This window comes from Bufo gargarizans, unplaced genomic scaffold, assembly GCF_014858855.1.
Source record: "Bufo gargarizans isolate SCDJY-AF-19 unplaced genomic scaffold, ASM1485885v1 original_scaffold_1618_pilon, whole genome shotgun sequence".
NCBI classification, from domain to species: Eukaryota; Metazoa; Chordata; class Amphibia; order Anura; family Bufonidae; genus Bufo; species Bufo gargarizans.
This window is the reverse complement of record NW_025334437.1, coordinates 91,115-161,052: the sequence shown is the minus strand read 5'-3', so window position 1 is coordinate 161,052 and position 69,938 is coordinate 91,115. Positions and strand designations below refer to the sequence as shown.

Genomic DNA, 69,938 nt, shown 5'->3' with positions numbered 1-69,938 from the left:
CAGCAGCAGAAGAGGCCGAGGCGGCAGCAGCAGAAGAGGCCGAGGCGGCAGCAGCAGAAGAGGCCGAGGCGGCGGCAGCAGAAGAGGCCGAGGCGGCAGCAGCAGAAGAGGCCGAGGCGGCAGCAGCAGCAGAAGAGGCCGAGGCGGCAGCAGCAGAAGAGGCCGAGGCGGGAGCAGCAGAAGAAGCCGAGGCGGCAGCAGCAGAAGAGGCCGAGGCGGCAGCAGCAAAAGAGGCCGAGGCGGCAGCAGCAGAAGAGGCCGAGGTGGCAGCAGCAGAAGAGACCGAGGTGGCAGCAGCAGAAGAGGCCGAGGCGGCAGCAGCAGAAGAGGCCGAGGCGGCAGCAGCAGAAGAGGCCGAGGCGGCAGCAGCAGAAGAGGCCGAGGCGGCAGCAGCAGAAGAGGCCGAGGCGGCAGCAGCAGAAGAGGCCGAGGAGGCAGCAGCAGAAGAGGCCGAGGCGGCAGCAGCAGAAGAGGTAGCAGGGGGAGCCTGAGTGACTTCCTTGGTTTAGGGTGGTTACTCCACTGCAGTCCATGCTTTGCATGCAGGTGCCTGGTCATGCAGGTTGTGCTAAGGTTCAGAGCGTTAATGCCTCGCTTCAGGCTCTGATGGCACAGCGTGCAAACCACTCGGGTCTTGTCGTCAGCACATTGTGTGAAGAAGTGCCATGCCAGGGAACTCCTTGAAGCTGCCTTTGGGGTGCTCGGTCCCAGATGGCAGCGGTCAGTAGCAGGCGGAGTCTCTTGGCGGCGGGTGTTCTGCTTTTGCCCACTGCTCCCTCTTTTGCTACGCTGTTGGCTCGGTCTCACCACTGCCTCTTCCTCCGAACTGTGAAAGTCAGTGGCACGACCTTCATTCCATGTGGGGTCTAGGACCTCCTCGTCCCCTGCATCGTCTTCCACCCAGTCTTCCTCCCTGACCTCCTGTTTAGTCTGCACACTGCAGAAAGACGCAGCAGTTGGCACCTGTGTTTCGTCATCATCAGAGACATGCTGAGGTGGTATTCCCATGTCCTCATCATCAGGAAACATAAGTGGTTGTGCGTCAGTGCATTCTATGTCTTTCACCGCTGGGGAAGGGCTAGGTGGATGCCCTTGGGAAACCCTGCCAGCGGAGTCTTCAAACAGCATAAGAGACTGCTGCATAACTTGAGGCTCAGACAGTTTCCCTGGTATGCATGGGGGTGATGTGACAGACTGATGGGCTTGGTTTTCAGGCGCCATCTGTGCGCTTTCTGCAGAAGACTGGGTGGGAGATAATGTGAACGTGCTGGATCCACTGTTGGCCACCCAATTGACTAATGCCTGTACCTGCTCAGGCCTTACCATCCTTAGAACGGCATTGGGCCCCACCAAATATCGCAGTAAATTCTGGCGGCTACTGGGACCTGAGGTAGTTGGTACACTAGGACGTGTGGCTGTGGCAGACCGGCCACGTCCTCTCCCAGCACCAGAGGGTCCACTAACACCACCACGACCATGTCCACGTCCGCGTCCCTTACTAGATGTTTTTCTCATTGTTATCGTTCACCACAACAACAAAAATATTATTTGGCCCAATGTATTGTATTCAAATTCATCTATTTAGGTCCCGTATTACACTAATACAGGCACAGCAGTAACCACAGATTTAGCTGACTATAAATTTGAGGCCTATTATTTAGGCGCTGGGTGACAGGTATAGGTTTACTGACAGAATTAGACTGGGATATGGCCAAAAAAACAACCAGACTATTGATGGTTAAATGCACTTGGTGTGACAGCTTGACCCTGATGTAGGCTTTAGCCAAAAAAACAACCAGACTATTGAGGGTTAAATGCACTTGGTGGCAGCTTGTGCTGGCGCACCACAAGACACAAAATGGCCGCCGATCACCCCAGAAATAAGTGACTGACAAACGCTCTGGGCAGCCTAAAAACAGTGAGCAGTTGAATAGCAGCAGCTCAATCATCCACAGCTGCAGATCGATCACTGGATGGAGTCTTTTGGAGGAGTTAATCTGCCTAATCTCGCCCTACTGTCGCAGCTGCAACCTCTCCCTACACTGATCAGAGCAGAGTGACGGGCGGCGCTACGTGACTCCAGCTTAAATAGAGGCGGGGTCACATGGTGCTCTGGCCAATCACAGCCATGCCAATAGTAGGCATGGCTGTGACGGCCTCTTGGGGCAAGTAGTATGACGCTTGTTGATTGGCTGCTTTGCAGCCTTTCAAAAAGCGCCAAGAAAGCGACGAACACCGAACCCGAACCCGGACTTTTACGAAAATGTTCGGGTTTGGGTCCGTGTCACGGACACCCCAAAATTTGGTACGAACCCAAACTATACAGTTCGGGTTCGCTCATCTCTATTATTGACAAGTAATTCCAGACACTATTTCAATTAGTTAAGGTGGATACAGCGGCGGACACTACCCTTTGTGCTACGTATTGAGATATTGATCACTAGTTACGATTTTACACCGGACAGTCAGCGCGGTCTATTCATTATACTGTATCATGGAGAAGATACTCTTGTTCAGGGACCATTCTCCTGGAACCGGCAGGCCCGACTCAGGCGATCTGCCACCACATTGAGATCCCCTTGGATATGGACTGCCATTAGGTGGGATAGGTTGCTCTCTGCCCAAGAGAGAATAGAACCCACCTCCCTCAGGAGGGTTTGGGATTTCGTCCCCCCCTGTCTGTTCAGGTAAGCGACCACAGTTGTGTTGTCTGTCCGGACTCTCACCGCCTGACAGCGGATGAGAGGAGCAAAATGCAGGAGGGCTAGTTTCTACCGCTCTCAGCTCTCTCCAGCTGGATGAGAGGATTTTCTCCTGGGGATTCCAAGTACCTCGTACTGGGTTGTCCTCCAGATGGGCTCCCCAGCCCAGCAGGGAAGCGTCAATTTTGACGTAAATTTGTTTTCCCTTAGTCCTAACAGCAGCACAAGTGGGGTATTCGCCCCTGTGAAGCTGGTCAGGACAGGCGGAATTTTTGCTGAATAAAATTCTGCATCTCTAGTAATTAATTAATGAATTAACTCCCCCCTCCTTATATAGGCCGCCCTCCACAGGGCTAGTTGCTTTTTTAACAAGTAAACATAACAGCATAGAGGGAGGGATATTTGTGTGCTGCTGTTAGGACTAGGGGAAAACAAATTTACGTCAAAATTGACGCTTCCCTTTCGTCCTAACCAGCAGCACAAGTGGGGAAGTAGCAAGGAACCTCACACAAATCTTGGGAGGGCAAAGGACTAGCACTAAGTAGCTAATAATCCCACAGGAGTTAGAGAGCTGACCTATGGACGAGCAGCATCTAACACGGACCGTCCAAAGGCTGTTCCCTCAGAACGCCTATTCTCTAGGCGGTAATGGGCAATAAAGGTGTTTTGCGTGCTCCACGAGGCAGCCGCACAAATTTGCTCTAAGGGGATTAGCTTCCTTTCCGCATATGATGTAGAAACTGCCCTTGTAGAATGGGCAGATAAGAAGGATGGCGGTGGTAAGTCTTGGGACGTAAAAGCCAGCTTAATAGCGTCCTTAATCCATCTGCTCAAGGTGGGCTTGGAAACCTTGAGCCCTTTATTGTTCCCCGAATAAGAGATCAGCAGATTTTCTGATCTCCTGAACTCTTCCGTTCTATTCAAATAAATTCTAAGGACTCTTGGGATGTCCAAGGAAAGTAATCTCTCCTCCTCAGGAGAGTTAGAGTTAGGAGACAACGCCGGCAGTGTTATCGTCTGGTTGGTGTTCGCAAACGAAGGAACCTTTGGTAAAAAGGTAGGCAGAAATCTTAACAGGACCTTGTCCTGCAGAAAACTTAAGTATGGTTCCGCTGCCCCCAGAGCCTGGACCTCCCCAACCCTCTTGGCTGATGTTATGGCCAAGAGAAAGGTAACCTTGAGGGAAAGGTACTTTAAGTCTACCTGTTCCAAAGGCTCGAAGGGGGGGGGCACAACCCCCTTAGGACCACTGGCAGCTCCCACTCAGGGATTGGTCTCTGGATGCTGGGCCTAAGCCTCTGAGCACCCTTAAGGAACCTCTTAATTAGGGGGTCCTGAGAAATTGGCTTACCAAGGCATGCTGACAAGGCAGCGACGTGAGCTCTCAATGTAGATGGGCTTAGACCCTTGTCTAGACCATCTTGCAGGAATTGAAGAATCTCAGAGAGAGGAGGATCTGAGGAAACTACCTCTCTATCCGTGCACCATCGCATAAATATCTTGAATATGCGGGAATATTTCTGATTCGTAGAATCCGCTCTGGAGTGAGAGATTGTTCTCAGGACCTCCACCGAAAGCCCTCTAGCTTCTAGAAGGGACCGGTCAGTCTCCAGGCTGTCAGACTGAGCCTCCTCAGATCTAGACAGGGACCTGTGTCCTGAGACACAAGGTCCTGTATTAGGGGAAGTCTCCAATAATTGCCCTGACTCATCTGCATGAGCTGGGTGAACCAAGACCTCTTTGGCCAGAATGGGATGATGGCTATCACTGAGGTCTGGTCTTGCTTGATCTTCATCAATACCCTTGGTATCATGGAAATTGGAGGGAATACATAGGCCAGCCTGAACCTCCATGTTATGGACAGAGCATCTATCGCTACTGGATTGTCCTCCTTGTACAAGGAGCAGAATTTGCTTACTTTGGCGTTCAGACGGGTTGCCATCAAATTGATCTCTGGAGTCCCCCAGCGTTGGACTATCCTGGAGAAGATGTTGTCGTTCAGGGACCATTCTCCTGGTACCGGAAGGCCCCGACTTAGGCGATCTGCTACTATATTGAGATCCCCTCTGATGTGAACTGCCACTAGATGAGATAGATTGCTCTCTGCCCAAGATAAAATCAATCCCACCTCCCTCAGGAGGGTCCGGGATCTCGTACCTCCCTGTCTGTTTAAATAAGCCACCACAGTCGTGTTGTCGGTCCGTACTCTCACGGCTTGACCCTGAATGAGAGGTGAGAAGTGATTGAGGGCTAACCTCACCGCCCTTAGCTCCCTCAGATTGGACGACAGGAGTCTCTCCTGAGGCTTCCAGGTATTCTGAACTGTATTGCGTCCCAGATGGGCTCCCCAGCCCAGAAGGGAGGCGTCCGTGGTCAGGATCACCCAAGTAGGTTGGGTTAGAGGCATTCCATCCACTAGGTTCTTCCACCACCTGAGGGAGGAACGGACTTCTGCAGACAGGGAGTGGTTCCGATCTAGGTCTCTGGGTTTGCGATTCCAAACCGCTAAGACTTCCTCTTGTAGTGGCCGAAGATGCCACAAGGCCCAAGGTACTGCCTCTGCAGACGCTGACATGTGGCCTATCATCCTCATTAGAACCCGAATAGACACCCGCCTGGGGGGTAGGAGAAACTCTGCAGCCCTTATTACTTTGTCTCTCCTCTGAGGAGATAGATATAGGGTCATTAGTTGTGAATCTATCACAAACCCCAGAAACCGCCTTGTAGTAGAGGGGACCAGCTCTGATTTGTCCCAATTCACGAGCCAGCCTAGGTTCTGTAGAGTGTGGAGAGCTTGTTGAAGCTGGGCTTGTAAGATGCCTGCGGACGCGGCTTTTAAAAGCCAGTCGTCTAAATAAGGGACGACCTCTAAGCCGAGGAGCCTTAAGTGGGCGACCACAGGAGCCACAACCTTTGTGAAGGTGTGTGGAGCAGAGGAGATGCCAAAGGGCAACACAGCAAACTGGTAGTGCTTCACTACCTCCTTTATGCAGACAGCAACTCTGAGAAATTTCCTGTGGGCCGGACAGATAGGAACATGAAGGTAAGCATCCTTCAGATCTATCGTCACCATCACGTCTGCCGGGTTCAGGATGTTGAGGACTGAGCGAATGGTTTCCATCCGGAAACGCTTCTTTCTGATAAACCGATTTAGGTAACGCAGATCGATAATCATGCGCCAGTCTCCTGACGGCTTTGGAACGAGAAAGATGGGAGAATACACTCCCTGACCGAGCTCTTGAGGAGGAACCTCCTCTAAGGCCCCTTTGACAATGTACTGGAGTACAGAGTCTTCCAGGATCAGTTGTCTGCTGGGTGTTAGACGTCCTGTGAGGACGAACCTCTCTTGAGGTTGGGAACTGAAATCGATCCTGTAACCGGTGCTGATGACCTGCAGCACCCAAGGATCTGGAATTATTTTCTCCCAAAAATTTCTGAACAAAAATAAACGACCTCCTACTGGAGGATTCAGGCAGGGAGATTCGTGTGGGAGTGAGGGGGGTGGGGACGGGGAGGTGACGGGCTGCCGAGAGTCATTGCTCAGCCCTGCGGTTCCCGCGACCGCGACCTCTACCTCTCCTGTTATTTTCGGAACGTCTCTGGTTCCTCTCTCTTCCTTGGAATCTCCCCCCTCTGCCTCTCCCACGTCCTCGAAAGGATTGCTGAGGGAGTGATTTTCCCTTCTTGTCTGCTAGACTCTCCATGAGGCGGTCTAGCTCGGAGCCGAACAACCTGCCAGGCTCGTAAGGGAGGGAGCACAAATTAAATTTTGACATGTTGTCCGCTACCCAGGGCTTCAGCCATAAGGGCCGTCTGCTGGCAGCAGACAAAGCCATTGACTTGGCAGCAAGCCTTAGCTGCTGCTGAGACGCATCCGCCAAAAAATCAATGCCTAATAGAAGGGTCTTGAATTGATCCAGGATGTCATCTCTGGCGATTCCCGAGTCTATGTCTGCCTGGATCTTCAGCGTACGAATGAACTCAGACACCTCGGTACCGGCTATGGCCACAGAGGCAGAGGCGGACGCCGCAGCATAGTTGCGCCTAAGCGAACATTCTGCGCGTCTATCCAGGGGATCCTTCAGGTTACTCCCGTCATCGGAAGGTACCAAAGTTCTTCTAGAAAGCTTGGCTGTCGCCATATCCACCTTAGGCGGAGGGACCCAATCCAGGGAGTCCCCGTCCTGTAGGGGGAACATCAGCTTAAACCTCTTGGTTAAGACCGGTCCCTTTTCTGGATGTTTCCATTCGGTCGCCATTAGTTTTTTAAGCGACTCGTCCACTTTGAAGGCCCTTGGCCCCCTAGCGGTGGAGTGTGGAGCTTCCCCATGCTCAACATCCTGGTCCCTTGACCTGATGGAGCGCAGTAATCTTTGTGTCTTCTCCGCCGGAAAAGAAAAGACCGACTCCTCTTCCTCAGAGGAAGAATTTTCGCCAAGCGAGATCACGTCTTCTGACATAGGAACAGGCCCAGGCGAGGCCTGCCTGGGTCTCTTGTTGGAGACCGCCCCCTTGATCTCCGCGACGGAGGTGTCCAAGAACTCCTTCATCCAGGAAAACATTTCAACAACCGTCGGCTCAGGATTGGCTGGCCTAGGGCGGCAGCCTGGACAACGATGAAACTCGTAGCCGTCGGGTATCGGGGTGCCACAACTGGAACAAGCCAGGTGCTTCTGCTTGTGGGTGACTTTTCCTAGAAAAGAAGTAGGCACTATTAAAGCTGGTTTCAACGCGCCCAAGGGGTCAAGCACAGACGTCAATCTTACCTTGAGATGGAGACGTCATGACTCTAAGAATTCTGAGCAACCTAGAACCTTCTGATCAGAGTAGGTACTCTCACGGCTCTAGCACTGGATCAGCAAAGTCAAGGTCAGCTGCACACAGGAACTGAGTGCAACACTGACCCTGCCAGCAGCCTGGCCTTATATAGCAGGAAGGGGAAGGCCAGGGGGAGGAGAAGCAACAGCTCCTCCCCCAAAAATCTCCAGGCTCCCCACTGAGGGACCCATTTATGAAAAATGAAGTTTTATTAACAACTTAATCGAATTCGCTCCCCCCCCCTCCTCCACAAGCACCATCAGCTAATTCGCGCTAATTTGCGCTAATTCGCGCTAATTTTTATCGCGGCGGCGATTTTTTATTTTTTTTTGCGGACCGGAAGTGACAATGACGCACCCCTCGGTCTCGCGTCCGATACACCGGAGCTGAGAACCGATCTCAGGGCCGGCCGCAGATTACAGAGGAGGTAGGAGGGGAGCGCAGGAGCGGAGCGGAGAGGAGACAGGGGGGGAGGGAGCTCACAGCTCCGCTTACTGAGTACACCCTGTCTGAACTTACCGGCTACCTGCAGCCAGACCGTCTCCATACTTAGCTCCCAGCCAGGCAGGAGACCTGTAAAAGAAAATTGTAACATTAAGACAAAATAAAAGCAGAAATTCAGCAAATTTCTCCCCCAACTACTGAGGGAGAGACTCAGAATAGAGTCTAGCCTGTCAGACCAACACACAGGACAAAATAAAAGCGACTAGCCCTGTGGAGGGCGGCCTATATAAGGAGGGGGGAGTTAATTTATTAATTAATTACTAGAGATGCAGAATTTTATTCAGCAAAAATTCTGCCTGTCCTGACTCCTGACCAGCTTTACAGGGGCGAATACCCCACTTGTGCTGCTGTTAGGACGAAAGGGAAGCGTCCGTGGTCAACGTGATCCAACGAGGTTGAACCAGAGACCTCCCATCTTTTAGGTTCTTCAACCACTTGAGCGAAGAACGGACTTCTACCGACAGGGAGTGCATTCTGTCTAGGTCTTTGGGCTTGCGACTCCAAGCTACTAAGACCTCCTCCTGAAGAGGGCGTAAGTGCCATAAGGCCCAAGGAACTGCCTCTGCAGATGCTAACATGTGGCCTAACATCCTCATAAGAACCCTTATGGAGACTCGTCTGGGAGGTATAAGAGACTGTGCGGCTTTTATTACTCTGTCCCTCCTCTGTGGGGACAGGTACAGGGTCATCAGTTGTGAATCGATCACAAACCCCAAGAACGTTCTCGTGGTTGACGGGACTAAGTGCGACTTGTCCCAATTTATCAACCAACCCAGACGCTGGAGAATCTGGAGAGCTTGTTGAAGCTGACTCTGCAGGACGTCTGCGTTTGCGGCTTTTAAAAGCCAATCGTCCAAGTACTGTACGACCTCTAGCCCAGGAAGTCTTAAATGGGCAACCACGGGAGCCACTACCTTTGTGAAGGTGTGCGGAGCCGAGGATATGCCGAAGGGCAATACCGCAAACTGGTAGTGCTTCACTACCCCTTGCAAGGCCACAGCAACTCTGAGCTATTTCCTGTGTGCTGGGTAGATGGGAACATGAAGGTAAGCATCCTTCAGGTCTATAGTTACCATCATATCTCCTGGGTTCAGGATGTTTAATACAGAGCGAATGGTTTCCATCCAGAAACGCTTCTTCCTGATGAAACGAGGGTTTCTACAACCAGATGTGGTCCTATTTAGCTGACTGACACTAGCGATGTGCTAGTGTCAGCCGTCCATAACAGTGTTCTTACTTATCATCTGTCTGCTGCCGTTCACCTTAAAAACGTACTTTTATAGATATGCTAATGAGCCCCTAGGTGCTATGTGGGCGTCATTAGCACCTAGAGGGCTCCGTCCACTAACCATTTCAGCCGCCCATCGCGTCCCTCCAGCCCGCCCCGCTCCTGTTGATTGACTTAAAAACTTCTCAGTATCTCGTACCAATTCCTGCGCCTGCGCCGTGCGCTTCTGTATTCGGCGCAGGCGCAGTGAGTGAATGCCGCGCTCCTGGTGCCGGCTTCCTCACTGTAACGTAGTTGGCGCAGTGAGGAAGCCGGGGCCAGGAGAATACAGAAGCGCATGGCGCAGGCGCGGGAATTGGTACGAGATACTGAGAAGTTTCAAGTCAATCAACAGGAGCGGGGCGGGCTGGAGGGACGCGATGGGCGGCTGAAATGGTTAGTGGACGGAGCCCTCTAGGTGCTAATGACGCCCACATAGCACCTAGGGGCTCATTAGCATATCTATAAAAGTACGTTTTTAAGGTGAACGGCAGCAGACAGATGATAAGTACGAACACTGTGATGGACATCGCTAGTGTCAGTCAGCTAAATAGGACCACATCTGGTGGTAGAAACCCTTTAAGTAACGTAAATCGCTGATCATCCGCCAGTCTCCTGATGGTTTTGGTACCAGAAAGATGGGAGAATAAACCCCCTGCCGCCATTCGCGAGGATGAACCTCCTCTAATGTTCCTTTGCATATATACTGGAGAACCGAGTCTTCCAGGATTGTCAGGATGAACTTGTCCCGAGGAAGGGAAATTAAATCTTTTGTGTACCCCGATGCTATCACCTGTAGCACCCAAGGGTCCGGAATTTTTCGCATCCAAAAACTTTTGAATAAACTCAAACGTCCACCAACTGGGGGACTGGAAACTGGTCCTTCCTCTGGAACACCGGGGAGTGGGGAAGGGGAATTGACGGGCTGTAGAGAGTCATAGATCAGCCCTGCGGTTTCCACGACCGCGACCCCTACCTCTCTTACTACCTTCAGAACGCCTCTGGGTTCTATCTCCCCCCTGAAATCTTCCTCCTCCTCTACCTCTTCCTCGACCACGAAAGGACTGCGGGGGGGGGGGGGGATTTACCTTTCTTGTCCGCTAAGTTCTCCATGAGAGAATCTAACTCAGAACCGAACAATCTACCTGGTTCATAGGGAAGGGAGCAAAGATTAAACCTGGACGTGTTGTCCGCCGCCCATGGCTTTAACCAGAGTGGGCGCCTGCTGGCTGAGGAAAGCGCCATAGACTTGGCCGCTAATTTTAATTGTTGTTGGGAGAAATCTGTTAAGAAATCGATCCCCAGTAAGAGGGTTTGGAATTGGTCCAGGATGTCGTCCCGGGCCTGATTGGATTCTGAGAGTGCGCGCACGGATAAATTCTGACACTTCACAGCACGCTATAGCAACCGAGGCAGAGGCGGAGGCAGCCGAGTAGTTGCGTCTAAGCGTGCACTCTGCTCGTCTGTCTAGGGGGTCCTTTAGGTTGCTGCCGTCATCTGAGGGGACTAGGGTTCTTTTGGAGAGCTTCGATATGGCCATATCCACCTTTGGAGGTGGAACCCAAACTAAGGAATCCGCATCCTGTAGAGGGAACATTAGTTTAAATCTCTTTGTTAATACTGGACCCTTCTCCGGGTGTTTCCACTCGGTTGCCATTAATTTCTTTAAAGACTCGTCCACTTTAAAGGCCCTTGGCCCCCTAGAGGTGGACTGTGGAGCTTCCCCTTGCTCAACATCACGGTCCCTCGACCTAATGGAGCGCAACAGTCTTTGAGGAACTCTCTTCCTCAGAGGAAGAATTATCCTCAATGGAGATGACGTCTTCAGACATGGGTGCAGGACCAGGAGAAGCCTGTCTGGGCCTCTTGTTAGAGACTGCTCCCTTAACCTTGGCAATGGACGTATCCATGAACTGCTTCATCCAGGAAAACATCTCCACCACCGTTGGTTCTGGGTCCGTTGGTCTGGGTCGGCAGCCTGGGCATCGGTGGAATTCGTACGAATCTGGCAACGGGGTGCTGCAGCTGGAGCAGGCGAGATGTTTCTGCTTCTGAGTGGATTTGCCTAAGAAACAGACAACAGGATAAGAATTTGGACCCAAGAATGGCTCTAAAAAGAGAGCAGTACCTTACCATGAGGTGGCAATGCCATCTTAGAAAGAAAAAGCAAGGTGACTTCAAGGAACTTCCTGAGCGCAGGAGTAACCAAACAGCAGATGTCAGTTGAGCTCAGAAAACTGAGAGCAACACTGACCTGCCTCACACAGGTGCCTTAAATAGCGCAAGGGGGAGGAGCTATAGCCACTCTCCCTCCCTGGGGGTGGGTCTCCAGACTTAAAATCGCAACCTTAATTAAAATAATATAAACTCTCCATTTCCCCCAGTTAGGTCCCCTTGTCCTACCTGAGGGCACGGACCTAAGAAGACTTTATACAAGAGAAGCGCTGAAGACAGCGCTGGAGGACGGAGCCGGGGACCGGAATTGACGTCAATGACGCACTTCCGGTTCTTGCGAGACGACGGAGGAGCGCGGAAGCGACTGCTTCTGAAGATCCACAGCCGAGGTAAGAAAGCATGGCACTGTGACTGGAATATAATCCAACGATGCCTGGAAGAGTAGATGGGCCCAGAAGTCCTCCACCTGAGGCAGGAGAGGGCAGGACACCGCTCCTAGAAGATAAGAGAAGGCAGAATTAAACATTATAATATTATAATACTACAAGTATAACAATGGGAGACTCCAGTAAGGAGTCTAGCCTGTCCTGGAGTCCACGGGACAATAAAAAAGCAACCCCATCCAGTTAGGGGACGGGTTATATGGGGCAGGGGCTTAATTAGTTATTTACTAATTAGGATACTTAGGCAGAAATTTTTTGTTCAATAAAAATTCCGCCTGTCCTGACCAGCTTCACAGGGGCAAATACCCCACTTGTGCTGCTGTAAGGACGAAAGGGAACAATGGATGGAGCACACGGCGAGAACAATGGATGGAGCACGCGGCGAGAACAATGGATGGAGCACACGGTGAGAACAATGGATGGAGCACACGGTGAGAACAATGGATGGAGCACACGGTGAGAACAATGGATGGAGCACACGGTGAGAACAATGGATGGAGCACACGGTGAGAACAATGGATGGAGCACACGGTGAGAACAATGGATGGAGCACACGGCGAGAACAATGGATGGAGCACACGGCGAGAACAATGGATGGAGCACACGGCGAGAACAATGGATGGAGCACACGGCGAGAACAATGGATGGAGCACACGGCGAGAACAATGGATGGAGCACACGGTGAGAACAATGGATGGAGCACACGGTGAGAACAATGGATGGAGCACACGGTGAGAACAATGGATGGAGCACACGGTGAGAACAATGGATGGAGCACACGGTGAGAACAATGGATGGAGCACACGGTGAGAACAATGGATGGAGCACACGGTGAGAACAATGGATGGAGCACACGGTGAGAACAATGGATGGAGCACACGGTGAGAACAATGGATGGAGCACACGGTGAGAACAATGGATGGAGCACACGGTGAGAACAATGGATGGAGCACATGGTGAGAACAATGGATGGATGGATGGAGCACACGGTGAGAACAATGGATGGAGCACACAGTGAGAACAATGGATGGATGGAGCACACGGTGAGAACAATGGATGGAGCACATGGTGAGAACAATGGATGGATAGATGGAGCACACAGTGAGAACAATGGATGGAGCACACGGTGAGAACAATGGATGGAGCACACGGTGAGAACAATGGATGGAGCACACGGTGAGAACAATGGATGGAGCACACGGTGAGAACAATGGATGGAGCACACGGTGAGAACAATGGATGGAGCACACGGTGAGAACAATGGATGGAGCACACGGTGAGAACAATGGATGGAGCACACGGTGAGAACAATGGATGGAGCACACGGTGAGAACAATGGATGGAGCACACGGTGAGAACAATGGATGGAGCACACGGTGAGAACAATGGATGGAGCACACGGTGAGAACAATGGATGGAGCACACGGTGAGAACAATGGATGGAGCACACGGTGAGAACAATGGATGGAGCACACGGTGAGAACAATGGATGGAGCACACGGTGAGAACAATGGATGGAGCACACGGTGAGAACAATGGATGGAGCACACGGTGAGAACAATGGATGGAGCACATGGTGAGAACAATGGATGGCGGCCATTTTTAACTTACAGACACGGTTTGGACTTTTCTACACGGTGCCATCTCGCCGGTATTTGGTGCACAGAGACATCGGGCAGTAGTTGTAAACTATAGAACAGGGGACTAGAGTTGAGCGAACACCTGGATGTTCGGGTTCGAGAAGTTCGGCCGAACTTCCCGAAAATGTTCGGGTTCGGGATCCGAACCCGATCCGAACTTCGCCCCGAACCCGAACCCCATTGAAGTCAATGGGGACCCGAACTTTTCGGCACTAAAAAGGCTGTAAAACAGCCCAGGAAAGGGCTAGAGGGCTGCAAAAGGCAGCAACATGTAGGTAAATCCCCTGCAAACAAATGTGGATAGGGAAATGAATTAAAATAAAAATTTAATAAATAAAAATTAACCAAAATCAATTGGAGAGAGGACCCATAGCAGAGAATCTGGCTTCACGTCACCCACCACTGGAACAGTCCATTGTCAGATATTTAGGCCCCGGCACCCAGGCAGAGGAGAGAGGTCCCGTAACAGAGATTCAGGCTTCATGTCAGCAGAGAATCAGTCTTCATGTCATAGCAGAGAATGAGGCTTCACGTCACCCACCACTGGTATAGTCCATTGTCAGATATTTAGGCCCAGCACCCAGGCAGAGGAGAGAGGTCCCGTAACAGAGGATCTGGCTTCATGTCAGCAGAGAATCAGTCTGCATGTCATAGCATAGAATCAGGCTTCATCACAGCAGAGAATCAGTCTGCATGTCATAGCAGAGAATCAGGCTTCATGTCACCCAACATTGGAACAGTCCATTGGCATATATTTAGACCCCGGCACCCAGGCAGAGGAGAGGTTCATTCAACTTTGGGTAGCCTCGCAATATAATGGTAAAATGAAAATAAAAATAGGATTGAATGAGGAAGTGCCCTGGAGAACAATAATATATGGTTATGGGGAGGTAGTTAATGTCTAATCTGGACAAGGGACGGACAGGTCCTGTGGGATCCATGCCTGGTTCATTTTTATGAACGTCAGCTTGTCCACATTGGCTGTAGACAGGCGGCTGCGTTTGTCTGTAATGACGCCCCCTGCCGTGCTGAATACACGTTCAGACAAAACGCTGGCCGCCGGGCAGGCCAGCACCTCCAAGGCATAAAAGGCTAGCTCTGGCCACGTGGACAATTTAGAGACCCAGAAGTTGAATGGGGCCGAACCATCAGTCAGTACGTGGAGGGGTGTGCACACGTACTGTTCCACCATGTTAGTGAAATGTTGCCTCCTGCTAACACGTTGCGTATCAGGTGGTGGTGCAGTTAGCTGTGGCGTGTTGACAAAACTTTTCCACATCTCTGCCATGCTAACCCTGCCCTCAGAGGAGCTGGCCGTGACACAGCTGCCTTGGCGACCTCTTGCTCCTCCTCTGCCTTGGCCTTGGGCTTCCACTTGTTCCCCTGTGACATTTGGGAATGCTCTCAGTAGCGCGTCTACCAACGTGCGCTTGTACTCGCGCATCTTCCTATCACGCTCCAGTGCAGGAAGTAAGGTGGGCACATTGTCTTTGTAGCGTGGATCCAGCAGGGTGGCAACCCAGTAGTCCGCACAGGTTAAAATGTGGGCAACTCTGCTGTCGTTGCGCAGGCACTGCAGCATGTAGTCGCTCATGTGTGCCAGGCTGCCCAGGGGTAAGGACAAGCTGTCCTCTGTGGGAGGCGTATCGTCATCGTCCTGCGTGTCCCCCCAGCCACGCACCAGTGATGGGCCCGAGCTGCGTTGGGTGCCACCCCGCTGTGACCATGCTTCATCCTCATCCTCCTCCACCTCCTCCTCACCCTCGTCCTCCTCGTCCTCCAGTAGTGGGCCCTGGCTGGCCACATTTGTACCTGGCCTCTGCTGTTGCAAAAAACCTCCCTCTGAGTCACTTCGAAGAGACTGGCCTGAAAGTGCTAAAAATGACCCCTCTTCCTCCTCCTCCTCCTCCTCCTCCTCCTCCTCCTGGGCCACCTCCTCTTCCATCATCGCCCTAAGTGTTTTCTCAAGGAGACATAGAAGTGGTATTGTAACGCTGATAACGGCGTCATCGCCACTGGCCATGTTGGTGGAGTACTCGAAACAGCGCAACAGGGCACACAGGTCTGGCATGGAGGCCCAGTCATTGGTGGTGAAGTGGTGCTGTTCCGTAGTGCGACTGACCCGTGCGTGCTGCAGCTGAAACTCCACTATGGCCTGCTGCTGCTCGCACAGTCTGTCCAGCATGTGCAAGGTGGAGTTCCACCTGGTGGGCACGTCGCATATGAGGCGGTGATCGGGAAGGCCGAAGTTACGCTGTAGCGCAGACAGGCGAGCAGCGGCAGGATGTGAACGCCGGAAGCGCGAACAGACGGCCCGCACTTTATGCAGCAGCTCTGACATGTCGGGGTAGTTGTGAATGAACTTCTGCACCACCAAATTCAGCACATGCGCCAAGCAAGGGATGTGCGTCAAACCGGCTAGTCCCAGAGCTGCAACGAGATTTCGCCCATTATCACACACCACCAGGCCGGGCTTGAGGCTCACCGGCAGCAACCACTCGTCGGTCTGTTGTTCTATACCCCGCCACAACTCCTGTGCGGTGTGGGGCCTGTCCCCCAAACATATGAGTTTCAGAATGGCCTGCTGACGTTTACCCCGGGCTGTGCTGAAGTTGGTGGTGAAGGTGTGTGGCTGACTGGATGAGCAGGTGGAAGAAGAGGAGGAGGAAGCCGAGAAGGAGGAGGTGGCAACAGGAGGCAAAGAATGTTGCCCTGCGATCCTTGGCGGCGGAAGGACGTGCGCCAAACAGCTCTCCGCCTGGGGCCCAGCTGCCACTACATTTACCCAGTGTGCAGTTAGGGAGATATAGCGTCCCTGGCCGTGCTTACTGGTCCACGTATCTGTGGTTAGGTGGACCTTGCCACAGTTGGTGTTGCGCAGTGCACACTTGATTTTATCGGATACTTGGTTGTGCAGGGAAGGCTCGGCTCTCTTGGAGAAGTAGTGCCGGCTGGGAACAACATACTGTGGGACAGCAAGCGACATGAGCTGTTTGAAGCTGTCTGTGTCCACCAGCCTGAATGACAGCATTTCATAGGCCAGTAGTTTAGAAATGCTGGCATTCAGGGCCAGGGATCGAGGGTGGCTAGGTGGGAATTTACGCTTTCTCTCAAATGTTTGTGAGATGGAGAGCTGAACGCTGCCGTGTGACATGGTTGAGATGCTTGGTGACGGAGGTGGTGTTGGTGGTACATCCCCTGTTTGCTGGGCAGCAGGTGCCAACGTTCCTCCAGAGGCGGAGGAAGAGGCCGAGGCGGCAGCAGCAGGAGAGGCCGAGGCGGCGGCAGCAGAAGAGGCCGAGGCGGCAGCAGCAGAAGAGGCCGAGGCGGCAGCAGCAGAAGAGGCCGAGGCGGCAGCAGCAGAAGAGGCCGAGGCGGCAGCAGCAGAAGAGGCCGAAGTGGCAGCAGCAGAGGAAGAGGCCGAGGCGGCAGCAGCAGAAGAGGCCGAGGCGGCAGCAGTAGAAGAGGCCGAGGCGGCGGCAGCAGAAGAGGCCGAGGCGGCGGCAGCAGAAGAGGCCGAGGCGGCGGCAGCAGAAGAGGCCGAGGCGGCAGCAGCAGAAGAGGCCGAGGCGGCAGCAGCAGAAGAGGCCGAGGCGGCAGCAGCAGAAGAGGCCGAAGCGGCAGCAGCAGAGGAAGAGGCCGAGGCGGCAGCAGCAGAAGAGGCCGAGGCGGCGGCAGTAGAAGAGGCCGAGGCGGCGGCAGCAGAAGAGGCCGAGGCGGCGGCAGCAGAAGAGGCCGAGGCGGCGGCAGCAGAAGAGGCCGAGGCGGCAGCAGCAGAAGAGGCCGAGGCGGCAGCAGCAGAAGAGGCCGAGGCGGCAGCAGCAGAAGAGGCCGAGGCGGCAGCAGCAGAGGAAGAGGCCGAGGCGGCAGCAGCAGAAGAGGCCGAGGCGGCAGCAGTAGAAGAGGCCGAGGCGGCAGCAGCAGAAAAGGCAGAGGCGGCAGCAGCAGAAGAGGTAGCAGGGGGAGCAGCAGAAGAGGCCGAGGCGGCAGCAGCAGAAGAGGCCGAGGCGGCAGCAGCAGAAGAGGCCGAGGCGGCGGCAGCAGCAGAAGAGGCCGAGGCGGCGGCAGCAGCAGAAGAGGCCGAGGCGGCGGCAGCAGCAGAAGAGGCCGAGGCGGCGGCAGCAGCAGAAGAGGCCGAGGCGGCGGCAGCAGCAGAAGAGGCCGAGGCGGCAGCAGCAGAAGAGGCCGAGGCAGCAGCAGAAGAGGCCGAGGCGGCAGCAGCAGAAGAGGCCGAGCCGGCAGCAGCAGAAGAGGCCGAGGCGGCAGCAGCAGAAGAGGCCGAGGCGGCAGCAGCAGAAGAGGTAGCAGGGGGAGCCTGAGTGACTTCCTTGGTTTAAGGTGTTTACTCCACTGCAGTTCATGCTTTGCATGCAGGTGCCTGGTCATGCAGGTTGTGCTCAGGTTCAGAACGTTAATGCCTCGCTTCAGGCTCTGATGGCACAGCGTGCAAACCACTCGGGTCTTGTCGTCAGCACATTGTTTGAAGAAGTGCCATGCCAGGGAACTCCTTGAAGCTGCCTTTGGGGTGCTCGGTCCCAGATGGCAGCGGTCAGTAGCAGGCGGAGTCTCTTGGCGGCGGGTGTTCTGCTTTTGCCCACTGCTCCCTCTTTTGCTACGCTGTTGGCTCGGTCTCACCACTGCCTCTTCCTCCGAACTATGAAAGTCAGTGGCACGACCTTCATTCCATGTGGGGTCTAGGACCTCATCGTCCCCTGCATCGTCTTCCACCCAGTCTTGATCCCTGACCTCCTGTTCAGTCTGCACACTGCAGAAAGACGCAGCAGTTGGCACCTGTGTTTCGTCATCATCAGAGACATGCTGAGGTGGTATTCCCATGTCCTCATCATCAGGAAACATAAGTGGTTGTGCGTCAGTGCATTCTATGTCTTCCACCGCTGGGGAAGGGCTAGGGTGGATGCCCTTGGGAAACCCTGCCAGCGGAGTCTTCAAACAGCATAAGAGACTGCTGCATGACTTGAGGCTGAGACAGTTTCCCTGGTATGCATGGGGGTGATGTGACAGACTGATGGGGTTGGTTTTCAGGCGCCATCTGTGCGCTTTCTGCAGAAGACTGGGTGGGAGATAATGTGAACGTGCTGGATCCACTGTCGGCCACCCAATTGACTAATGCCTGTACCTGCTCAGGCCTTACCATCCTTAGAACGGCATTGGGCCCCACCAAATATCGCTGTAAATTCTGGAGGCTACTGGGACCTGAGGTAGTTGGTACACTAGGACGTGTGGCTGTGGCAGAACGGCCACGTCCTCTCCCAGCACCAGAGGGTCCACTAACACCACCACGACCATGTCCACGTCCACGTCCGCGTCCCTTACTAGATGTTTTCCTCATTGTTATGGTTCACCACAACAACAAAAATATTATTTGGCCCAATGTATTGAATTCAAATTCAGCGGGATATAAATTTGAAGCCTAGTATTTAGGCGCTGGGTGACCGGTATGGATTTACTGACAGAATTAGACTTGGAAATGCACAGTAGCGTGTGTGAAGTTATTCTGAATGACCCTATGTGCACCTTGAATATTATATACCCTTTTAGGGATAGATTTCAAATAGCTCTGATATAGCAGGAACCACTAAATTAGGAAATTGCTGAATTGGGAATTGTATTTCAACCCAGAACAAAAAATGTGCTTTGACGGACACTAAATAACTTGCCCATCCACAACAGGACAGCGGTAACGACAGATTTAGCGGGATATAAATTTGAGGCCTAGTATTTAGGGGCTGGGTGACCGGTATAGGTTTACTGACAGAATTAGACTTGGAGGCACCGGAGCTAGATGGCAGCCTGAAGTGCAGCTCTGCTGTATAAGAAGCCCTCACAGCCTTTTCAATCCAGCCTTTTGGTGCCAGAATGGTCAAGATAGGTGGCCAAAGACCCGTGGATACACAGGGGCAAACTAAAGAAGCGATTCCTAGCGAATCTATGGAGAAATTCCTAAAGAAAGCAGATACATGTGGCCAAAGATTCCAAGATGGCGCCCGGAACGCCGAGAGCGGCCGGGAACAGTGGAAATGCTGCTGCTGCCTCAGAGAAGGTAAGGGACGTCTCCCCTGGAGGTGACACCCTGCCTATATCAAGATCATTCTTGAAGGAGGCCCTGTGTGAAGCGCTAGACCCGCTTAAAACGGATCTCGCATCCATTAAGGAGGACATGCGTCATATAGGGAGGAGAGTAGAAGTACTAGAGGAAACACAGCTGGCGATAATATGGCATCAAACAGAAACTTCCTCCGCTTTGTCCCTTCATCAAAGGCATCTGAATTCCCTGTACACACTCCTGGAAGATCAGGAGAACAGGGGAAGACGCAATAATCTGCGATTTAGGGGCATACCAGAATCGGTGGGGGCGGAAGACATACATGAAACGGTGATGAATATATGCTTGCAGCTGCTAGGCCCGAACTCCTCCTATGAGATCCCTTTAGAGAGAGTCCACAGGGCGCTGCGCCCCAAGCTACAGAACCACCGAGAGATGTGATCTGTAAATTCCTCCACTACCCTGTTAAGGACGCCCCACAAGTGAAAGTGGATGATTGTCCTATCTCCATATACCAGGACTTAGCACAAACAACCTTAAGGAAAAGAAGGGCCCTAAAACCATTAACTGAATGGTTACGTAACAACAAAGTGATGTATAAATGGCTCTTCCCTTTTGGCTTGTCCTTTGTATTCAACGGTCAGAGATTTTCAATATCCTCATTCCAAGACCTGAACAGAGTATTTGACATCCTGCAAATTGATCACCTGCATATTGAAAACTGGGACGTTATCCAAGGAAATATTACATCGACCAATCTCCCAACAGCTGTTCCTTGGGAGACTCCTCGTCCAGCTAAATCCCAAAAATCAAGAAGAGGACGTAACTCCTCCACGCCAAGACGCCTTCCTCTTAATGAAGATTGAAGACTTCCTTAAATCCGCATCGGGATCCAGCTACATCTTATGTACTGATCTTCTAGTCCAGGATTTCATTAAGTATTTCAAATAGATCTATATGTCTCTAGCCACATATATGTTTAATGCCCTATCTGAATAATGTTTTGTTTATCCACCTGATTTGTACCATTTTAGGTTCCTACCTATAGGCCCACATGAGGGTGACATACTGAGTCACAACATGTGCAGCACGCCAGCCCTGCAGGGTATGACGAAGTGAGGTCACAGTTATGGGCAATCGAGGGTACTCACTATATTGGAGAACCCTGGGCAGGCGCGTGGCAGTGAAGGAGAGGTAGACACAGTTCCTCTGGGGCACGCTCTGTAGATAGGGACCAGGCCTGATGGTGGATGAGGTGCCCTGGATGTTACAGGTATTTTGTGTGCCTGGAGCAAGGTCCCTGTGGTATTCGTGACGCCAGTGCCTTTGGCCGGTGGCACGCTGGTTGGTGGTTGGAATGATGGAGGTACACAAGTATATAGTGAACCAAACGTAACTTTACTGGACAATCCAACTTTGTACAGCAGGTCGGAGTACAGTCTTTATATTACAGTTCCACAAGGGGGCTTATTCACAATATGGCAGGTAATAGTCATGCAAGATACGCAGAGGGTAACTCCACAAGCACTCAGCAGCAGGTTGTACTTTTCCTCAGAATCACTGTACAGTGTCCTTTCTAGAACTCCTGCTCTGGCTTTATATCTCCCAAGGCCCGGATGCCTAAAGGGTGGCTTATATCCTTGGTTACCTTCTTCCTCAGGTATTAGATTCTTGCTTTCTTTTCTATTTGCATCTGCCCATCAGGGTCACTTATCTTTCCCTGAGTCGCCCTCTCTTGTACAGTGGATGACTGTGGGTTTCTCCCAGGAGGTTGGGTCCTGCAACTGGGGTATCTTCAGAGCTAACTTAGGCTCTCTTGTTCTCAGGCAGGCTGGAGCTTCTCAACAGCCTCCTGGACATCACTAGCAGCCAGGGCTATCCAGCTGCATGTCAGGAGCAGGCCTACTGGCCTCTGTCTTCTCAGACTCCTGACTCTGCACTGCCTCTCCCTGTCTGGGCCTGGACATTTATACTAGGGGCTCCCTATCTCCCTCTAGTGTCTGGGATGTCTAACTACACCCAACTAGGCCTGCTGTTACATCATACAGGGGAACATTGCATGTAACAACACATTAAAACATACATTAAATGCAGAATTAAATATAACACTTCTGTTCCTTGGGAGTAGGAGTAACGCGCACACCAATTGACCCTTGTGTAGTGCCCACCCATACCTAGTGGGACACTACACATGTTGTGTACTATTCCCCCCCCCCCCTACCCCTTAAATTGAGTGTAACAGCTCTACTTCCCAAACTGATAACAACTGTATGCTATCTCTGTTCTCAAGTTTCTTCTGTTCCTTTTGTTATGATGACAGGTCCCTTCAACTGCCTAGGATACTTCCCCAGGAGAAGGGGGTGCGTCTTTGGATCCCTGATGCTCCGCCAAGAAAGGCTAAGTACCCTCCATTTGCACCCACATGAGATTTTTCAGAGCTCGCATCGATCGGTCACCTTCTGGGATGATGGTTGACCTAGGTGTAGCTTCGTTAAATGTTAAAGGGTTCCATGCCCCTGCTAAACGTAGCCAATATTCTCACAAATGAAGAATGAAAAGTGCTCAGTACTGATGCTTCAGGAGACACACTTTAAATTCAACAAATACCCTAACCTTTCCAGATCCCTATTCCCACTGTGGCTCCAATTCAGGAGCATCTAGAGGCGCGAGCGTCGGGTTCCGAAGCGGCCTCCCCTTTTCCTATATTTCACACACCCAGGATGTAGACGGTAGATATATCTTTTTAAAGGCAACCATTGCTAACCAACATTATACATTTGCTAATATCTACGCTCCTAATACTAATCAGGTATCATGGATAGTAGAGGTTCTTTCCCTTTTGGAGTCTTATAAGGAGGGAGTGGTACTGTTTGGAGGGGATTTAAATATTGCAATGGAGCCATTATTGGACTCGACCTCTAAGAAGTCTGCAATCTCTTTTAAGGCCCTCAAACATCTTAAAAGAAAACTGCATCAAAGCGCCTTGTTGGATGTCTGGCGTCTGTTTAACCCCTCCGGGCGGGACTACACTTTCTTTTCTTCACCCCACCACTCATACCACCGATTAGATTACTTATTAATTTCTAAAGAGCATCTAGGACTGTGTAATCGGGCATGCATTGGTAATATACTCCATTCCGACCATGCACCTATATTCCTAAGCATCCTGGCTCCATCGTTAGCACCACGAGCATTTAGGTGGCGGCTGAATGAACAGCTTATTACGACTGAAGATAATTAGAAAATTATCCAACCATTATTAGAAGAGTTCTTCTCTCTCAACTCCCTCCCTGCAACCTCTCCGCACATTCTGTGGGACGCCCATAAGGCTTACATGAGGGGCCAATTTATTAACTTGGGAGCAAGAATTAAAAAACAGAGGAAAAAACAAGTTGCCACATTACTGGCTCAGATCCAACGGTTAGAGATTATACATAAAAAATCCCTGTCACAAGTCCACCTTGAGGAACTCGCTGAAACTAGATCTAAACTAAAAAACATTCTTAATACTTCCTCAGCGAAATATTACCTCCATACACAGTTTAAATACTATGCACATGGGGATAAAGCGTCAAAATTCATGATGCAACGCGTGAAACAGAGAAAGTCACATCACTATAGTCACAAGATTAAATCCCCAGATATAGGCGAGGTTTTCTCTACTCCAGAAATAGCCAGTCAGTTCCATAAGTTCTATTACTCACTGTACAATATAAATGTTTCTGAAAGAAAGGATATTAACCCTTCCCTTCCATCTCCGGAGAAATCAGTTAAGGCATTCCTTACCTCACTCTCTTTACCATCCCTATCTGAGAGTCGCGTCAATTTTGACGTAAATTTGTTTTCCCTCAGTCCTAACAGCAGCACAAGTGGGGTACTTGCCCCCGTGAAACTGGTCAGGACAGGCGGAATTTTAATGAACAAAAAATTCTGGCTAAGTATCCTAATTAGTAATTAGCTAATTGAGCCCCTGCCCCATATAACCCGTCCCCAACTGGACGGGGCTGCTTTATAACAAGTAACTGACAATAAATCACACAAGGGGAGGGAAATTTGTGTGCTGCTGTTAGGACTAAGGGAAAACAAATTTACGTCAAAATTTACGCTTCCCTTTCGTCCTAACAGCAGCACAAGTGGGGAAGTAGCAAGAACCTGACCCAAATTGGGAGGGCTCCCTACGCCCCTCTTAGGAGAGGGCGGCACTTAAAACGGATTGTCCAAAGGCCATTCCCTCCGCCTTTCTAGTCTCTAGACGATAATGCGAGATGAAGGTGTTCAGAGAACTCCAAGAAGCGGCTGCACAAATCTGATCTAAGGGGATCAGTTTCTTCTCTGCATAAGAGGTGGATACAGCCCTGGTAGAATGGGCGGAGACAAAGGAAGGAGGCGTCAAGTCTTGGGACAGAAAGGCCAGACGGATTGCTTCTTTAATCCACTGCTCAGAGTGGGTTTGGAGGCCTTCAGACCCCTGTTCTTCCCTGCATAGGACACAGAGCACAGAATAAGAATTTGGGCCCAAATTGGTACAAAAAAGGGGAGCAGTACCTTACCGTGAGGTGGCGATGCCATCTTAGAAGCAAGCAAGGTGACTCCAAGGAAAACTTCCTGGGCGCAGGAGTAACCAAACAGCAGATGTCAGTTGAGCTCAGAAAACTGAGAGCAACACTGACCTGCCTCACACAGGTGCCTTAAATAGCGCAAGGGGGAGGAGCTTACCGTCACTCCCCCACCCAGGGGGTGGATTCCCAGTTAAAAGGTACAATTTTAATAATTATGCAATAATTTTCCTAACCTTTCTCCTTTTGGTGCCCCAGCAACTGGGGCACGAACTTAAAGTGTACTTTGAATCACTGAAAGCGCTGAACACAGCGCTGGAAGCCGGAGCCGCGGACCGGAAGTGACGTCAGTGACGCACTTCCGGTACTCGTGTGATGCCGGCGGAGCGAAGCGACTGCTTCAGCGGCACACGAGGAGGGAGGCAGGGAGCCAAACCACCGCCATCTCCCCCCTGCATCTGGTACTGCCTTCAGATCCCTGCGGCAGCCAGGACATCTGACACAGATGGAGATCCACCGGAGGCTCCCAGGTAGGCAGGGACAGGTGCAGGATACCTAGGAAAAGAAAAAGGCAGAGTTAAAGAATATAATAACCACTTATAACTTCATGCTTAACAATGGGAGACTCCAGTAAGGAGTCTAGCCTGTCCTGGAGTCCACAGGACAATAAAAAAGCAGCCCCGTCCAGTTGGGGCCGGGTTATATGGGGCAGGGGCTTAATTAGCTAATTACTAATTAGGATAATTAGGCAGAAATTTTTTGTTCATTAAAAATTCCGCCTGTCCTGACCAGTTTCACGGGGGCAAGTACCCCACTTGTGCTGCTAGAAGAGGTATTGACAACAATTAAACAACTCCCAAATGGGAAGAGCCCTGGCCCGGATGGTTACCCCGCTTTATATTACCGTACCTTTCGAAATATATTAGGCCCGTACCTACTAAAAATATACAACTGCTCCCTGTCTGGTATACCGCTCACCCCTGACATGACTAGGGCAAATATTACACTTATCCCAAAAGAAGGGAAGGATGGCTCCTTATGTGCCAACTATCGCCCTATATCCCTATTAAATCTGGATTTAAAAATCTTAGCCAAAATGCTAGCATCTCGTCTGTCCAACTTTCTCCCAACTCTAATCAAAGACGATCAAGTGGGTTTCGTCCGTGGTAGGGAGGGCAGAGACAACGCGGCTAAAGTTCTGAATGCAATATATTATGCTAAGAGGCTACGCCGTCCTCTGGTCCTCCTTAGCACGGACGCGGAAAAGGCATTTGATAGGGTCAGCTGCTGGGAATATATGGAAGAAGTTCTTCAAGCCTTTACATTTCCAGACCCATATATTAAAGCTATCCTCTCATTATACACCCATCCATCAGCCTCCATTGTTATTAATGATACTCTGTCCCAGCCCTGCAATATCCGTAACGGCACCAGACAGGGATGCCCCCTCTCACCACTAATTTTTGTCTTAGTCATGGAAACATTATTACAGTCAATTAGGAGAGAGAGAGGGATTGAGGGTGTTAGAATCGGCCAACGGGAAGATAAGGCAGCTGCATTCGCAGACGATCTCGTGATAATAAACCCTAACCCGACTATAGCCTTGCCTCTGCTATATAAAACTCTGGAACTATTTATTCTCTATTCTAATTTTAAGATTAATATGAGCGAGTCCCATATATTAAGTATAGACCTCCCCTCCCCAACTAAAAATATATTGAAAAATAATTCTCCCTTTAACTGGGATACCCCTTTTATTACGTACCTTGGAGTTAAGATTGGCCCAAACCCCACTTCATTATTTCATATGAATTACTCCCCTCTATTAAAATCAATTGCAGACCAGCTGTTACTACTAAGGAACCCCACACTCTCATGGTTCGGCAGAAAACATATCGTCGCTTCCCTAGTCCTACCCAGACCGACCTACTTACAACAGGTCCTGCCTGTCCCAGTCCCTAAGACTTACTAAACGTAAACGTGAAATCAGCTCATTTGTCTGGGAGGGGAGGAGGGCTCGACTCGCTCGCTCTGTTCTCTGCAGACCTAAGGCTAGAGGAGGAATAGGTTCACCGGACCCTGAGATATATGGGAAAGCTGTATTATTGTCAAGGGTAGTGGACTGGTTGAGGAGCCCTGCGAACAAGCCGTGGGTCTGCATGGAACAGAATGACATGGGCTCGTGCATCTCAGGGCTTTTAGTGGGACAAGTCAAATTTCCTGTCCTGAATAGACCCCTCAATCCTATAGTAAAGACGACATTGTCGGCATGGAACTGGCTCCAATCCTCGCAGTACGCGATCCCACTTCCATCACCTCTGCTCCAGATAAAAGATATAATGGCACATTCTTCTCCTACTCTACGAGATTGTCTACCTCCCTCAGTTAAGACCTCAACAACCCGAATCCTCTCCTTATACGGAGATGAGGGCACATTATTAAGCAACGAGGAGATTCTCTCTGTTCTCCCAGATTGTAAACCTTTTCCACACCTACTTACCTTTCTTCGCTCCTTTATCATTATCATTGCTATGGAAGCTCTACTGCGCCCACTAACGTGGTTTGAAAGCCTATTGGTGGACCATTCTAGACACGCCAAACTCATCTCTAGGTTATACAAAAAACTGATTGCGCCGTTGAATATGGTTAAACCCGCCTTTATAGGCCATTGGGAGAGTCATTTTCTCAAGATGAGATCTCGCGACTACTATTAATACCACACAGATCTTCCAGGTGTGTCCGGACCCAAGAGAACGGCTACAAAGTCTTGACTCGCTGGTATAGGACTCCAGACATCACTTGCCTATATAGCCTGAATGGGTCAGACAAATGCTGGAGGTGCGGGGATCAGAGAGGTTCATTTTACCATATCTGGTGGTCATGCTCGGTGATACAGAAATGGTGGAATGAAATCTTTGATATAGCTAATAAAATTTGTAAAACAAAGATTTCAGTGTCACCCCAACTAGCGCTGTTGGGTTCTTATCCTTCCCGCCCTGGAGGGGCCCCTCCTCGCCTTTTTCACTGTATGCTTAGCGCAGCCCGCCTCCTTATTCCAAAACTGTGGCTATCACCAGATGTTCCATCCATATCTCAATGGACGGAGAAGTTAGATCAAATATACCGGTTTGAGGAGATCTCAGCTTGGGAGAATCGGAGGTTTAGCTCCTTTAGGTCTATTTGGAAAGCATGGTCCAATTTTAGGAATTTTACCTAATACCTTGATGTCCCTATATCAATAAATGTACCATATGTACTCAAAATGGGGTGCCGACCTCCTCCGCACTGGATTGTGGTTTCATGGGGTCTGTAAGCCCTAATATGAAGCTTACTAGAACTTTATATCCAAGAAATATAAAGCTTTTCTCTGTATACCTCCTGTCATCCAATCTGTATCTCTTACAAGATGTGTTGTTTTTATAACATGTACTTTATCTGTATGTTAAAGAATTTTCAAATAAAAAAAAAAAAAAAAAAAAGAATTAGACTGGGAAATGCACAGAAGCGGGTGTGTGAAGTTATTCTGAATGACCCAATGTGCACCTTGAATATTATATACCCTTTTAGGGATAGATTTCAAATAGCTCTGATATAGCAGAAACCACTAAATTAGGAAATTGCTAAATTGGGAATTGTACTTCAACCCAGAACAAAAACTGTGCTTTGACGGACACTAAATAACTTGCCCAGCCACAACAGGACAGCGGTAACGACAGATTTAGCGGGATATGAATTTGAGGCCTAGTATTTAGGCGCTGGGTGACAGGTATGGATTTACTGACAGAATTAGACTGGGATATGGCCAAAAAATAGCCGCACTACTGAGGGTTAAATGCACTTGGTGTGACAGCTTGACCAACCACACTACTGAGGGTTAAATGCACTTGGTGACGGGCGCAGCTTGCCCCTGATGTAGTATATGGCCAAAAAATAAACAGACTATTGCTGGTTAAATGCACTTGGTGTGACAGCTTCACCCTGATGTAGGCTTTAGCCAAAAAACAACCAGACTATTGAGGGTTAAATGCACTTGGTCGCAGCTTGTGCTGGCACACCACAAGACACAAAATGGCCGCCGATCACCCCAGAAAAAAGTGACTGACAAACGGTCTGAGCAGCCTAAAAACAGTGAGCAGTTGAATAGCAGCAGCTCAATGATCCACAGCTGCAGATCGATCACTGGATGGAGTCTTTTGGAGGAGTTAATCTGCCTAATCTCGCCCTACTGTCGCTGCTGCAACCTCTCCCTACACTGATCAGAGCAGAGCGACGGGCGGCGCTATGTGACTCCAGCTTAAATAGAGGCGGGGTCACATGGTGCTCTGGCCAATCACAGCCATGCCAATAGTAGGCATGGCTGTGACCGCCTCTTGGGGCAAGTAGTATGACGCTTGTTGATTGGCTGCTTTGCAGCGACGAACACCGAACCCGAACCCGGACTTTTACGAAAATGTCCGGGTTCGGGTCCGTGTCACGGACACCCCAAAATTCGGTACGAACCCGAACTATACAGTTCGAGTTCGCTCATCCCTATTCAGGACCAAGTCTGTCACCGCCTGCTGGGTCAGGTTCTGCTGGAGGTCCTGCTGCTGGAGCCGGGTGGTGTCTTCAGAGGGAGGCTGAAGAAAGCTGCTCATTATAGACGGAAGTTGTTGCATATGGAGCTGGTGATGCTTCTACCCCCCCCCCCAGTAAGACCTTAATGAGGACCGGCTGGTAATATGGAGGCCTTACTATAGTGTGAAGGCTGAAATCTGTAGGCTGCAATATAATGTGGAGGCTGTAATGTAATGTGGAGGCTGTAATATCATGTGGAGGCTGTAATATCATGTGGAGACTGGTAATATGGAGGCTGTAATGTAATGTGGAGGCTGTAATATCATGTGGAGACTGGTAATATGGAGGCTGTAATATAATGTGGAGGCTGTAATATAATATGGAGGCTGTGATGTAATGTGGAGACTGTAATATGGAGGCTGTAATATAATATGGAGGCTGTAATGTAATGTGGAGGCTGTAATATCATGTGGAGACTGGTAATATGGAGGCTGTAATGTAATATGGAGGCTGTGATGTAATGTGGAGACTGTAATATCATGTGGAGACTGGTAATATGGAGGCTGTAATATAATATGGAGGCTGTAATGTAATGTGGAGGCTGTAATATCATGTGGAGCCTGGTAATATGGAGGCTGTAATATATTATGGAGGCTGTAATATAATGTGGAGTCTGTAATGTAATGTGGAGGCTATAATGTAATGTAGAGGCTGTAATATCATGTGGAGACTGGTAATTTGGAGGCTGTAATATAATATGGAGGCTGTAATGTCATGTGGAGGCTGTAATATCATGTGGAGACTGGTAATATGGAGGCTGTAATATAATGTGGAGCCTGGTAATATGGAGGCTGTGATATAATATGGAGGCTGTAATATAATGTGTAGTCGGTTATGTAATGTGGAGGCTATAATGTAATGTGGAGGCTTTAATATAATTTGGAGGCTGTACTATCATGTGGGGGCTTTAATATAATGTAAAGGCTGCAATATAATGTGGAGGCTGTAATATAATATGGAGGCTGTATTGTAATATGGACGCTTGTAATGTAATATGGAGGCTGTAATGTAATGTGGACGCCGGTAATATGGAGGCTGTTATATAATGTGGATTTTGTAATATGAAGGCTGTAATATCATGTAGAGGCTGTAATATGGAGACGATAATATAATGTGGAGGCCGGTAATATGGAGGCTGTGATATGTTGCGGCTGATAAAATGGAAGATGTAATAAAATGGGGAGGCTAATAATGTTATATGGAAGCTGTAATGCAATGTGTAGGATGTAATGTAATATGGAGGCTATAATAAATTGTGGCGGCCGTTAATTGGAGGCTCTAATATAATATGGAGGCGGTTAATATGGAGCCTGTAATATAATGTGGAGGCTGTTATATAATGTGGATGCTAGTAATGTAATATGGAGGCTGTAATATAATGTGTATGCTTTAATGTAGAGGCCCATATTATGGAGACTGTCATATAATGTGAAGGCCGGTAATTTAATATGGCGGCTGTAATGTAGAGGCCGGTAATATTGAGGCTGGTAATATCATACGGAGGCTGTAATGTAATGTGGAGGCTGGTAATATAGAGGCTGTAATATAATGTGGAGGCTATAATGTAATGTAGAGGCTGGTAATATGGAGGCTGTCATATAATGTGGAGGCTGAAAATATGGAGGCTGTAACATAATGTTTAGGCTGTGATGTAATGTAGAGGACGATAATATGGAGTCTGTTATATAATGTGGAGGCCGGTAATATGGAGGCTGTTATATGATGTGGATTCTGGTAATGTAATATGAAGGCTGTAATAGAAACATAGATGTAAGGTGGAGGCTATAATGTAATGCAGAGGCTGGAAGTATGGAGGCTGTAATAGAATGTGGAGGCTATAATGTAATGTGCAGGCTGCAATATAATGTTGAGGTTGATAATATAATATAGAGGCTTTAATATAATGCGGAGGATATAATGTAATTTACATGCTGGTAATATGGAGGCTGTATTATAATATGAAGGCTGTAATATAATGTGGAGGCTGTAATGTAATGTAGAGGCTAGTAATATAATGTGGAGGCTGTAATGTAATGTAGAGGCTAGTAATATAATGTGGAGGCTGTAATGTAATGTAGAGGCTAGTAATATAATGTGGAGGCTGTGATGTAATGTGGAGGTTGATAATATAGACGCTTTAATATAATGTAATTTATAGGCTAGAAAATGAAAGCCACCAGCACTTCTGAGTTCAGCCAATCAGAGCGGGAGGGCGGGGCCTGGAGTTCAGGAACAGCCCCGCCCCCAGAAATGCGACCTCCGCGTGCAGTTCTCCTCCAGGTCCGCCCATGCTCCATATAAAGGAGGGCTCCGGGCTGAGCAGTCACTGCTTTCTGCTCACACCTAGAAGATGTCTGGTCGCGGTAAAGGAGGGAAAGGGCTCGGGAAAGGCGGCGCCAAGCGGCACAGGAAGGTGCTCCGCGATAACATCCAGGGCATCACCAAGCCTGCCATCCGCCGTCTAGCTCGCAGGGGAGGCGTCAAGCGCATCTCCGGCCTCATCTATGAGGAGACCCGCGGGGTGCTGAAAGTCTTCCTGGAGAACGTCATCCGGGACGCCGTCACCTACACCGAGCACGCCAAGAGGAAGACCGTCACCGCCATGGACGTGGTCTACGCGCTCAAGCGCCAGGGCCGCACTCTCTACGGCTTCGGGGGTTAATGCTGCCTCGTCCTCACAGCACAAAGGCTCTTCTCAGAGCCGCCCACATCTTCCCGGGGAGAAGCTACAATTCCTTCTGCGCTCAGCCACTGAGGGGTTAACACCGCCCGCACATCAGGGGGCGGAGAGCCGGACAATTGTCCGAGATCAGCGGCGCCCTGTGCTCAGTACAGCCGGAGCTCTACAATACAGAAAGCCCCAGTAATCTAAATCCCGAGCCCCGGGTGTTCTCCACCGCTCCTGCCCCCGCAGCCACAAGACCAGCTGTGCTCGGAGACTGAGGGGTTAATCCGTCCCGGAGCTGCAGAGACAAAGACGCCAATGAGCGGCGCTGGTACGGGTCACATGACCGGCTCCTCCTGTAGATCAGCAGCTCAACTATAGGCGGGAAATTCAAATGAGCGACGAGATCCTGAGCTCTCCCAGCCAATAGGAGCAGAGCTCTGGACCCCTCAGCCGTTATGTGCCCGTAGGAGCGGAGCCTCGTCCTCCACTGAGCGGCCGCACAGCCTGTCCCCCGGGAGCGCCACACTGAGAAGGATGAGAGTAGTGAATGGGCATGGAGGAGGATGATGGGTGTAGTGAATGGGCATGGAGCAGGATAATGGGAGTAGTGAATGGGCATGGAGGAGGATGATCGGAGTAGTGAATGGGCATGGAGGAGGAGGATGGGAGTAGTGAATGGGCATGGAGGAGGATAATGGGAGTAGTGAATGGGCATGGAGGAGGATGATCGGAGTAGTGAATGGGCATGGAGGAGGATGGGAGTAGTGAATGGGCATGGAACAGGATGATGGGAGCAGTGAATGGGCACGGAGCAGGATAGCTTGTAGTGTAACTTCCACTAGCGGTACCGCATCTCATCTAGCTGACAGTGAGGAAACCGCAGCCACTGTGAGAACGGGGAGACGCGGGAGCAGCTCCGCTGGAGACAGGGTGGGGGCTCTGAGAAGAGCCTTTGGGTCCGGAGAGCGGGGGGCGCTCACTTGGCGCTGGTGTACTTGGTGACGGCCTTGGTGCCCTCGGAGACGGCGTGCTTGGCCAGCTCTCCGGGCAGCAGCAGGCGCACGGCGGTCTGGATCTCCCGGGAGGTGATGGTGGAGCGCTTGTTGTAGTGAGCCAGGCGGGAGGCTTCCCCTGCGATGCGCTCGAAGATGTCGTTGACGAAGGAGTTCATGATGCCCATGGCCTTGGAGGAGATGCCGGTGTCGGGGTGCACCTGCTTCAGCACCTTGTAGACGTAGATGGCATAGCTCTCCTTCCTGCTCTTCCTCCGCTTCTTGCCGTCCTTCTTCTGGACCTTGGTGACGGCTTTCTTGGAGCCCTTCTTGGGCGCTGGGGCGGACTTGGCGGGCTCGGGCATTCTGACTGAAGACACAATCTCGTCTGTTCGCCTCCTCCCACCGCAGCGGTATTTATACACGGGCCATGCAAATGAGCTGCTGCGGACTGCGCGCCGATCTACTGGACGAGAGGGTCACGTGGGGTCTCCACTTCTCCCAATTGGCAGCCTCACATCCATCCAGCTGAGCCGGGGGCGGAGCAAACAGGGGGGCGGGGCAGCAGAGGAACGGGAGAGGTGTGGTTCACATTATTCAGCAGAGACGGGGAGGGGGGGGCGGTCGGAGCAACATGAAAGGAGGGGCTAACATCCATTCATTCACCTGAGCCGGAGCAAACAGGGGGGCGGGACTCGGCTCACATCTCTCCTCAGTCTATCAGGGCCTCTCTGCTCGGCTGATACCCGCCCCGCCCCTCACTGCGCCCCGCCCTCTGCTGGTGGTGGTGCCGCCGCTGAGTGTACTGTGCGTGCAGGGGGTCGTGCGCTCTATCCCTGGACACCAGCGCAGCGATGGAGCCGCTCTTCTCCGCGCAGTGAATACGGGACTGTTCTCTGGTGGGGAGCGGGAGAAGGCGGCCACTGACGGGTTAATACTGAGCAGGCTATGGGGGCGGGGCTATAGAACTAGTACCATGGCTTTTTGAAATTCCCGCTCAATTACCGTCCGGTAAGAATTCAGCGGGCGTGGAGAAGCTCCGCCCCCAGCTCATCTGAATGGATGGATATGAGCCCCGCCCCTCCTGCTGCTCCGCCCTCCGGCTCAACTGAATGGTTATATGTGAGCCCCTTCCCTCTTTCTGCTCCGCCCCCCGGCTCAGTAAATTGATAGATGCGAGCACCGCCCCTTCTGCTGCTCCGCCCCCCGGCTCAGCTGAATGGATGATGTGAGCCCCTCCCCTCCCGCTGCTCCGCCCCCCGCTCCTGCTCCACTCAGAGCCCCCACCTTCTCTAGGACGGAACTGCCGCATTGTGTGAATACATGGAAGCCTCATGTCCGAGGCGGATTATTCCCTCATTATAGACCACTGATCGGGAGGATGAGGGGAGTAGTGATCGTATACTCAGGAGGATGAGGGGAGTAGTGATCGGCCAAAGAGAAGGATGGGGGGAGTAGTGATTGGACACTGAGGATGGGGGGAGTAATGATCGGCCAGAGATCAGTTGGTCAATGAGGAGAATGAGTGAAGTAGTTATATGATATTGAGGATGATTAGGGGAGTAGTGGTCTGCCAATGAGGATAGTAGTGATCTGCTAATGGATGGATGGGAGCCCCGCCGTGCGCTCTATGCGCTCTATCCCTGGACACCAGCGCAGAGACTGGAGAAGGGGGCGGAGCTATAGAACAAGTGCTTTACAGTGATTGGCTGATCTCCGGCTTTTGAAATTCCCGCTCAATTACAGTGCGGTTAGAATTCAGCGGCCGTGGAGGAGCAGTCCATTACACACAGGGGGACGAACCCTCTACAGAAGCAATGTACTCGCCGCATGTCAGGAGCGGTAAGTGCCCCTGTGTGACGCCTCCACAGCGGAGATCAGCGGCATCGCCAGCTCAGTCGTTACCGTACAGACTGTGAACGATGATTGGTAACGGAGGTTTTGGCGGGCACATCACTGTACGAATAAACCAATAGGGATGTAGGGGTGTGGTTTACATGAGCCAATGAGGACGAGGCCGGGAGTATAAATGATCTGCACGGTCCGCTCCTCGCCTCATTCTCTTGCTGTGTACAGATCTCTGCAGCGCCATGGCCAGAACCAAGCAGACAGCGCGTAAGTCTACCGGCGGGAAAGCTCCCCGCAAGCAGCTGGCCACTAAGGCCGCCAGGAAGAGCGCCCCCGCCACTGGCGGAGTCAAGAAGCCTCACCGCTACCGCCCCGGGACCGTCGCTCTCCGGGAGATCCGGCGCTACCAGAAGTCCACCGAGCTGCTCATCAGGAAGCTGCCCTTCCAGCGCCTGGTCAGAGAGATCGCCCAGGACTTCAAGACCGACCTTCGCTTCCAGAGCTCGGCCGTCATGGCCCTGCAGGAGGCCAGCGAGGCTTACCTGGTCGGGCTCTTCGAGGACACCAACCTCTGCGCCATCCACGCCAAGCGGGTCACCATCATGCCCAAGGATATCCAGCTGGCCCGCAGGATCCGTGGGGAGAGGGCTTAGATCTGCGCCCCGCACCCAACAAAGGCTCTTCTCAGAGCCACCACCTCCTCCTCAGACGAGCTCCACTCCGCCCTTCACCTCTGCGCACAGGAGGCGGGTTAACCCTCTCAGCACTGTGATTACTAAGAGCAGTTCCTTTATCCAGAAGGCGCTCTCTCTGCATCTCCCCCCGTCTATCATGGACTCGCTGAACGTGACCGATAACCGCCTCCGTCCTCCCTGCCCACCGCCCTCTCCACTCAGCGCTGCGGGAGAAGGGGGCGGAGCTATAGAACAAGTGCTTTACAGTGATTGGCTGATGTCTGGCTTTTGAAATTCCCGCTCAATTACAGTCCGGTTAGAGATCAACGGCCAAACCCTCTCCAGCAGCAATGTCTGCCCGCACTATGTCCGGAGTAGCGCTGTCCGATCCATGTCAGAGCAGCAGGGGGGAGCGGAGGCGCACACAGTACAGGGGGTCGTGCGCTGAGGCCAAGAATCCCATCATCCTACTGACTTATAGACTCCTCCTATTCTCTGAGTCACTAGAGCAGCACACGGAGTCTAGGACCAGGCTGCAGCGGTATAAAGCCCTCCCAGTGCTGCCCATATAATAGGACGCCTCCAGCAGTGCCCCCCACTCAGTATAATGCCCAGACCAGTGCCCCCAGCTCCCCCTCTAGTCCTCCGTCAGGGCACCACTGGTCTAACACTTATTACCTATCCGGGTCACTGGTCAGCCCGAGTCAGCGACTGAAGCCAAAGACTCCATTCATGTAAAACATCCCATCTCTAGTCGGGAGCGGTAAGTGCCCCTGTGTGACGCCTCCACAGCGGAGATCAGCGGCATCGCCAGCTCAGTCGTACAGACCATGTGGGCGGCTCTTAGAAGAGCCTTTGGTTTGGGGCAGAGCCGGGCTCACTTGCTCTTGGCCGGCTTGCTGCTCTCGGTCTTCTTGGGCAGCAGCACGGCCTGGATGTTGGGCAGGACGCCGCCCTGGGCGATGGTGACTCCGCCCAGCAGCTTGTTGAGCTCCTCGTCGTTGCGCACGGCCAGCTGCAGGTGACGGGGGATGATGCGGGTCTTCTTGTTGTCGCGGGCGGCATTGCCGGCCAGCTCCAGGATCTCGGCGGTGAGATACTCGAGCACAGCGGCCAAGTAGACGGGAGCGCCGGCGCCCACCCTCTGGGCGTAGTTGCCCTTGCGGAGGAGCCTGTGCACACGGCCGACCGGGAACTGGAGCCCTGCCCGGGATGAGCGGGTCTTGGCTTTAGCCCGCACTTTGCCTCCCTGTTTGCCGCGTCCAGACATCGTTCTCTTCTCTGTACAGATGAGACTGACAGCCCTGCTCCGCGTCACCTCTTATACCCGGGTGGCGCAGGGAGAGCTCCTCTGTGATTGGCTGAATCCAAATCCGGTTTTCAGCGCCAAATCCTGCAGCCAATGAGGAAGCAGATGACCTGAAAAGGCTCGTGAGGACACGCCCCCCTTTCTCCACCAATTGCCGGCCGCCCCCATAGCACAGTGTCCCGGTGTATCCCCGAGTGCCCGGCTCTGTGGGTCCATCCAGCCGCTCGTCCTTCACTACCTCCTCCCCCTCAAGTGTCCAATCACTACTCCCCCCATCCTTCTCTCTGGCCGTTCACTACTCCCCCCATCCTTCTCTCTGGCCGATCACTACTCCCCCCATCCTCCCGATCAGTGGTCTATAATGAGGGAATAATCCGCCTCGGACATGAGGCTTCCATGTATTCACACAATGCGGCAGCTCCGTCCTAGAGAAGGTGGGGGCTCTGAGTGGAGCAGGAGCGGGGGGCGGAGCAGCAGGAAGGGAGGGGCTCACATCATCCATTCAGATGAGCCGGGGGCGGAGCAGCAGGAGGGGCGGGGCTCACAAATATTCATTCAAAAGAGCCGGGGGCGGAGGAACAGGAGGGGAGTGGCTCACAACATCCATTCAGCTGAGACGGGGGGCAGGGCTCACAACTATTTATTCAAAAGAGCCGGGGGGCGGAGCAGGAGGGTAGGCGGGGCTCACATCCATCCATTTAGATGAGTCGGGGGCGGAGCTTGTCCACGGCCGCTGAATTCTTACCGGACGGTAATTGAGCGGGTATTTTAAAAGCCATGGTACTAGTTCTACAGCCCCGCCCCCATAGCCTGCTCAGTATTAACCCGTCAGTGGCCGCCTTCTCCCGCTCCCCACCGGAGAACAGTCCCGTAGTCTCTGTGCGGAGAAGAGCGGCTCCATCGCTGCGCTGGTGTCCAGGGATAGAGTGCACGACCCCCCTGCACGCACAGTACACTCAGCGGCGGCATCACTACCAGCAGAGGGCGGCGCGCAGTGAGGGGCGGGCGGTTATCAGCCGAGCAGAGAGGCCCTGATAAACTGAAGAGAGCGGCGCTGACAGGGTTAACCCGCCCCCTATTCCTTCCCGCAGAGGAGCCGGAGCCCCCGCCCGCCGTGAGCGGAGAACGAGGGCAGAAGGGCGGAGTGGAGCTCGTCTGAGGAGGAGGTGGTGGCTCTGAGAAGAGCCTTTGGGGGAGAGGTGCGGGCGGCGCCGGTTACTTCTTGGCCGCGCTCTTCTTGGCTTTCGCCGCTTTCTTAGCCGGACTCTTGGCAGCCTTGGGTTTGGCCGCCTTCTTAGCCGGACTCTTGGCCAGCTTCTTGGGCTTGGGGGCAGCCTTCGGCTTCTTGGGGCTCTTGGCTGCTTTCTTGGCCGCGGCTGGTTTCTTGGTCTTTTTCGGGCTCTTGGCCGGAGCCTTCTTGGGTTTCTTCGGGGATTTAGCGGGCTTCTTGGCCGCAGTAGCTGCAGGTTTCTTGGCCGCAGCCGGCTTCTTCTTGGCCGCCTTGTCCTTGGTCTCCTGCTGCTTCTTGTTGAGCTTGAAGGAGCCGGAGGCGCCGCTGCCCTTCACCTGGGTGAGGGTCCCCTTGGTGACCAGAGCCCTGATGGCCACCTTGATGCGGCTATTATTCTTCTCCACATCGCATCCTCCTGCAGCCAGAGCCTTCTTCAGGGCGGCCAGAGACACCCCGCTGCGCTCCTTGGAGGCGGACACGGCTGTGACGAGGAGCTCGGACACGCTGGGCCCGGACGGCTTCTTGCTTTTCTTGGCGCCCCCTGCAGCGGCGGATTTCTTCGGCTGCCTCTTGGACTTGGCGGCCGCTTCGGCGGGAGGAGGAGGAGCGGCTGCTGCTGGCGCGGTCTCTGCCATCTTGTGTGGGACGTAAATACAAAGACTTCTCCTGGAGAAAATACTGAGGCCGGGGCCGCCTCTTATATGTGGAGCGCTGCGCAGTGATTGGCTGCTGAGCTCCGCCCTCCTGCGCGTCTATTGGCTGACACCGGACACAGGCCCCGCCTTCACCCCGCTCAGCCGGCTGCAGCTCCGCTCTCCCCTTGTGCTTCCCTGCCCGGGAGAAGAGCCCTTTAGCGGCTAGAACCGGACAGCAGAGGCCGCCTTCTCCGCGCCTGCCTCCTCCCGGACATCCCCCCTCACCGTGTGCCGCCGTCTGTGGCGGAGGAGGCGGGAGCAGGCCCCGGGATCTCCGCCACAGTCCTCCCGCTCTGCCTGACGTTCTGCACATCCGGCTGGATCCGGCCCGATGGCTCCGCTGCGGGGGCTCGTTCCCTCTCTTCCCGGCCCTCGCCCCCATCCCAGGGCTCTTCCCCACAAGGTGGGGCCGCAGGAAGCTGCTCGGACGCTGCGGGGAGGAGCTGGAGCCGCGGAGAGCAAGGGAGGGTAACACAGGCGGCGGCCTCCGCTCCCTGCCGGCTCCCGGGCTCCAGTGCTCCGTGTCCCCGCACATTCCCCGCTGCAGTGATGCCGCCTCATGTGTGTACAGGGCTCTCAGGGAGCAGAGATGCGTCTTGTGGCCAGGGCTGCAGCAGAGGGGGTGCCGGTACAATGGGGCAGATGATGTCATACGCTCCAATTCACAAAATAGAATAAATCATCACTCAAAATAGAATTTAAGCAAATATCTTTATTTATTTAGTTGGGTAATTAAAGGCCGCAATGCTTATTACTTAACCAATTAATTATAATCTGGTTAATCCAATTTATTCTCAAATATAAATAAGTAAATATTTAAACCAATAAACCATATAACACTCAGTCCACTCAGAGAGTGACTTAACCCCCGTCAATAAGCAAAGCGACAAAATAAATAGGGAAGGGAGGGAGGGAACTTGAAAAATACTTACGTGAATGAGCCAAAATCGTTATTTTCTGTTCTTTTATAGGTTCTCAAACTGGCAGTTAAAGTGATCTCCAATCAAATTTGAAGATATCAGCGCAAGCACCCACAGCATCTGGGTTAACCCATTCTTCACATAGGTAAGTAAATAATATAATCAACATATTAACTGTAATGTTAGGTGCCATGTCATCATGGCTCACCACACTGAATTTATCAGTATGGTTCGCTCCATGATGTCATACGCTCCAATTCACAAAATAGAATAAATCATCACTCAAAATAGAATTTAAGCAAATATCTTTATTTATTTAGTTGGGTAATTAAAGGCCGCAATGCTTATTACTTAACCAATTAATTATAATCTGGTTAATCCAATTTATTCTCAAATATAAATAAGTAAATATTTAAACCAATAAACCATATAACACTCAGTCCACTCAGAGAGTGACTTAACCCCACAACGCCACATAAAAACAAGTGGCCCAATAAACATTGCAAGCCTTTAATAAAAACCATTATCAATTATGTTCTGCAAATCTGAAATGAATATATCACATCCAATATCAGAAAGCTGATCATCCTTTTCTTGGTAAAGTCCTCTAACGAATCCTTCTAATTCAACATGTCTGTAATTGCCATGACCAATTTCCTTCAAATAAATCTCCATTTTTTTTATTAATTCTTTTCCTAATTGTTTCCAGAAAGGATAACTCAGAATTGAACCAAGAAAATTTTGGGATGATGTCAGAAAATACGAGTACAACACCATCAAGTAAGTAGCATATTTTACATAACAATTCTTTTAATTCATAAATTAACAAATGCGTTTTGATTTTTCCCAAATCAAACGAGCCAATATGTAAAATAAACAGGTCAGGTTTCGACATTTTTGAATATATAAGGCTGACATTCTTGAAGATATCAGAAATTTTAAGGTCAGCAAAGGAAAACCAGTTTATGGAAAATTCTGCTGAATAACCTAAATTAACAGTAGAATGTCTAAAAGCAGATCTTCTCTCAGCCAATTGAATCAGTTCATCACCAAAAATCCATACAACTTTTGAAGGTCCTATATCAATAATGGGGGATTTGAGATTTTATTGTCTGCAGCAATCTCGCTTAATCTTAGAGCAGCAAAGAAAGCTATAGAAAATGCTGCAGAAAATAAATTGGTTTCATATTCCGAAGAACAAACTAATACTAAATTACATATGACCTTTTGTAACAATTCAATAGATAAAGGGCTGGTCTTAACATTGTGGACTGACTTTCTTTTGATACCTTTAATCATTAGTTTAATGATAAAATTATTCAGAATAGAGCTTTCGCCTTTTAATTTAAAGAAAAAAGAAATGCCCGATAATTTTTTAGAAATAGAATCGGCTTGTAAACCGTTGTTGTAAAGATATATAATAAATTTGATAAAATTCCCTAAATTAAAATCAATGTAAGAAATTTTTTGAGATATGCAGAAAAGCTTCCAATCCAACCATGCGGCAGAATATGCTGCCCATGTATTCTTGGCTAATGAACCAAAATTAAGTTCATTAGTTAATCCTCTGATATCTCCCAAAGATGAGTTGGACAAGGAATTCCCATTCGGGAAGCTCGAGGTGTCATTAAGAAGAATTCCTTGAAGCGCTGTCGGGACAAATAATCAGCAATATAATTAGTTTTCCCAGAAATAAATCTAGCTTTTATCCAAATGTTAAATTTTAGACATTGAAAAACTATCTTACGCAATAATGAAGAAACTAACGGAGACTTTGAAGTTAAACAGTTTATGGAAAAAACTACTCCCATATTGTCCGACCTTAGCAGAATTCTCTTATTCTGAAACACTGAGGACCAAATTGTTAGAGAAACTAGAACTGGAAATAATTCTAGAAAAACCAAATTTTTTGAGTACTTGTTATTAGTAATCCAATTTAAAGGCCAACGTTCGGCAGACCAAAAGTTGTCAAAATAAGCACCATATCCAATAGCACCAGACGCATCTGTATAAAGAGACAAGGTGTCTGAGCCAACAAACTCTTCCTGCCAAATGGTGTGACCGTTAAATTCACATAAAATTGCAACCAAACTGAAATGTCATCCTTTAGTTGTTTGGTGATGCGAATATGGGATCGAGGTGAGGACTTACCTGATGTGGCAGCATACAATCTTTTAGAAAAGACCCTTCCCATGGGAATCACACGAGAAATAAAATTAAGAGAACCTAAAAGAGACTGAAGTTGTTTAAGCGTAATTTTTTCTTTTCCGGATATGCGAGTTAATTGTTGAACAGTATTCTGGATTTTTTCCATTGGTATGCTAAATTCCATTGTTACTGTATTTATATCTATGCCCAAAAACTTGAGATTCGTAGTAGGATAGACAGTTTTATCTACAGCTAATGGAATGCAGAAATATTTAGCTATACCAATGAATCTATTCAGAAGATTCATACAATCATCCGAATCTACACGACCTATAAATAAAAAGTCATCGAGATAATGTAGTAAAAATCCACTACCTGAGTGAATATCCATAACCCAGTGTAGAAAAGTTGAAAACGCCTCAAAATAAAAGCAAGATAGGGTGAATCCCATGGGAAGGGCCATATCATAAAAGAATTTATCGAGAAAATAAAAACCCAAAGAATTATAACCGATGGGGTTTATAGGTAGTAGTCTGAAAGCAGATTTAATGTCAGCTTTGGCAAGAAGAGAATTGCGGCCTGCTTTTTGTAAAAAAGACAAAGCTTGATCAAATGAGGAGTATTTCACACTGGCTTTATTTTTTTCCATCTCATCGTTAAGGAACTGAATTTAGGATAAGATAAATTGTGAATAAGACGAAAAGAATTTGGTTCTTTTTTAGGAACTAAAGCTAAAGGAGATATACGAAAATTCAAGAAGGGGGGAGAATCAAAGGGACCAGCAATCCTACCTGCCAAAATTTCAGATTCAATTTTTTCTTTAACAATGTCAATATTTTGTTTTACAGATAACGCATTTTCAACTAGAATGCAACCTGGACCCACAAATTCAGGTATGAAAAACCCATTGGTAAAACTGTCAATTAATAAATTAGCCATCTGAATGTTTGGGTAATGACCTAGCCACTGAATTATTATTGGCAAATTCAGCGGAGTCACCTTGTTTAAACGATTGAATTTCCTTGTTAGAAATTGGGAAGTGAATACCTTGTTTTTTAAAACATTTTGAGGCTGAATGAGAACCGGCACAGAAAGAACACTCGTGTCGGTATTTGCAATTATGTTGCCATCTGCAATGCGACTCGTTAAATGCGAAACAGATACCTTTTTTGACGTTAATGAAATTGGGTTGACGAAAAAGATTGTTTTTGTTAGGGAGCATTAAATTCAACCAAAGCCCGACATCTTTACTACCCCAATTTAGATTCGGATATACTGCAAGTTTCTGACGAAAGGATTCGTCATACAGACACCAACCCATTCCGCCAAAATTTCTATATGCCTCCAAAATAGTATCTACATGGTAAATTAAACCAGTACAAAGACTAGGAAATTTTTCACCCAAAACTGCTGCGTATATATTAAATGCTTGCAGTCAGTTAAAAAAGGATTTCTGGTGTAATTTTCTATTTTCTTCAGAATCTGATTTTTTGTCTTTCAATAATTCACTTTTTAAATTCTCACTAGATGAAGGAAGAAGAGAAAAAATTTCAACATATTCTTTTCTCCAAATTTTTTCTTTCACGCTCAAGGGTAAATGAAACCCTAATGGAGAAATTTGACACGCCAGAACTTCTTTAACAGATGTCTCTTTTATACCTGAGTTAAATTCAAGCTCAGGAATTACTGCCATTTCAGGGTTAATATTGGACATTTTAGGTACATTAGTGAACGGTTGAATGGTTGAATTAGCAGCAGTCAGACTATTAAGGGTATTAACTTGACTGACATCTGCTAATCCAGACCAAACATTTTTTGGTGACTCATCCTTTTTAGATAGGTAAAGTAAAAATTCATCAAACAACTGAATCTTCGATTTAGAAGAATCAATGTCAAGTGAATTAATCTCTTGATTAATAGTGCCCTGCGGTTTGCAGTCACTTAAAAAGTTATAATTCAGCTCACCAGAAGCAGATGATGTAGGAGGATGATCAACTGTTGAAGCAGGTGATGGCTCCTGAGTGACAGTTGAATGCTGTTGAAAATGACGCCGTTGAATTTTCCTGCTGGCTCGGCTTGAAGATAAGTTGGTTTTCTTGGTCTTAGAAGGAGGCGCATATTGTGAAGGGGAATATGCCCTCTTGTCTCTCCGCTGACGTTTTTTAATCGGCGAGCGGGTCTCAGGTTTTTCGCGCATGCGCAAAAAATTATCGCAGGGAGGATCGATCAGTTCGGCGCTCGCGCCAGGTACTGCGCAGCAGACGGGATTAGAAGATAAAAGAAGCTCTTCTTGCTGGTCCGGTCCTTGCTGTAAGCACTTCCTCAGCCATTCTTCTCCCCCTTTGCTTTCTGCTCTGAAAATAAGTTGTTTCAACAGATCTTCCATGACACAGATGAACGCAGGTCTGTCTCTTGAAAAATACTTACGTGAATGAGCCAAAATCGTTATTTTCTGTTCTTTTATAGGTTCTCAAACTGGCAGTTAAAGTGATCTCCAATCAAATTTGAAGATATCAGCGCAAGCACCCACAGCATCTGGGTTAACCCATTCTTCACATAGGTAAGTAAATAATATAATCAACATATTAACTGTAATGTTAGGTGCCATGTCATCATGGCTCACCACACTGAATTTATCAGTATGGTTCGCTCCAGTATGGCCCCGCCCCCCAGAAGTATGGACCCCGCTTTACTGACCCCCGGAAACATTCTGGGGAGTAAGAAATGTGGAGAAAACTGTCCCTATAATCCCCTCATTGCACCTCCGTAATCTCAGGACAATACGGCAAATTATATTATAGTATAGTACAGTATAGTACAGTACAGCATAGTATACCATAGTACAGTATAATACAGCATAGTATAGTACAGTACAGCATAGTATACCATAGTATAGTACAGCACAGCATAGTATAGTACAATACAGCATAGTATAGTATAGTACAGCATAGTATACCATAGTATAATACAGTACAGCATAGTATACCATAGTACAGCATAGTATAGTACAGCACAGCATAGTATAGTATAGTACAGCATAGTACAGTACAGCATAGTATACCATAGTATAATACAGTACAGCATAGTATAGTACAGTACAGCATAGTATAGTGCAGCACAGTACAAGATCGCACAGTATATTAAAGTACAGTATAGTACAGTATACTATAGTACAGTATAGCATAGTACAGTATATTATAGTACAGTTTAATACAGCACAGTATATTATAGTACAGCACAGTATATTACAGTATAGTATAATAGAGTATAGTAAAGCACAGTATAGTATAGTACAGTATATTATAGTACAGTACAGCATAGTATAATACAGTATAGTACAGCACAGTATAGTATAATACAGTATAGTACAGCACAGTATAGTACAGTATAGTACAGCACAGCAAAGTATAATACAGTATAGTACAGCACAGCATAGTATAATACAGTATAGTACAGCACAGTATAGTATAATACAGTATAGTACAGCACAGTATAGTACAGCATAGTATAATACAGTATAGTACAGCACTGTATAGTACAGCATAGTATAATACAGTATAGTACAGCACAGTATAGTATAATACAGTATAGTACAGCACAGTATAGTACAGCACAGTATATTATAGTATAGTACAGCAAAGTATAGTACAGTATATTACAGTATAGTATAGTACAGTATAGTACAGCTCAGTATAGTACAGCTCAGTATAGTACAGCGCAGTATAGTACAGCGCAGTATAGTACAGCACAGTATAGTACAGCACAGTATAGTATAGTACAGCACAGTATGGTATAGGACAGTATAGTATGGAGGCTGGTAATATAATGTGGAGGCTGTCATATAATGTGGACGCTGTAATATAATGTGGATGCTTTAATGTAGAGGCCCATAATATGGAGGCTGTCATATAATATGGAGGCTGTAATGTAGAGGCGGGTAATATTGAGGCTGTCATATAATGTAGAGGCTGGTAATATAGTACAGAGGCTATAATGTAATGTTGAGGTTGGTAATACAGAGGCTGTAATATAATGTTTAGGATATAATGTAATGTAGAGGCTGGTAATGTGGAGGCTAGTTATATGGAGGCTGTCATATAATGTGGAGGCTGTAACATAATGTTTAGTCTGTGATGTAATGTAGAGAACGGCAATATGGAGTCTGTAATATAATGTGGAGGCTGGTAGTATAGAGACTGTAATGTAGAGGCTAGTAATATGGAAGCTGTAGAAGACGATAATATGAAGTCTGTAGTATAATGTGGAGGCCGGTAATGTAACATAGAGACTGTAATGTAGAGGCGGTCATACGGAGGCTGTAATATTATTTGGATTCCGGTAATGTTACATAGAGGCTGGTAATATGGAGTCTGTAATATCATTTGGAGAATGGCAGTATAGAGGCTGTAATTTAGATGATAGTAATATGGAGGCTGTAACATAATGTTTAGGCTGTGATGTAATGTAGAGGACGGTAATATGGAGTCTGCAATATAATGTGGAGGCTGGTAATGTAACATGGAGACTAATGTAGAGGCCGGTAATATGAAGGCTGGAAATGTAACATGGAGGCTGTAATATAATATGGAGGCTGTTATATAATGTGGACGTTGGTAATGTAATATGGAGGCTGTAATATAATGTGGATGCTTTAATGTAGATTCCCATAATATGGAGGTTGTCATATATTGTGCAGGCTGTAATGTAGAGGCGGGTAATATTGAGGCTGTCATATAATGTAGAGGCTGGTAATATAATACAGAGGCTGTAATGTAATGTGGAGGTTGGTAATATAGATGCTGTAATATAATGTGGAGGCTATAATGTAATGTAGAGGCTAGTTATATGGAGGCTGTCATATAATGTGGAGGCTGAAAATATAGAGGCTGTAACATAATGTTTAGGCTGTGATGTAATGTAGAGGACGGTAATATGGAGTCTGTAATATAATGTGGAGGCTGGTAATGTAACATGTAGACTGTAATGTAGAGGCCAGTAATACAGAGGCTGCAATGTAACATGGAGGCCGGTAATGTAACATAGAGACAGGTAATGTTAAGTGGAGGCTGGTAATATGGAGGCTGTAATATAATTTGGATGCTGTAATTTAATGCAGAGGCTGGTAATATGAAGGCTGTAATATATTGTGGAAGCAGTGATGCAATGTGGAGAACGGTAATATGGAGGCTGGTAATGTAACATGTATACTGTAATGTAGAGGCCAGTAATACAGAGGCTGTAATATAACACGGAGGCTGGCAATTTAAAATGTAAGCTGGTAATATGGAGGCTGTAATATAATGTGGAGGCTGTGATGTAATGTGGAGGCTGGTAGTATAGAGACTGTAATGTAGAGGCTAGCAATATGGAGGCTGAAAATATGGAGTCTGTAACATAATCTTTAGGCTGTGATGTAATGTATAGGCTGATAATGTGAAGGCCGGTAATGTAGAGGCCGGTAATACGAAGGCTGGAAATGTAACATGGTGGCTGTAATCTAATGTGGAGGCTGGTAATATAGAGGCTGTAATATGATGTGGAGGCTATAATGTAACGTAGAGGCTGAAAATATGAAGGCTGCAATAAAATGCTGAGGTTGATAATATAAAATGGAGGCTGAAATGTAATATAGAAGCTGCAATGTAATGTGGAGGCTGGTAGTATGGAGGCTGGTAGCATGAAGGCTGAAATGTAATGTAGAGGCTTATAATATGGAGGCTGTAAATATGGACATTGGTAATGTAATATAGAGACTGTAATGTAGAGGCCGGTAATAGGGAGCAGTAATATAATGTGGAGGCGGGTAATGTAATATTGAGGCTGTAATGTAATGCAGAGGCCGGTAATATGAAGGATGTAATATAATGTGGAGGCTGTAATGTAATGTAGAGACTTAAAATATGAAGGCTGCAATATAATGCTGAGGTTGATAATATAAAATGGAGGCTGAAATGTAATATAGAAGCTGCAATGTAATGTGGAGGCTGGTAGGATGAAGGCTGTAATATAATGTGGAGGCTGTAATGTACTGTGGAGGCTGGTAGCATAAAGGCTGAAATGTAATGTAGAGGCTTATAATATGGAGGCTGTGATGAAATGTGGAGGCTGAAAATATGGAGGCTGGTAATGTAATATGGAGACTGTAATGTAGAGGCTGGTAAAAGGGAGCAGTAATATAATGTGGAGGTGGGTAATGTAATATTGAGGCTGTAATGTAATGCAGAGGCCGGTAATATGAAGGATGTAATATAATGTGGAGGCTGTAATATAATATGGAGGCTGTTATGTAATGTGGAGGCCAGTAATATGGAGGCTGTTATATAATGTGAATACTGGTAATGTAATAATGAAGGCTGTAATGTAGAGGCCGGTAATGTTATGACTGTTAATATAATATGGAGGCTGTAATATAATATAGATACTTTAATATAATGCAGAGGATATAATGTGCAGGCCAGTAATGTTATATGGAGGCTGTAATATAATTTGGAGTCTGTAATGTAATGTGGAGGCTGGTAGTATGGAGGCTGTAATATAATTTGGAGTCTGTAATGTAATGTGGATGCTGGTAGTATGGAGGCTGTAATGTAATGTAATGTAGAGGCTAGTAATATAATGTGCAGGCCGGTAATGTAATATGGAGGCTGTAATATAATTTGGAGTCTGTAATGTAATGCAGAGGCTGGTACTATGAAGGCTGTAATATAATGTGGAGGCTGGTATGTAATGTAGAGGCTAGTAATATAATGTGGAGGCTGTGATGTAATGTGGAGGCTGAAAATATGGAGGCTGTAACATAATGTTTATGCTGTGATGTAATGTAGATGACGGTAATATAACATGGAGGCCGGAAATATTAAGTGGAGGCTGGTAATATAATTTGGAGCTTGTAATGTAATGCAGTGGCTGGTAATATGAAATCTGTAATATAATGTGGAGGCTGGCAGTATAGAGGCTGTAATGTAGAGGATAGTAATGTGGAGGCTGAAAATATGGAGGCTGTGATGTAATGTAGAGGACGGTAATATGGAGTCTGTAATATAATGTGGAGGCCGGTGATGTAACATGGAGGCTGTAATATAATGTGGAGGCTGGGAATATAGAGGCTCTAATATGATGTGGAGGCTATAATGTAATGTAGAGGCTGGAAATATTAAGGCTGCAATATAATGCTGAGGTTGATAATATAAAATAGAGGATGCGATGTAATGTTGAGGCTGGTAGTATGGAGGATGATAATATGTGAAGGCTGTAATGTAATGTAGAGCATTGCAATATGGAAACTGTAATGTAGAGGCCGGTAAAAGGGAGGCAGTAATATAATGTGGAGGCGGGAAATGTAATATGGAGGCTGTAATTTAATGCAGAGGCCGGTAATATGAAGGATGTAATATAATGTGGAGGCTATAATGTAATGTAGAGGTCGGTAATATGGAGCCTGTTATATAATGTGGATGCCGGTAATATAATATGGAGGCTGTAATGTGGAGGCTATAATGTAATGCAGAGACCGGTAGTATGGAGGCTGTAATATAATGTTGAGGTTGATAATATATTATGGTAAAGCCTCTATATTATATTTTACAGGCTGGTAATACAGAGGCTGGAAAATGAGAACCACCAGCACTTCTGAGCTCAGCCAATCAGAGCGGGAGGGCGGGGCCTGGAGTTCAGGAACAGCCCCGCCCCCAGAAATGCGACCTCCGCGTGCAGTTCTCCTCCAGGTCCGCCCATGCTCCATATAAAGGAGGGCTCTGGGCTGAGCAGTCACTGCTTTCTGCTCACACCTAGAAGATGTCTGGTCGCGGTAAAGGAGGGAAAGGGCTCGGGAAAGGCGGCGCCAAGCGGCACAGGAAGGTGCTCCGTGATAACATCCAGGGCATCACCAAGCCTGCCATCCGCCGTCTAGCTCGCAGGGGAGGCGTCAAGCGCATCTCCGGCCTCATCTATGAGGAGACCCGCGGGGTGCTGAAAGTCTTCCTGGAGAACGTCATCCGGGACGCCGTCACCTACACCGAGCACGCCAAGAGGAAGACCGTCACCGCCATGGACGTGGTCTACGCGCTCAAGCGCCAGGGCCGCACTCTCTACGGCTTCGGGGGTTAATGCTGCCTCCGTCCTCACAACACAAAGGCTCTTCTCAGAGCCGCCCACATCTTCCCGGGGAGAAGCTACAATTCCTTCTGCGCTCAGCCACTGAGGGGTTAACACCGCCCGCACATCAGGGGGCGGGGAGCCGGACAATTGGCCGAGATCAGCGGCGCCCTGTGCTCAGTACAGCCGGAGGTCTACAATACAGAAAGCCCCAGTAATGTAAATCCCGAGCCCCGGGTGTTCTCCACCGCTCCTGTCCCCGCAGCCACAAGACGAGCGGCGCTCGGAGACTGAGGGGTTAATCCGAGCTGCAGAGACAAAGACGCCTATGAGCGGCGCTGGTACGGGTCACATGACCGGCTCCTCCTGTAGATCAGCAGCTCAACTATAGGCGGGAAATTCAAATGAGCGACGAGATCCTGAGCTCTCCCCGCCAATAGGAGCAGAGCTCTGGACCCCTCAGCCGTTATGTGCCCGGTAGGAGCGGAGCCTCGTCCTCCTGTCCTGAGCGGCCGCACAGCCTGTCCCCAGGGAGCGCCACACCGAGGAGGATGATGGGAGTAGTGAATGGGCATGGAGGAGAATGATGGGAGCAGTGAATGGGCATGGAGGAGGATGATGGGAGCAGTGAATGGGCATGGAGTAGGATGATGGGAGTAGTGAATGGGCATGGAGGATGATGGGAGTAGTGAATGGGCATGGAGGAGGATGATGGGAGCAGTGAATGGGCATGGAGTAGGATGATGGGAGCAGTGAATGGGCATGGAGGAGGATGATGGGAGTAGTGAATGGGCATGGAGGAGGATGATGGGTGTAGTGAATGGGCATGGAGGAGGATGATGGGAGCAGTGAATGGGCATGGAGGAGGAGGATGGGAGCAGTGAATGGGCATGGAGCAGGATAGCTTGTAGTGTAACTTCCACTAGCGGTACCGCATCTCATCTAGCTGACAGTGAGGAAACCGCAGCCACTGTGAGAACGGGGAGACGCGGGAGCAGCTCCGCTGGAGACAGGGTGGGGGCTCTGAGAAGAGCCTTTGGGTCCGGAGAGCGGGGGGCGCTCACTTGGCGCTGGTGTACTTGGTGACGGCCTTGGTGCCCTCGGAGACGGCGTGCTTGGCCAGCTCTCCGGGCAGCAGCAGGCGCACGGCGGTCTGGATCTCCCGGGAGGTGATGGTGGAGCGCTTGTTGTAGTGAGCCAGGCGGGAGGCTTCCCCTGCGATGCGCTCGAAGATGTCGTTGACGAAGGAGTTCATGATGCCCATGGCCTTGGAGGAGATGCCGGTGTCGGGGTGCACCTGCTTCAGCACCTTGTAGACGTAGATGGCATAGCTCTCCTTCCTGCTCTTCCTCCGCTTCTTGCCGTCCTTCTTCTGCACCTTGGTGACGGCTTTCTTGGAGCCCTTCTTGGGCGCTGGGGCGGACTTGGCGGGCTCGGGCATTCTGACTGAAGACACAATCTCGTCTGTTCTCCTCCTCCCTCCGCAGCGGTATTTATACACGGGCCATGCAAATGAGCTGCTGCTGACTGCGCGCCGATCTACTGGAGGAGAGGGTCACGTGGTGTCTCCACTTCTCCCAATTGGCAGCCTCACATCCATCCAGCTGAGCCGGGGGCGGAGCAGCGGGAGGGACGGGAGAGGTGTGGTTCACATTATTCAGCAGAGACGGGGAGGGGGGGGGGCTGACGGAGCAGCAAGAAAGGAGGGGCTAACATCCATTCATTCACCTGAGTCGGAGGGCGGAGCAGCAGGAGGGGTGGGGCTCATAGCCATCCATTCAGCTGAGCCGGGGGGCGGGGCTAACATCTCTCCTCAGTCTATCAGGGCCTCTGCTCGGCTGATACCCGCCCCGCCCCTCACTGCGCCCCGCCCTCTGCTGGTAGTGATGCCGCCGCTGAGTGTACTGTGCGTGCAGGGGGGTCGTGCGCTCTATCCCTGGACACCAGCGCAGCGATGGAGCCGCTCTTCTCCGCACAGAGAATACGGGACTGTTCTCCACTTCTCCGGTGGGGAGCGGGAGAAGGCGGCCACTGACGGGTTAGGGTTAATACTGAGTAGGCTATGGGGGCGGGGCTATAGAACTAGTACCATGACTTTTGAAATTCCCACTCAAAGAGCTGGCGCCGCTGATCTCCGCTGTGGAGGCGTCCTGTACTCGTTGAGTGCTCTGATGGTCCGGGCGTCACACAGGGGCACTTACCGCTCCTGACATGCGGCGAGTACATTGCTGCTGCAGAGGGTTCGCCCCCTGTGTGTAATGGACTGCTCCTCCACGGCCGCTGAACGGTAATTGAGCGGGAATTTCAAAAGCCAGAGATCAGCCAATCACTGTAACGTAGTTGTTCTGTAGCTCCGCCCTCTTCTCCCGCTCCCCACGACCTTCACACCGGAGAAGGGGAGAACAGGCCCGTATTCACTGTTCGGAGAAGAGCGGCTCCATCGCTGCGCTGGTGTCCAGGGATAGAGCGCACGATCCCCCTGCACGCACAGGACACTCAGCGGCGGCATCACTACCAGCAGAGGGCGGGGCGCAGTGAGGGGCGGGGCGGTTATAAGCCGAGCAGCGAGGCCCTGATAGACTGAAGAGAGCGGCGCTGACAGGGTTAACCCTATTCCTTCCCGCAGAGGAGCCGGAGCCCCCGCCCGCCGTGAGCGGAGATCGAGGGCAGAAGGGCGGAGTGGAGCTCGTCTGAGGAGGCCCGCCCGCTTCATGTAGGAAGGGCTTATTACCTGAAGACACGCCCATCACCTGGGACTGACGGATAGGATGAGGTTGGGCTCCGCCTCTTGTGAACGATGATTGGTAACGGGGGTTTTGGCGGGCACATCATTGTACGAATAAACCAATAGGGATGTAGGGGTGTGGTTTACATGAGCCAATGAGGACGAGGCCAGGAGTATAAATGATCTGCACGGTCCGCTCCTCGCCTCATTCTCTTGCTGTGTACAGATCTCTGCAGCGCCATGGCCAGAACCAAGCAGACAGCGCGTAAGTCCACCGGCGGGAAAGCTCCCCGCAAGCAGCTGGCCACTAAGGCCGCCAGGAAGAGCGCCCCCGCCACTGGCGGAGTCAAGAAGCCTCACCGCTACCGGCCCGGGACCGTCGCTCTCCGGGAGATCCGGCGCTACCAGAAGTCCACCGAGCTGCTCATCAGGAAGCTGCCCTTCCAGCGCCTGGTCAGAGAGATCGCCCAGGACTTCAAGACCGACCTTCGCTTCCAGAGCTCGGCCGTCATGGCCCTGCAGGAGGCCAGCGAGGCTTACCTGGTCGGGCTCTTCGAGGACACCAACCTCTGCGCCATCCACGCCAAGCGGGTCACCATCATGCCCAAGGATATCCAGCTGGCCCGCAGGATCCGTGGGGAGAGGGCTTAGATCTGCGCCCCGCACCCAACAAAGGCTCTTCTCAGAGCCGCCACCTCCTCCTCAGACGAGCTCCACTCCGCCCCTCACCTCTGCTCACAGGAGGCGGGTTAACCCTTTCAGCACTGTGATTAGTAAGAGCAGTTCCTTTATCCAGAAGGCGCTCTCTCTGTATGTCCCCCGTCTATAAGGGACTCGCTGACCGTGACCGATAACCGCCTCCATCCTCCCTGCCCACCGCCCTCTCCACTCAGCGCTGAAGGGGGCGGAGCTATAGGACAAGTGCTTTACAGTGATTGGCTGATCTCTGGCTTTTGAAATTCCCTCTCAATTGCAGTCCGGTTAGAGATCAGCGGCCAAACCCTCTCCAGCAGCAATGTCTGCCGCACTATGTCCGGAGTAGTGCTGTCCGATCCGTGTCAGAGCAGCAGGGGGAGCGGAGGCGCACACAGGACAGGGGGTCGTGCGCTGAGGCTAAGAATCCCATCATCCTACTGACTTATAGACTCCTCCTATTCTCCGAGTCACTAGAGCAGCACACGGAGTCTAGGACCAGGCTGCAGCGGTATAAAGCCCTCCCAGTGCTGTCCATATGATAGGACGCCTCCAGCAGTGCCCCCCACTCAGTATAATGCCCAGACCAGTGCCCCCAGCTCCCCCTCTAGTCCTCCGTCAGGGCACCACTGGTCTAACACTTATTACCTATCCGGGTCACTTGTCAGCCCGAGTCAGCGACTGAAGCCAAAGACTCCATTCATGTAAAACATCCCATCTCTGGTCAGGAGCGGTAAGTGCCCCTGTGTGACGCCTCCACAGCGGAGATCAGCGGCATCGCCAGCTCAGTCGTACAGACCATGTGGGCGGCTCTTAGAAGAGCCTTTGGTTCGGGGCAGAGCCGGGCTCACTTGCTCTTGGCCGGCTTGCTGCTCTCGGTCTTCTTGGGCAGCAGCACGGCCTGGATGTTGGGCAGGACGCCTCCCTGGGCGATGGTGACTCCGCCCAGCAGCTTGTTGAGCTCCTCGTCGTTGCGCACGGCCAGCTGCAGGTGACGGGGGATGATGCGGGTCTTCTTGTTGTCGCGGGCGGCATTGCCGGCCAGCTCCAGGATCTCGGCGGTGAGATACTCGAGCACAGCGGCCAAGTAGACGGGAGCGCCGGCGCCCACCCTCTGGGCGTAGTTGCCCTTGCGGAGGAGCCTGTGCACACGGCCGACCGGGAACTGGAGCCCTGCCCGGGATGAGCGGGTCTTGGCCTTAGCCCGCACTTTGCCTCCTTGTTTGCCGCGTCCAGACATCGTTCTCTTCTCTGTACAGATGAGACTGACAGCCCCGCTCCGCCCGTCACCTCTTATACCCGGGTGGCGCAGGGAGAGCTCCTCTGTGATTGGCTGAATCCAAATCCGGTTTTCAGCGCCAAATCCTGCAGCCAATGAGGAAGCAGATGACCTGAAAAGGCTTGTGAGGACACGCCCTCTTTTCTCCACCAATTGCCGGCCGCCCCCATAGCACAGTGTCCCGGTGTATCCCCGAGTGCCCGGCTCTGTGGGTCCATCCAGCCGCTCGTCCTTCACTACCTCCTCCCCCTCAAGTGTCCAATCACTACTCCCCCCATCCTCCTCAAATGTCCAATCACTACTCCCCCCATCCTTCTCTCTGGCCGATCACTACTCCCCTCATCCTCCCGATCAGTGGTCTATAATGAGGGAATAATCCGCCTCGGACATGAGGCTTCCATGTATTCACACAATGCGGCAGCTCCGTCCTAGAGAAGGTGGGGGCTCCGAGTAGAGCTGGAGTGGGGGGCGGAGCAGCAGGTGGGGCTCTGAGAAGAGCGGGGGGCGGAGCAGCAGGAGGGGAGGGGCTCACATCCATCTAATCAGCCGAGCCTGGGGCGGAGCAGCAGGAGGGGAGTGGATCACAACATCCATTCAGGTGAGCCGGAGGGCGGAGCAGCAGGAGGGGAGTGGCTCACAACATCCATTCATGTGAGCCGGAGGGCGGAGCAGCAGGAGGGGAGTGGCTCACAACATCCAGTCGGTTGAGACGGGGGCGAAACTCGCAACAATTCATTCAAAAGAGCCGGGGGGCGGAGCAAGAGGGGAGGCGGGGCTCACAGCCATCTAATCATCTGAGCCGGGGGCGGAGCTTGTCCACGGCCGCTGAATTCTAACCGGACGGTAATTGAGCGGGATTTTCAAAAGCCATGGTACTAGTTCTATAGCCCCGCCCCATAGTCTGCTCAGTATTAACCCGTCAGTGGCCGCCTTCTCCCGCTCTCCACCGGAGAACAGTCCCGTATTCTCTGTGCGGAGAAGAGCGGCTCCATCGCTGCGCTGGTGTCCAGGGATAGAGCGCACGATCCCCCTGCACGCACAGTACACTCAGCGGCGGCATCACTACCAGCAGAGGGCGGGGCGCAGTGAGGGGCGGGGATCAGCCGAGCAGAGAGGCCCTGATAGACTGAAGAGAGCGGCGCTGACAGGGTTAACCCTATTCCTTCCCGCAGAGGAGCCGGAGCCCCCGCCCGCCGTGAGCGGAGAACGAGGGCAGAAGGGCGGAGTGGAGCTCGTCTGAGGAGGAGGTGGTGGCTCTGAGAAGAGCCTTTGGGAGAGAAGTGCGGGCGGCGCCGGTTACTTCTTGGCCGCGCTCTTCTTGGCTTTCGCCGCTTTCTTAGCCGGACTCTTGGCAGCCTTGGGTTTGGCCGCCTTCTTAGCCGGACTCTTGGCCAGCTTCTTGGGCTTGGGGGCAGCCTTCGGCTTCTTGGGGCTCTTGGCTGCTTTCTTGGCCGCGGCTGGTTTCTTGGTCTTTTTCGGGCTCTTGGCCGGAGCCTTCTTGGGCTTCTTCGGGGATTTAGCGGGTTTCTTGGCCGCAGTAGCTGCAGGTTTCTTGGCCGCGCTCTTCTTGGCTTTCGCCGCTTTCTTAGCCGGACTCTTGGCAGCCTTGGGTTTGGCCGCCTTCTTAGCCGGACTCTTGGCCAGCTTCTTGGGCTTGGGGGCAGCCTTCGGCTTCTTGGGGCTCTTGGCTGCTTTCTTGGCCGCGGCTGGTTTCTTGGTCTTTTTCGGGCTCTTGGCCGGGGCCTTCTTGGGCTTCTTCGGGGATTTAGCGGGTTTCTTGGCCGCAGTAGCTGCAGGTTTCTTGGCCGCCTTGTCCTTGGTCTCCTGCTGCTTCTTGTTGAGCTTGAAGGAGCCGGAGGCGCCGCTGCCCTTCACCTGGGTGAGGGTCCCCTTGGTGACCAGAGCCCTGATGGCCACCTTGATGCGGCTATTATTCTTCTCCACATCGCATCCTCCTGCAGCCAGAGCCTTCTTCAGGGCGGCCAGAGACACCCCGCTGCGCTCCTTGGAGGCGGACACGGCTGTGACGAGGAGCTCGGACACGCTGGGACCGGACGGCTTCTTGCTTTTCTTGGCGCCCCCTGCAGCGGCGGATTTCTTCGGCTGCCTCTTGGACTTGGCGGCCGCTTCGGCGGGAGGAGGAGCGGCGGCTGCTGGCGCGGTCTCTGCCATCTTGTGTGGGACGTAAATACAAAGACTTCTGTAGAAAACACTGAGGCCGGTGACGCGTTATACTACCCTACCTCGTGAGATTTCCCTACCCTCTGACTTCCTGTCGCATGAGCGATGACGTCGGGGGGCGTGTCTCACTTTTCTCCATCTGCGCATGCCCAAAAGGACACTCTAGTGAACGTCTCAAGGCTGAACTTAGCAGCACGCCGGGAACCTGCGCATGCGTCTGGGAGCCGAGGTAGGGAAAAATCACGGGTCAGTGCGCAAGCGCAGTTAACTCATTAAAATCCACCCGATATACGCGCCTGCGCAATGTGATGGTAGGGAAAAATTACGTCCCAGTGCGCAAGCGCCGGGGGTAAGCATGAATATCCATGCCAAAAGCACTTTTAACCCTTTGCAGGAGCTATTCTCATATTGGTTCTTGACTGATTGTCCTCCTATATATAGGTTCTATTATATAGGGGGTCTGTCTGCACAGTATATGGGTGGGGGGGTCTGTCTGCACAGTATATGGGGGGGGGTCTGTCTGCACAGTATATTTGGGGGGCTGCCTGCACAGTATATTTGGGGGGCTGTCTGCACAGTATATTTGGGGGGCTGCCTGCACAGTATATTTGGGGGGCTGTCTGCGCAGTATATTTGGGGGGCTGTCTGCACAGTATATTTGGGGGGCTGTCTGCGCAGTATATTTGGGGGGCTGTCTGCGCAGTATATTTGGGGGGCTGTCTGCGCAGTATATTTGGGGGGCTGCCTGCGCAGTATATTTGGGAGTCTGTCTGCGCAGTATATAGGGGGCTGTCTGCACATTAAATGGGGGGGCTGTCTGCGCATTAAATGGGGGGGGCTGTCTGCGCAGTATATGGGGGGCTGTCTGCGCAGTATATGGGGGGGCTGTCTGCGCAGTGTATTGGGGGGCTGTCGCACAGTATATGGGGGGGTCTGTCGCACAGTATATGGGGGGGCTGTCTGCGCAGTATATGGGGGGGCTATCTGCGCAGTATATGTGGCGCTGTCTGCGCATTATATGGGGGGGCTGTCTGCGCATTATATGGGGGGGCTGTCTGCGCATTATATGGAGGGGCTGTCTGCGCAGTATATGGGGGGGCTGTCTGCGCAGTATATGTGGCGTTGTCTGCGCAGTATATGGGGGGGCTGTCTGCGCAGTATATGGGGGGGCTGTCTGCGCATTATATGGGGGGGCTGTCTGCGTAGTATATGGGGGGGCTGTCTGCGTAGTATATGGGGGGGCTGTCTGCGCATTATATGGGGGGGCTGTCTGCGTAGTATATGGGGGGGCTGTCTGCGCAGTATATGGGGGGGCTGTCTGCGCATTATATGGGGGGGCTGTCTGCGTAGTATATGGGGGGGCTGTCTGCTCAGTATATGGGGGGCTGTCTGCTCAGTATATGGGGGCTGTCTGTGCAGTATATGGGGGGGTGTCTGCTCATTATATAGGGAGGTCTGTGCAGTATATGGGGGGGGGCTGTCTGTGCAGTATATGGGGGGGGCTGTCTGTGTGGTACGGTATATTGGGGGATGTATGTGCAGCATATTTGGGGGGGGGGGGCAGTGTATTATATTTGTGGCCTGTGTGTTAGATGTGTACAACCCTATTTTAACAAAAAAATAAATAAAAATTCCCTATATCTCCTATGCCATGGCATGTTTTTTGCTACGAAACTGCAGCCATCTCGTCACTTGGAGAAGGATGAGAAGCGGCCCCCATCCAGAGGGACACACCTGCCACCAGATCCGTCTCTCACTGGATTCTGTAATCCCCGTCTGCTGTGTATATGTGCACCGTCCGTCTGCTGCACTGCGTCTGTTCTGCCATTTGCTCTAACCATTTTAATAAAAAAAAATTGTGTCACAACTCTGACCAGCATGTTCTCCTATGGAACACGAAGTACCTGAAGTGGAATGAAGAAGCCCATGTTTGAGGCCTGCGCCCTGGCGGGAGCATTGAAGGGGCATCTGACAGGTGACGAGCTGCTCCTGTGTACTGTGATCACCGCGAGTTCAGAGGTCGGCAACCATAGGCTGTCCACATGCTGTGAATTACATCTCCCATCATGCTGGTAAAGTATTATGGGAGGTGTAGTCCAAAACATCTGGAATACCAAATGCGTATGAATGAAAAGCATGGTGTGTGACTGGTCAGTAACAAGGGTTGAAGCCTTGACGTGGCGTTACTGCTCACATGTGTATCCATGTGCCAATTCAACCAATGTGAGTGACTGTAATTAATACTGATTAGGTAACTATAAATACTGTGACAATGGAGAATTAAACGACCGTATCTCCTACACACCGCTTACACCGTGACTGTATCTCCTACACACTGCTTACACCGTGACCGTATCTCCTACACACTGCTTACACCGTGACCGTATCTCCTACACACTGCTTACACCGTGACCATATCTCCTACACACCGCTTACACCGTGACCATATCTCCTACACACCGCTTACACCGTGACCGTATCTCCTACACACCGCTTACACCGTGACCATATCTCCTACACACCGCTTACACCGTGACCGTATCTCCTACACACCGCTTACACCGTGACCGTATCTCCTACACACTGCTTACACCGTGACCGTATCTCCTACACACTGCTTACACCGTGACCGTATCTCCTACACACTGCTTACACCGTGACCATATCTCCTACACACCGCTTACACCGTGACCATATCTCCTACACACCGCTTACACCGTGACCGTATCTCCTACACACCGCTTACACCGTGACCATATCTCCTACACACCGCTTACACCGTGACCGTATCTCCTACACACCGCTTACACCGTGACCGTATCTCCTACACACTGCTTACACCGTGACCGTATCTCCTACACACCGCTTACACCGTGACCGTATCTCCTACACACCGCTTACACCGTGACCGTATCTCCTACACACTGCTTACACTGTGACCGTATCTCCTACACACTGCTTACACCGTGACTGTATCTCCTACACACTGCTTACACTGTGACCGTATCTCCTACACACCGCTTACACCGTGACCGTATCTCCTACACACAGCTTACACTGTGACCGTATCTCCTACACACCGCTTACACCGTGACCGTATCTCCTACACACCGCTTACACCGTGACCGTATCTCCTACACACTGCTTACACTGTGACCGTATCTCCTACACACTGCTTACACCGTGACCGTATCTCCTACACACCGCTTACACCGTGACCGTATCTCCTACACACCGCTTACACTGTGACCGTATCTCCTGCACACTGCTTACACCGTGACCGTATCTCCTACACACTGCTTACACCGTGACCGTATCTCCTACACACTGCTTACACCGTGACCGTATCTCCTACACACTGCTTACACCGTGACCGTATCTCCTACACACCGCTTACACTGTGACCGTATCTCCTGCACACTGCTTACACCGTGACCGTATCTCCTACACACCGCTTACACCGTGACCGTATCTCCTACACACCGCTTACACCCGTGACCGTATCTCCTACACACTGCTTACACCGTGACCGTATCTCCTACACACCGCTTACACCGTGACCGTATCTCTACACACCGCTTACACCGTGACCGTATCTCCTACACACTGCTTACACCGTGACCGTATCTCCTACACACTGCTTACACTGTGACCGTATCTCCTACACACTGCTTACACTGTGACCGTATCTCCTACACACTGCTTACACTGTGACCGTATCTCCTACACACCGCTTACACTGTGACCGTATCTCCTACACACTGCTTACACCGTGACCGTATCTCCTACACACCGCTTACACCTGTGACCATATCTTCTACACCCTGCTTACACTGTGACCGTATCTCCTACACACTGCTTAAACCGTGACCGTATCTCCTACACACTGCTTACACCGTGACCGTATCTCCTACACCACCGCTTACACCGTGACCCGTATCTCCTACACACCGCTTACACCGTGACCATATCTCCTACACACCGCTTACGACCGCCGTATCTCCTACACACAGCTTACACCGTGGACCGTATCTCCTACACACCGCTTACACCGTGACCGTATCTCCTACACACTGCTTACACCGTGACCGTATCTCCTACACACCGCTTACACCGTGACCGTATCTCCTACACACCGCTTACACTGTGACCGTATCTCCTACACACCGCTTACAAACCGTGACCGTATCTCCTACACACCGCTTACACCGTGACCGTATCTCCTACACACTGCTTACACCGTGACCGTATCTCCTACACACCGCTTACACTGTGACCGTATCTCCTACACACCGCTTACACCGTGACCGTATCTCCTACACACTGCTTACACCGTGACCGTATCTCCTACACACCGCTTACACTGTGACCGTATCTCCTACACACCGCTTACACCGTGACCGTATCTCCTACACACAGCTTACACTGTGACCGTATCACCTACACACCACTTACACCGTGACCGTATCTCCTACACACCGCTTACACCGTGACCGTATCTCCTACACACTGCTTACACTGTGACCGTATCTCCTACACACTGCTTACACCGTGACCGTATCTCCTACACACTGCTTACACTGTGACCGTATCTCCTACACACTGCTTACACTGTGACCGTATCTCCTACACACCGCTTACACTGTGACCGTATCTCCTGCACACTGCTTACACCGTGACCGTATCTCCTACACACTGCTTACACCGTGACCGTATCTCCTACACACTGCTTACACCGTGACCGTATCTCCTACACACTGCTTACACCGTGACCGTATCTCCTACACACCGCTTACACTGTGACCGTATCTCCTGCACACTGCTTACACCGTGACCGTATCTCCTACACACCGCTTACACCGTGACCGTATCTCCTACACACCGCTTACACCGTGACCGTATCTCCTACACACTGCTTACACCGTGACCGTATCTCCTACACACCGCTTACACCGTGACCGTATCTCCTACACACCGCTTACACCGTGACCGTATCTCCTACACACTGCTTACACCGTGACCGTATCTCCTACACACTGCTTACACTTTGACCGTATCTCCTACACACTGCTGTACACTGTGACCGTATCTCCTACACACTGCTTACACTGTGACCGTATCTCCTACACACCTGCTTACACTGTGACCGTATCTCTACACACCTGCTTACACCGTGACCGTATCTCCTACACACTGCTTACACTGTGACCGTATCTTCCTACACACCTGCTTACACTGTGACCAGTATCTCCTACACACTGCTTACACTGTGACCGTATCCCTACACACTGCTTACACCGTGACCGTATCTCCTACCACACCGCTTACACCGTGACCGTATCTCCTACACACTGCTTACACCGTGACCGTATCTCCTACACACCTGCTTACACCGTGACCGTATCTCCTACACACCGCTTACACCGTGACCGTATCTCCTACACACTGCTTACACTGTGACCGTATCTCCTACACACCGCTTACACCGTGACCGTATCTCCTACCATCTCCTACACCTGCTTACACCGTGACCGTATCTCCTACACACGCTTACACCGTGACCGTATCTCCTACACACCTGCTTACACCGTGACCGTATCTCCTACACACTGCTTACACCGTGACCGTATCTCCTACACACTGCTTACACCGTGGACCGTATCTCCTACACACTGCTTACACCGTGACCGTATCTCCTACACACTGCTTACACCGTGACCGTATCTCCTACACACCGCTTACACCGTGACCGTATCTCCTACACACTGCTACAACCGTGACCGTATCTCCTACACACTGCTTACACCGTGACCGTATCTCCTACACACCGCTTACACCGTGACCGTATCTCCTACACACCGCTTACACCGTGACCGTATCTCACCTTTTGGACTCTTGTACACGACTATATGCACTAAAACATGTATAGTGTTAGTTAACAGGCCATATTGATCGTGCGTACAGGAGCACATGGCATCTTGATGTTGTTCATGTTGTGCCTCACAATGGGCTATTGTCCCGCATTCATATGATCTATTCTCTATTCGTGCTAAACAATAGTCCCACCTGAAGCTCGACTTGCGCAGCATCAGTGTAATCTAGGATTGTGTGTACTCCTGTTGGCATGATCAATGCCAGTGCGGGACATATGGCCCTCTTGTAGGGAATACAGTCGTGTGAAAGAGGCCTTAAAATGAGTTTTCTCATCTCAGACAATAGGGGCGTATCGCTTGGATATGCCATTGTCTTATAACTGCTGTTCCCCGCACCTATATTGAGAACTGGTCCCCGAAATTGGAGTATGGCGCAATGCGCATGCTCTGCCGTCCTCCATTCTTCTCTATGTGAGAGTTGTGGATTAGCAAACAGTGGTCGACGGACCCCATTAAACTGGTGTCCTCCAGCCACAGCGCTACCTGCTCCGTTCTCAATATAGGTGCGTGTCCCATCGGTGGTACCCACACCTATCAGACAATGGTTGCATATTCAAGTGAATATGCCACCATTGATTGGGATACCCCTTTAACAGCAGTTAGTCCCTTGTGTGTCCCTTGTGGTAATCACACTAGTTATGTCATAGCGTCATAGGGAAATCATTAATCAAACTGTTAAATTACAATTTATTAATGAATTCCTGATGATGCTGATGGACCGTGACTCCCACAAGGGCTCAAATGAAAAGGGGCAAGATCTGAACGACGAACAAGCCTTTGCTGTTCATGTGGCAATCATAGGGTCTGCGATCAATAAAGAGCCAACAGATCGCTCATTACTGATTGCATTGTTCATGGTTCACCTTTGGCAATAATGTCGTTTAGGGAAAAAAAAAATACCAAGGGCTTTTCAATAAACGTACAGTAGTGACCCTATGGTAGTTGTAATGTCACCACAGCGGTAGTGCCAAAGGGTACTGTTACCCTGTACCGGCCAATGAAAACACAAATACATCGAAGTTAACTATACATTTTTTTATTTTTTTATAAATTACAATATATCCATAAAAAAAAATATATATATATACATACTATACAAAAAATAAAAATTTTTAGTGGAGTAGGACTGTCGGGTAGGTGGTTTGAGGTTGGCAATGGTAGCCCCCCCTGTCCTCTTTATTCTCTGAGCTAAAAATACAGTCCACAGGAAAGGATGCAGGTTGAAATTGTGGGTTGTATAAGGGTCTGAGGAGGAGGGTACCCGAGCATGTGTAGAGGTGGTGGGGAAAATGGTGGGACGGAGAAGTAGAATAAGAGACAGAAGGGAACACATGCCCGGGGGCTGGGAATGGGAAGGTTGTCGGTAATGGTCACTGGTGTGGGATGGGGTTGTGGGGGCCGTGGCCAATTTCTGTGACCCATTCTCTAAGCATGATATTAAACTCATGCAACTGCTCGGGCGTCATTGAGTCCACCAAATTGATTATGCTTACCCCATAATGGTAGTTAGGGCTGCGTTGGATCGCCGACTCTGCTCCCTCCCAGCGGCGAATCAAGGCAGCACTAAACTCCTTCTGATGTTCGTCCAAACCTTCTACAGTGTTGGAAACAACCTCTACACGGTCCACATAATCATTTTGCTTTGGCCTACCGGATCTCTGCATGCTCAGCAGGGCTCTTAAATTTGGATGTCAACCTAAGAGCCTCTGTTGAGCAGAGGGATCCGGTAGGGGACCCGGATTCTCCCGAGCAGATGCATGAGGGACAGGAGGTCTGGCGTTGGCGATCCATTCATTTTCCGCATCAGGAGGTTGTTCAGTCTCCAGAGCGCTGCTCTTAGTTCTGTATGAAAAAAATGAAATAAAAATTGACCTTTAAAAACACCATCCATGTCCGATGCTACGTCTACATTACACCATAAGTTGGCTGTCCAAAACAGGGTAGCCAAACGCTCTGCTGTTACAGACAGTCCCTTAAAGGGAACCTGTCACCGGGATTTTGTGTATAGAGCTGAGGGCATGGGCTGTTAGATGGCCGCCAGCACATCCGCAATACCCAGTCCCCATAGCTCTGTGTGCTCTTATTGTGTAAGAAAACAGATTTGATACATATGCAAATTAACCTGAGATGAGTCCAGTCCCCGACTCCTCTCACATACAGGACTCATCTCAGGTTAATTTGCATATGTATCAAATTGATTTTTTTAAGCAATAAAAGCACACAGAGCTATGGGGACTGGGTATTACGGATGTGCTAGAGGCCATCTAGCAGCCCATGTCCTCAGCGCTATACCCCAAATCCCGGTGACAGGTTCCCTTTAAATTACATTTCTTTTTACATTTCATTTACATTTCTTTAAAAAATATATATAATTTACCTTCTTTGTGCCATTGTGCGTCGTCGTAAACCAAGGCCGCTGTATATGTACTCCCTGAGGTTGCGCCGGACCCAATCGGGACTGAACCTCCTTCTTATAGTCCATCCTGAAGCCGTCCTGGATAGATCAGCAACGCGTTGTGTAACCTGTTTAAATGTTGGAAAAAAAAAACATAACATGATGTAAGGTTAAGAACAATATGAATGTTTAAAAAAAAAATTGCTGTTCTTACAACATATCTTCTGAGACACCGCATTTAAATCCCCCCAGGTCTCAGAAAGGTCAGAACATATGTCCCTCTATGGCCGTGTAAGCGGTGTGTAGGAGATACGGTCACAGTGTAAGCGGTGTGTAGGAGATACGGTCACGGTGTAAGCGGTGTGTAGGAGATACGGTCACGGTGTAAGCGGTGTGTAGGAGATACGGTCACGGTTGTAAGCAGTGTGTAGGAGATACGGTCACAGTGTAAGCAGGTGTGTAGGAGATACGGTCACGGTGTAAGCAGTGTGTAGGAGATACGGTCACCGGTGTAAGCGGTGTGTAGGAGATACGGTCACAGTGTAAGCGGTGTGTAGGTGATACGGTCACAGTGTAAGCAGTGTGTAGGAGATACGGTCACAGGTGTAAGCGGTGTGTAGGAGATACGGTCACGGTGTAAGCGGTGTGTAGGAGATACGGTTCACGGTGTAAGCGGTGTGTAGGAGATACGGTCACAGGTGTAAGCGGTGTGTAGGAGATACGGTCAAGTGTGTAGGAGATACGGTCACGGTGTAAGCAGTGTGTAGGAGATACGGTCACGTGTAAGCAGTGTGTAGGAGATACGGTCACTGTAAGCAGTGTGTAGGAGATACGGTCACAGTGTAAGCAGTGTGTAGGAGATACGGTCACGGTGTAAGTGTGTGTAGGAGATACGGTCACGTGTAAGCAGTGTGTAGGAGATACGGTCACGGTAAGCAGTGTGTAGGAGATACGGTCACGTGTAAGCAGTGTGTAGGAGATACGGTCACGGTGTAAGCAGTGTGTAGGAGATACGGTCACAGTGTAAGCGGTGTGTAGGAGATACGGTCACGGTGTAGGAGATACGGTCACGGTGTAGGAGATACGGTCACGGTGTAAGCAGTGTGTAGGATACGGTCACGGTGTAAGCAGTGTGTAGGAGATACGGTCACGTGTAAGCAGTGTGTAGGAGATACGGTCACGGTGTAAGCAGTGTGTAGGAGATACGGTCACGGTGTAAGCGGTGTGTAGGAGATACGGTCACGGTGTAAGCGGTGTGTAGGAGATACGGTCACGGTGTAAGCAGTGTGTAGGAGATACGGTCACGGTGTAAGCAGTGTGTAGGAGATACGGTCACGGTGTAAGCAGTGTGTAGGAGATACGGTCACGGTGTAAGCGGTGTGTAGGAGATACGGTCACGGTGTAAGCGGTGTGTAGGAGATACGGTCACGGTGTAAGCAGTGTGTAGGAGATACGGTCACGGTGTAAGCAGTGTGTAGGAGATACGGTCACGGTGTAAGCAGTGTGTAGGAGATACGGTCACGGTGTAAGCTGTGTGTAGGAGATACGGTCACGGTGTAAGCAGTGTGTAGGAGATACGGTCACGGTGTAAGCAGTGTGTAGGAGATACGGTCACGGTGTAAGCAGTGTGTAGGAGATACGGTCACGGTGTAAGCAGTGTGTAGGAGATACGGTCACGGTGTAAGCGGTGTGTAGGAGATACGGTCACGGTGTAAGCAGTGTGTAGGAGATACGGTCACGGTGTAAGCGGTGTGTAGGAGATACGGTCACGGTGTAAGCGGTGTGTAGAGATCGGTCAGGGTAAGCGGTGTGTAGGAGATACGGTCACGGTGTAAGCGGTGTGTAGGAGATACGGTCACAGTGTAAGCAGTGTGTAGGAGATACGGTCACAGGTGTAAGCGTGTGTAGGAGATACGGTCACAGGTGTAAGCGGTGTGTAGGAGATACGGTCACGGTGTAAGCGGTGTGTAGGAGATACGGTCACGGTGTAAGCGTGTGTAGGAGATACGGTCACAGTGTAAGCGGTGTGTAGGAGATACGGTCACGGTGTAAGCGGTGTGTAGGAGATACGGTCACAGGTGTAAGCAGTGTGTAGGAGATACGGTCACGGTGTAAGCTGTGTGTAGGAGATACGGTCACGGTGTAAGCGGTGTGTAGGAGATACGGTCACGGTGTAAGCGGTGGTAGGAGCTACGTCCCGTGTATGTAGGAGATACGGTCACGGTGTAAGCAGTGTGTAGGAGATACGGTCACGGTGTAAGCGGTGTGTAGGAGATACGGTCACGGTGTAAGCAGTGTGTAGGTGATACGGTCACGGTGTAAGCGGTGTGTAGGTGATACGGTCACGGTGTAAGCGGTGTGTAGGAGATACGGTCACAGTGTAAGCAGTGTGTAGGAGATACGGTCACGGTGTAAGCAGTGTGTAGGAGATACGGTCACAGTGTAAGCTGTGTGTAGGAGATACGGTCACGGTGTAAGCAGTGTGTAGGAGATACGGTCACGGTGTAAGCGGTGTGTAGGAGATACGGTCACGGTGTAAGCGGTGTGTAGGAGATACGGTCACGGTTGTAAGCAGGTGTAGGAGATACGGTCACGGTGTAAGCGGTGTGTAGGAGATACGGTCACGGTGTAAGCGGTGTGTAGGAGATATGGTCACAGTGTAAGCGGTGTGTAGGAGATACGGTCACAGTGTAAGCGGTGTGTAGGAGATCCGGTCACAGTGTAAGCAGTGTGTAGGAGCAGGTCACGGTGTAAGCAGTGTGTAGGAGATACGGTCACGGTGTAAGCGGTGTGTACGAGATACGGTCGTTTAATTCTCCATTGTCACAGTATTTATAGTTACCTAATCAGTATTAATTACAGTCACTCACATTGGTTGAATTGGCACATGGCTACACATGTGAGCAGTAACGCCACGTCAAGGCTTCAACCCTTGTTACTGACCAGTCACACACCATGCTTTTCATTCATACGCATTTGGTATTCCAGATGTTTTGGACTACACCTCCCATAATACTTTACCAGCATGATGGGAGATGTAATTCACAGCATGTGGACGGCCTATGGGTGCCGACCTCTGAACTCGCGGTGATCACAGTACACAGGAGCAGCTCGTCACCTGTCAGATGCCCCTTCACTGCTCCCGCCAGGGCGCGGGCCTCACACATGGGCTTCTTCATTCCACTTCAGGTACTTCGTGTTCCATAGGAGAACATGCTGGTCAGAGTTGTGACACAATTTTTTTTTATTAAAATGGTTAGAGCAAATGGCAGAACAGACGCAGTGCAGCAGACGGACGGTGCACAGACACAGCAGACGGGGATTACAGAATCCAGTGAGAGACGGATCTGGTGGCAGGTGTGTCCTTCTGGATGGGGGCCGCTTCTCATCCTTCTCCAAGTGACGAGATGGCTGCAGTTTCGTAGCAAAAAACATGCCATGGCATAGGAGATATAGGGAATTTTTATTTTTATTTTTGTTAAAATAGGGTTGTACACATCTAACACACAGGCCACAAATATAATACACTGCCCCCCCCCCAAATATGCTGCACATACATCCCCCAATATACCGTACCGCACAGACAGCCCCCCCCCATATACTGCACAGACAGCCCCCCCATATACCGCACAGACAGCCCCCCCCATATACTGCACAGACAGCCCCCCCCATATACTGCACAGACAGCCCCCCCATATACTGCACAGACCTCCCTATATAATGAGCAGACACCCCCCCATATACTGCGCAGACAGCCCCCCCAATACACTGCGCAGACAGCCCCCCATATACTGCGCAGACAGCCCCCCCATATACTGCGCAGACAGCCCTCCAATACACTGCGCAGACAGCCCCCCATATACTGCGCAGACAGCCCCCCCATATACTGCGCAGACAGCCCTCCAATACACTGCGCAGACAGCCCCCCATATACTGCGCAGACAGCCCACCCATTTAATGCGCAGACAGCCCCCCCATATACTGCGCAGACAGCCCCCCCATATACTGTGCAACAGACCCCCCCATATACTGTGCGACAGCCCCCCAATACACTGCGCAGACAGCCCCCCATATACTGCGCAGACAGCCCCCCCATATACTGCGCAGACAGCCCCCCCATATACTGCGCAGACAGCCCCCCCATATACTGTGCAACAGACCCCCCCATATACTGTGCGACAGCCCCCCAATACACTGCGCAGACAGCCCCCCATATACTGCGCAGACAGCCCCCCCATATACTGCGCAGACAGCCCTCCAATACACTGCGCAGACAGCCCCCCATATACTGCGCAGACAGCCCCCCCATATACTGCGCAGACAGCCCTCCAATACACTGCGCAGACAGCCCTCCAATACACTGCGCAGACAGCCCCCCATATACTGCGCAGACAGCCCCCCCATATACTGCGCAGACAGCCCTCCAATACACTGCGCAGACAGCCCCCCATATACTGCGCAGACAGCCCCCCCATATACTGCGCAGACAGCCCTCCAATACACTGCGCAGACAGCCCTCCAATACACTGCGCAGACAGCCCCCCATATACTGCGCAGACAGCCCCCCCATATACTGCGCAGACAGCCCCCCATATACTGTGCAACAGACCCCCCCATATACTGTGCGACAGCCCCCCAATACACTGCGCAGACAGCCCTCCAATACACTGCGCAGACAGCCCCCCATATACTGCGCAGACAGCCCCCCATATACTGCGCAGACAGCCCCCCATATACTGCGCAGACAGCCCCCCCCCCCATTTAATGCGCAGACAGACTCCCAAATATACTGCGCAGACAGCCCCCCATATAATGCGCAGACAGCGCCCCAAATATACTGTGCAGGCAGCCCCCCAAATATACTGTGCAGACAGCCCCCCAAATATACTGTGCAGACAGACCCCCCCCCCCCATATACTGTGCAGACAGACCCCCTATATAATAGAACCTATATATAGGAGGACAATCAGTCAAGAACCAATATGAGAATAGCTCCTGCAAAGGGTTAAAAGTGCTTTTGGCATGGATATTCATGTTTACCCTCGGCGCTTGCGCACTGGGACGTAATTTTCCCCTACCATCACATTGCGCAGGCGCGTATATCGGGTGGATTTTAATGAGTTAACTGCGCTTGCGCACTGACCCGTGATTTTTCCCTACCTCGGCTCCCAGACGCATGCGCAGGTTCCCGGCGTGCTGCTAAGTTCAGCCTTGAGATGTTCACTAGAGTGTCCTTTTGGGCATGCGCAGATGGAGAAAAGTGAGACACGCCCCCCGACGTCATCGCTCATGCGACAGGAAGTCAGAGGGTAGGGAAATCTCACGAGGTAGGGTAGATTAACGCGTCACCGGCTCCCGGGCTCCAGT

At 50.6% G+C, this 69,938-nt stretch overlaps 7 protein-coding genes, 2 long non-coding RNA genes and 1 pseudogene across 9 annotated transcripts; 3 read left to right on the top strand and 7 right to left on the bottom strand.

Moving 5' to 3' along the window:
- Positions 1 to 31,102: 31,102 nt before the first annotated feature.
- On the top strand, positions 31,103 to 50,011 carry LOC122923463. Its single transcript, XM_044274274.1, has 4 exons — positions 31,103 to 31,443; positions 34,259 to 34,300; positions 34,523 to 34,878; positions 49,063 to 50,011. Exons 1-4 carry the CDS (start codon positions 31,137 to 31,139, stop codon positions 49,375 to 49,377), a joined length of 1,020 nt encoding a protein of 339 aa, XP_044130209.1. The 5' UTR covers positions 31,103 to 31,136; the 3' UTR covers positions 49,378 to 50,011.
- LOC122923455 (histone H2B 1.1) lies at positions 32,393 to 32,834 on the bottom strand. The gene has a single exon (XM_044274263.1). It carries the CDS (start codon positions 32,809 to 32,811, stop codon positions 32,431 to 32,433), a length of 381 nt encoding a protein of 126 aa, XP_044130198.1. The 5' UTR covers positions 32,812 to 32,834; the 3' UTR covers positions 32,393 to 32,430.
- Positions 35,840 to 36,253, bottom strand: LOC122923454 (histone H2A type 1-like). The gene has a single exon (XM_044274262.1). It carries the CDS (start codon positions 36,236 to 36,238, stop codon positions 35,846 to 35,848), a length of 393 nt encoding a protein of 130 aa, XP_044130197.1. The 5' UTR covers positions 36,239 to 36,253; the 3' UTR covers positions 35,840 to 35,845.
- LOC122923444 (histone H1B-like) lies at positions 37,427 to 38,154 on the bottom strand. Its single transcript, XM_044274252.1, has one exon. The coding sequence runs from the start codon at positions 38,141 to 38,143 to the stop codon at positions 37,493 to 37,495; it is 651 nt and encodes a 216-aa protein (XP_044130187.1). The 5' UTR covers positions 38,144 to 38,154; the 3' UTR covers positions 37,427 to 37,492.
- Positions 39,210 to 43,916, top strand: LOC122923464. The gene is made up of 4 exons (XR_006387294.1): positions 39,210 to 39,268; positions 39,833 to 39,903; positions 42,120 to 42,164; positions 43,738 to 43,916. It is a non-coding gene; the product is annotated as an uncharacterized LOC122923464 (long non-coding RNA).
- A 376-nt stretch (positions 50,012 to 50,387) lies between the features above and the next one.
- On the bottom strand, positions 50,388 to 50,971 carry LOC122923456 (histone H2B 1.1). Its single transcript, XM_044274264.1, has one exon. It carries the CDS (start codon positions 50,804 to 50,806, stop codon positions 50,426 to 50,428), a length of 381 nt encoding a protein of 126 aa, XP_044130199.1. The 5' UTR covers positions 50,807 to 50,971; the 3' UTR covers positions 50,388 to 50,425.
- A 1,191-nt stretch (positions 50,972 to 52,162) lies between these two features.
- Positions 52,163 to 53,313, top strand: LOC122923440 (annotated as a pseudogene).
- A 308-nt stretch (positions 53,314 to 53,621) lies between these two features.
- Positions 53,622 to 54,257, bottom strand: LOC122923449 (histone H2A type 1-like). The gene has a single exon (XM_044274258.1). The coding sequence runs from the start codon at positions 54,021 to 54,023 to the stop codon at positions 53,631 to 53,633; it is 393 nt and encodes a 130-aa protein (XP_044130193.1). The 5' UTR covers positions 54,024 to 54,257; the 3' UTR covers positions 53,622 to 53,630.
- A 1,068-nt stretch (positions 54,258 to 55,325) lies between these two features.
- LOC122923442 (histone H1.11L-like) lies at positions 55,326 to 56,234 on the bottom strand. Its single transcript, XM_044274250.1, has one exon. It carries the CDS (start codon positions 56,232 to 56,234, stop codon positions 55,359 to 55,361), a length of 876 nt encoding a protein of 291 aa, XP_044130185.1. The 3' UTR covers positions 55,326 to 55,358.
- A 7,724-nt stretch (positions 56,235 to 63,958) lies between these two features.
- LOC122923465 lies at positions 63,959 to 67,703 on the bottom strand. The gene is made up of 3 exons (XR_006387295.1): positions 67,646 to 67,703; positions 64,554 to 64,699; positions 63,959 to 64,018 (listed from the first exon to the last, which is right to left on the bottom strand). It is a non-coding gene; the product is annotated as an uncharacterized LOC122923465 (long non-coding RNA).
- Between the last annotated feature and the right edge of the window lie 2,235 nt (positions 67,704 to 69,938).

Excerpts from the sequence above, each read along its gene's own strand:
- LOC122923449 (XM_044274258.1), bottom strand. The coding sequence starts at position 54,023 with ATGTCTGGACGCGGCAAACAAGGAGGCAAAGTGCGGGCTAAGGCCAAG.
- LOC122923455 (XM_044274263.1), bottom strand. The coding sequence starts at position 32,811 with ATGCCCGAGCCCGCCAAGTCCGCCCCAGCGCCCAAGAAGGGCTCCAAG.
- LOC122923442 (XM_044274250.1), bottom strand. The coding sequence starts at position 56,234 with ATGGCAGAGACCGCGCCAGCAGCCGCCGCTCCTCCTCCCGCCGAAGCG.
- LOC122923463 (XM_044274274.1), top strand. The coding sequence starts at position 31,137 with ATGTCTGGTCGCGGTAAAGGAGGGAAAGGGCTCGGGAAAGGCGGCGCC. Across the intron at positions 31,444-34,258 it reads CACTCTCTACGGCTTCGGGG|AAGCAATGTACTCGCCGCAT; the intron begins GTTAATGCTGCC and ends AACCCTCTACAG. Across the intron at positions 34,301-34,522 it reads CAGGAGCGGTAAGTGCCCCT|ATCTCTGCAGCGCCATGGCC; the intron begins GTGTGACGCCTC and ends TGCTGTGTACAG.
- LOC122923456 (XM_044274264.1), bottom strand. The coding sequence starts at position 50,806 with ATGCCCGAGCCCGCCAAGTCCGCCCCAGCGCCCAAGAAGGGCTCCAAG.
- LOC122923444 (XM_044274252.1), bottom strand. The coding sequence starts at position 38,143 with ATGGCAGAGACCGCGCCAGCAGCAGCCGCTCCTCCTCCTCCCGCCGAA.
- LOC122923454 (XM_044274262.1), bottom strand. The coding sequence starts at position 36,238 with ATGTCTGGACGCGGCAAACAGGGAGGCAAAGTGCGGGCTAAAGCCAAG.